Below are 71,587 nucleotides of genomic sequence, written 5' to 3' on the forward strand. Positions count from 1 at the left end.
GTTAAGCTCATTGAGCCTTAGAATTTGATTTGGTGAGAGTGTGTTGTAATAATTAACTTGAGGATTTGATTTATTGTAATATTGAGAGGTGTGAAGTGTGGTTGTTTGTGAGAAAAAATTCAGGACGTTAATTGTAATTGTTATTATTCATGTTTCGGATTTGAATTGATTATTCAAAATTCGGGGCGTGACAATGACTCATTAAGTCATCCAACTGTTTGTCCTTCGTAATAGTTGGATTACCATTGGATGACTTCCTGCACTCCAGTTCACTGACCAAATTACAATATCTGGTATAATTTATGTTGACATTTCACCATTGATGAAGCTGGTGTAATTTCAGGCCTGTGGATGACTATAATGAGATTGCAAGCCACTTTATCGAGTGTATGTACGTACATTTCTTCAACAGCAAGTTACCGGTATTTGTCTAACTACTTATAATGCGATTGTGTCTTGTTACTGCACACAAGAATACATCGATGTGGAACATTATGCTCTGTTTTTTGTTTTTTTTGTTTTTTAAATATTTTTTTGTCTGCCTCTGCACTTGTGATGACAGAAACCACAGGTTGGTGTAGGTGTCACAACTCAGCCATATATGACAATTCCACCAAATCAGGTCATATTCATTTAGAGACTTTAGTCTGTTGTGTTTCTGTTGTATTTCTTCTCGTCTCCTTTACTGATCCACTTCATTTTTTCCCTCAGGTATCTGGACAACATAGCCTCTATGGACAGAGGAGCATTGAAGAAAGGGTCTTACAAGTTTTGAACCAGCCTTTATACCTGTGAGTACCTATGTCCTTCAAACAATCATCTATATGTATAAGAATACTTCTGTGAATTAGCAAAACGGCCTCAATGTTCAGCTGACTGTTAATCTAGATTCTCAAGGTGTTGTCTTACTGGAACACAGTCTCATTCTCATGTGTCACATGGACTTGGTATTTATCTAATTGTTGAACATGAGACCATGTTCTTCTGTCCATCAATAATGATGAAACCAATATTTACATTGTATGGGTCTTTGTTGACAATCGAGGACAAAATTTTAAGCATGCTATAGATGGCCTGTTTTGATTTTATAACATGACTAATGGCTATTTTGCTAGTAACCCATTTAATTTGGCAGCACTGATTATCTTTTTCACAACTACAGCACCCGTTCTATTGGGACAAAATAAGTGATAACAGAAAAATTAAAATCATCAATGTATATAGCCTGAATAAATGAGAATGACAATTGGTTGAACAAGAATTAGACAGCCAATGAGAAGATAGTTAAAGACAGGGTGAAGAAAAGATCCCCTGGATCAGATTGTTTACTTCTCTATTAATCTGTTAAACTAAGAGAGATGTTTGCGTATATGCTTTTCCTCAAGAACCCATCTTATGTTGAGAAATGGTAAAGGCGTAGTAATGATAATAGGATCATATGTTAAATGCACTTTGTTCCATTGTTTTGGAAGTTGCTGAGTTTTGACAAGATTTTGGTAATATTTGTTCTCCGCCAAAAAAGAATGTTCATATGTCATTTATAGTGTTAAATAAATTAAATAATTAATGTGTTCTAACTCACACAACAGCCTTCTGTTTATACTTGATAGTTGATTCTAGGTCATTACCAGAGGCAATAATTAAATCCTCTGCTAAATTCTTAGAATAGGAGGAACTTTGTTTTAGGCTTTTAATAATTATTCTTTTTTGTTTTTGGTGCGATCCTTGTTATTTTGATACTCCATCCTCAATTTTCGAGTTTTTTTTTTTTGGTTGAGTTGCCTATATTACCTCGTCTTGTATAATGCATGGCCTAATTTCATAGGCTTTCTTGTAAGCAAGGAAGTCTTCAAATCTTCAGTTTGAATCTAGGCAACGGACGTTAAGGGGTTTTAAGGGAAAGTTTTCTCTTCTGTAACTCAGCGACTGGATTAAAAGATTGTTTGGCATAGGCCTTCTTGTATATCTTGCAAGAAAGTGTTTCAAGTCCTCAGTGTATGCAATGACTGGGATGAGCCTTCCCCTCTAGTGTAACTCAGTCTTTGGATTGAAAATGGTCTGGTGTAGGCTTTCTTGCAGTATCATGCAAGGTTTGACACCAGGCAGGGATGAGAGGGTTTTATGGGTTGTGTAAACTCAGCCAGTGGGATATAAGAGGAACAAAAAATTTGTCATAGTTACGACATTCTTTGGCATGCAGATTATTGATGTACTCATCTCTGAACATAGTTGTATGATATTGTATTATTGGTAAATTGCTTCTCTTGTAGTGAAATCTGTCAACTTTTTCATGTATACATTCCTGTTCCCCATTTATATTAACTAGCTCTTATTTCAGTTCAAGGGATGCGGGAGCAAAAGCTGAGGATATTGCCCAACAACTGAAAGTACCAGTGAAAGATGTCATACATGCTGCTAGTAATCTTGCTCATGTAGGCAGTATTTACGAGATCGATACGTTGCACTATAAATCTCTTGCCAATGGTTGAGCAAAGCTAACAGAAAATAGTCTTAGCCTCGATTTTGTGCTCTTTTACTTTGTTATGTAAAGCCCTGAAGGTAAACTACAAACTTGAGATACAGATGATTGTATATTTCAGTAAGTATTAGCACTTGGACACCTGAGTTATTATTAGTCGGGTCATTTCATCTCCAACTCAGTGTCAATCTGTATGTTGAAGTTGTTGATACTTTCTGTTTCTTCATCTATCCTCCATTAGATTCTGCACCAGTCAGCTGGTTTAAGATTGCGGATAGTACTCTTATCAAAATGGACGAATAAAATTAGTTACTGTTTTTTTTTTTATAATTATCATCAGAAGAAGACATCTATCAATTGATAGCAGAGGAAATTACATCAATCTCATTGGATCTACATCCAATGTTCATCCTCACTTGGCAGGTGAAATAGCTAAGGCTGTACCTCAATAGCTAATCTGGGCGTGCCGGATAGAGTTTATTGATTCCACAGCTACTAAAGCTCATGTACCGGATAAATTACAAAGTCGACTTACCTCTTCGGAGTGTTAGCCTCCACTGCATTGATAAGGCTATTCGCAGAGTTTATACTTGGACACAGCCCGTATGCTGTATGTTTCGGATACATTACTCCGAGAAGGAAAGAAAATCCTGATGTAATAGTAGTACCCCGAAGGGCACCTCGAGAAGATCGATGGGTTGGGCCTCTATTTGGCCTCAATTAAAAGCTTGTAGTATTTGAGTTCTCAAATTGCTTAGGTAAGGAAAGTAGAATCAATTTCTATTTCCTATATTGAAAAGACAAGTAACCCACATAGGGTTAGGTTATGGAAAGAACATCTTACCCCAACATGTGACACAATGCACCAACTCTGGTAATTCGTATCCATCTCTATCCCAATGGTTTGAATTTATACTGACTTGATCGTCGGAGAGTCTTTGTCTAGTACAACACCGGGTTTGAATTTCGTCTTGCAAGTTGTACGTGACTGTATATTTAGAGATGAGTTCTAATCTCCTACAAGTTGTCCATCTCCTCGAGCAAGAATTTCATATCTCTGCACACAGTAGTGACAAAAACCAAATGAAACAACACATTTAAGCCAATTCAAAAATTGAACATACTAGCTAGTACTCAGTGCTATGAGAGCTTGCACAAACCCGGCCTATACCTTTTCTTAGAGAGGCTTAAAGTAGTACTCATATTTTGCTTCCTATTTAGATATCTCTACAAAAAAGTTCTTTTCCAGCTCATCCTGTAAAATATGAATGAAGGTAAGAGATATCATACATCAAAGCATCACTCAAGTGGATTCAAAATTAAACTCTAACCTATAAGACACCAAGCAATGAGATAAGAGATATCCTACATACCCTATCGAAATGGGCTCTCTCTTTTTCTATACGCCATGTTCCTCTGTCATCCTGAAGAAGAGGGAAAACCCTAACCGTAGAAAAAGAACTATGAGCAATGAAGATAAGGAGCAAGGGATACGAGTGACTGGGCGATTTGGATTTTGTCTTAAAGAAATCGCGGAAAACTGACGATGACACATTGACTGGAAGTGTAACTCTACCGGAGACAAAAGAATGTGTCGCCCAAGGTCAATCAAAAGTAGGTTGACCGAAAACAATAAAGGAACAAAGCTAACCTCTAACAGAGCAGCACTCTTGCCGGATCATGGTGTGGAGTTTGTACTGAATCAAAGTGCGTCCTCCCTCACTTCTGCCTTGCTAAGTGCTGCTTCTGTACTAACTTGAGTGCTACTTCTTGATGCTCCCCTCCACCGGATGCTTAACTGGAACTTTGACCATACCATAAAGTAGCTTTCTAAGTCAATTGGGGCACACTCACTATAAAAAAGACAAATTTCCCATAATTGAATACCGTGAATTGAAGTGGTGGCTTTGAGCCTTTGAGTCCAATTCTTGACTACCATCTCCGATGAGCTCTACTTTCAATATTGCAAGTCTTCATTCTATATCATTGATCAGAAACGACTAACAGAGTCTTGCAATATTTTACCAGTTTACCACATGTCGACTTCTCATTGGTGGGACCACCACATCTCAATATCTCTCTTAATTCAAAAAACCAGGATTTGAATTAATGTCTTTTCATTTAGTCATCCTAAATTCAATTGATTTCTCCTAAAGATTTCATTTCAATTAGAATTCAATTATTCGCCATGTACAAAGATCCCACTGAGCATCCATAGCTGATTGGTTAAAGTACATAGCTCATAATTGGCAAAGTTTAGGGAAAAAGTTAAAGCACATAGTTCAATTCCTACATGATGCACATCAATGGGACCCTCCAATAGGTCTATTGAAATTGACTCTATATCAATGTAAATCTGATCATCCATACATAATGAATTAGCGGAGTGTATTCATATCGTAACATATGAACAGTAAGAACTAGACTTCTCATTGAGACTTGAACTCATAGGGAAAAAATAGATCTATGGATGTAATCAAATATGTAATTTTTTTTTTTCAAAACTAATGAGGATTATGCGATATTAGCTCCTCTGTAACGGTCTGAAAGGGGCACCAAGGTACCCACACAACCACGAAGGGGACTATTACAACCGGGAGCCCACCGCCCGTCCCTCATTAGTATATTTATTAAGAATGAATCAAAAGATACAGAGTGAGAGGTGGGGGACTAGACCTTAACCACTCCCATACATATAATAGACAAATAGAAAACCAACCAAAACTAAGCAAAAACCGGTAAGTAGTACATCCAGAAAAATCATGACCAAAAGAACTAAATAGGAATTGAGGGATTGCACGAGAACTATAAACCGAAAGATACGTCAATCGAGAAGAAACCTCATCGGAGAACACCAAAGGCCTCTGAAACACTTCTAGGATCAAACCGCCCAAACAATAGGACGATCTAACAGTCGGATCCTCATGGATCGAAAACCAAACATACCAAAACCGTAAATAATCCAACTCAACTAAAAAGTCGAGCAAACACAAAAGTAAACATACCCACATGTTCATATCGACGAATGGAGGATGACGGAGCAAAGAACTGCCCCTAGAATGGCCGAATGCTCATCCACCGGCGGCTGCACTTGAAGCCCATGTGCCGCCTGCCCGACTTCAAAATCACGAAGGTCAACTCCACCCAACTTGAAGATCACAACACGAGGAACAACTTTCATAACTAGCACAAACGCCGATTTAGCCTAGATCGAGTTAAATCAAGCCCGAAAAATCTCCACCGTTGAACTTCAAACTGTGATTTCTCACTCCACACTTCGAATCGATCGATAAGGCCTGCATGGATCGAACGAGGATGAAGAGAGCTTCAAACCATGACCTGTTTCAGCCGTCGCCGTGGCCTGAAGAGGGAGATCGCTCCAGGTCCGTCGCCGCCTCCATTTTCGTCGTTCGATCTCTCGTCTCCGATGCAACTCGGAGCAAGCCAGTGGCTGGGGGAAGGAGAGGAGGAAATTTTGAGCCAGTTGGAGGTGGTGGCACAGCTGGAGGACGCCGGAATCGGAAGATAATTCTAGGTTGGGTCGGGCTCTTCGCCGACGGGTTGAGGGTTTGGCTGAGAGACCAAAAGTTCCGGAATTTTTCGAAAACTTTCCAAAATTGGAAAGTGAATTTATTTTCTGTTTATACCAAAATTTCCTAAATTGGAAATGACTTCCGCTGACCATAACTTCTTCATATGATCTTCGATTTTCGTGTACCACATATTCACGGAAACGGACTCGTATCGACGCGCTCTACGATTTCCGTGAAGGAAGTTTTCGGAGAAACTCAATGAATAAAAAGTCAACCTTTTTACCGCTCGAAATAATACGTTTTCGAGTAATTAGTCGTCCAAAACATTTTCGCTCCACCCTTAAACCACGAAATCGTACTAATAAACACTTTATTAATTCCATAAAATTTCAAGAAATTAATAACAAATTTCCGGGGTATTACACTATCTCCCTTCTCCCTTCTTCACAGTGTTGTTTCTTCTCCCTCTTCGTCTTGATCTGACCTACCTAATTAAGCGTCAAAGTTGGAGGCCACTGGGTCATCTAGATTTAGGGTTTCTTCTATCGCCGTTCAGGTTTAGCGTTGGGTGTGGGTTTTAACTAGGCCGTGCAGTCGAGGTTGGAGTTGGGGTAGGGTCGCTTATAGGCTCCCGGAGGTGTGTGCGGTGATGCTTCCAGGCGTCGCTGGACGTTGTCCGGCCAAGAAGATGGTGGCTGCAGTGAGTCAACAGCTGTAGTCCAAGATCGACGACAGTGGGAGAGAGTCCCTTATTTGGAAACCCATTCCAATCGCGACCTCTTTGGAGATTCGGAGCTCTAGGTTTGATAGTTTCCCCCAAGTATATTCAATTAATTTATTTCCCTAATTATAATTATGTAATTAGGCAAATTTTACTTAAGATTCGTATTTGTGCAAGTCTCGCATACTGTTAATGAATACTGGTAACAAGTGGTGATAATCTGAAAGTTTGACATAGATGATGATGGTAGTTCTGGACAGGAAAGTTAATTATAATGTACTTGTTGTGGGGTCTGTTTATGGCGGTTATGTTGCTGCTTGTCGGCTAGCTATGGCATTTATGGCAGTCTCGCATTTATGATCGGGCAATTGCTTTGTCGTCGGCCAATGCGGCTTACCGGAGCAACCAGGCTGCGGCCTTGATAGGTCTACGACGGCTGGGGGAGGTGGTGAGGAAGTGTGAGGAGGCTGTACATGGAGAAGAAAGAGAGAAGATGGTCGTGGTTTTGGAAGAGAGAGAGAGAGAGGACCCATAGAGGAAGAAAAAAAAATCTGATTTTAGGGTATTTTAGGAAGTGACAAAAATTGTGAGATGAAATAATATTAAAAAATTGAAAGGGTGTGCCATTTGCAATTAGGGGTGTGCAAATTTCACCCCCTATTCTTATTCCCATTTACCCAATTTAAACATAAAATGACAATTTTCCCTCAGCCTAATTAAAGAACTGCATTATGCCACTCTGTCTCTCATGCCTTCGATCCGGTCTCTCTCTCTCCCCAAAATCTGATTCCTGTCCCGTGAAGCCGTGGAGGAGCTTCTAAAATTGTTGAGACCCAATTCCGGTCTCGTGAAGCTGATTCCGGTCTTGGCGTCGAGCCTTCTAGAATCGTTGGAACCGTGAAGGAGCTTGCCCGGTAAATTGGGTCGGAGGAGCATGTCCAGTGATCACTACGATTCTATGAACCACCGCCTCTACCACCAAAGACTGGCGAACACCTCCGCCTCTACCATTGCCTCCAACGGCTACACCTCCTTCAACGATGGGCTGCTTTCACTTCGATCAGATCTTTTTGGCACTTGTTGCTTCAGCTGCTGGAGCTTACCTACATCCTCTCCGGAACATCCCAAGCGACATCATTCTCCTTGCTTTTGAAGGAGTTGCTTTGGCTGTTTGTGGGCATTTAGCAGTACATTAATTGCCCTTCAAAGCATAGTTCTTTTGTTGGAGGTTATTTGCTGCATGCTGTACATGTAATTAATTTCCGCTGTTAATATATAAGCTGTGTAAATAGAGATAAGCAGGCACTTTCGTCAGTAATCTCAAGTTTGAAATTTGACTTGCTTAATGAATGAAAAGATGTTGATGCTTAATCTGTTCATTTAGACCTTCGCTTAAATCGGTAGAAAGTCTTAGGCTTTGTCCATGGAAGATGGTCATTTGTTACTAAATGAACAGATGCTGATGTGTGCATGTTCTTGTGTTTGCTTGCTTAAATTTGTTGTTAAAACGTACTCATCTTGTATTGTTTTGTATCCTTTATTAGAGCTACCAAATCAAAGCATGCATGGGAGATCTTAATTTGACACATGAGTTTCATTTTCATGTGAAAAGTGACTTGAAAAACCCAGAACGGTAACCACGTGGTTGTTCTATTTGGTATAATCTGTCATGCAAGAATTCAATCATTTCTTTTCCGGTTATATATGGGTTTGTGAAGAATTTTGCAAACAGTAAGGCTTTTTGTACATTTAAGATGGAATATGTCAAATTTGGTTGGTGATATTTTTAACTGATTATTGACTCTCAATAAAAAATTTATTGGGGTCAATAAAAAATTTATTGGGGTCAATAAATTTTTATTGGCCCCCAATTAACATTTATTGACTCCCAACATAACAATTTGAATTGCAGTAATCTCCTTATTTTCGACCTCAAACAAATTTTTATTTATCTAATTTTAGGAAAATTAGTCCCCATACTTCCTTATAAACCTTTATTACCCCCAATAAACGTTTATTGCTACCCAATAAAAGTTTTCTTTTATTGGGGGGCAATAAACGTTTATTAGAGGGTAATAAAAGTCTCCGGTGATCGGATTCTGACGAAGTCTCCTATGACTTCTCTCTCTTCCATTTTCTGTCTCTATATGACAAAAGATTGAGGGCAAAATAGTCTTAAAAAAAATTAAAATTAATTTGGTATTAAGGAACAAGAAGCCCTTCTAATGAGGACCACTAAAATGAGGACTAGTTGAGGACTTTGTGTTAAACCCACTTTTCGATCATATTTCGGCAAATCAACCGTTAGATGTTTAGATATTTATGTGGAAATCTTTTTTGAAAATTTTCAACCAAATTGAAAATAGTTAAGATATTCATAATCATGATTTATCAATTATGACAATGAACGGTTCATGTTTGATAGATTTAGTTCGTCCATTGATTTGATCTAGTTCAGTACCTTAACGATTAGTAATTTGGTGGAAAGTTTTCAGAAGTGATCTACACATATATACATAAACATCTAACGATTAATTCGCCGGAATGTAATCGAAAAGTGGGTCTCCTAACTAGTCCTCATTTTAGTGGTCCTCATTAGAAGGGCTCTCTTAGAGAACAACTTGTTAGAGTTATTATGGGTAAATGAGAAAGAAAAATAAGTAAGTAGTGTAAGGGAGAAAAAAATCCTTAGAATTAGGGTAAATGGTAAAAAACCCTAAAAAATGCTTCATAGAATGTAGGCTAAAAGCTCACTTAAACATGAGGCCAAGCCCACTATAGTAGCCACTAGGCCTTGAGAATCGAAGACTTTTTAAAATAGAAATACGTGTACAAAAAATATAGCGCTCCATCTTATGGGGCAGTTTATGACGGTCTTGCTTGCGTGAACAGCACTCAAGTGACTCAACCACCGTCTGAAAAATTGGTGCAAAATTTCCTCAAATATTTCCCCAAAACAGCTTTAACAGAAGGCTATCAGAAATATTCAAGGAAACGACGCAGGTGTTCGATCTTGGTCTCAAGAGTTGCCCGAGTGAAATAAAATAAATAAGAAAACAATGAACAATTGGGACACGAAATCTGCAGGCCATATATACGATACCAAGCAAGCTCTGCGCACCAGTAGGAGGCAATGAAAATTAATGAGATTCAGACCGTCAAACCTTGCGGCTTAAACGCAGTTTAGAATTTATCTGAGCAAAGTTATCCAAGTTCCTCCGAATCGCATAGCAATTCCTGCAAGAACTACTATAGATTTTCCCGAGTCTTTTATGAATATGTTTCTGGGTCTGTGAAGGGTAGTCGAGTAGATAGAACTTGCTGCACTCTCTTTGGTCGGTCGCTCTTCAACATTTCTTCTGTATGTCATTTGAGATCTCATTAGTTTAGTATGTCCCAATCAATTCCCTACCTTGTACTTGTGGATTTGATCAAGGATGGATTAGTGTGCAGTGCAGCTGTGGGCTAATCCGTATTTTCCGGTCATCTTTATCAACCAATTCAACTAGTTTTGAAAGGAAATTCAAATAACTGATCTTCCCAAGGAAGATTATGAGAAGTAAGAAGGAAAGCGGGCACCATTAAGAGAAGCAGTTTTTCAATAAATTATGTAATTCTGTATAATTTGCATTCAACTGTTGAAAACCAGATAACTACCCATATCTCTTGAAAACTGGTTGTTATGACTGTTTGGGTACGTTCATTAATAAAACTCGCTATCGTAAAAGCAAATTGAACTTTCTGTTCATTAGGGTTACTCATTATAGTAAAGTTTCCCCTCAAGTTCTTGAACTAATCCCCCATGCCGGCCAGTTACTAGCAACCCTCGATTAGCTATAAATATCGATCACATATTGGAGAGAGAGTTATTTATCTCCAAAACCAACATCCTTTTGAGTTAAGACACAGCTTAAATCACAAAACTAAGTTTACAGTTAAGCATGCCTTCCGCTCAGGACATGTTTGACAAGGGTTCGAAGGTACAAGGTAGCTCAGGAAACGGTAGTGTCTGTTCTCCACCATCTGGTCAACAGGTACGGGGCAAATGAAAATGAAAACGAAAACCAGGCATGGCAATTACGCCATGTTTTCAGGTCTCTGTAGCCTGTTCTTGTTACTTCTGTCGTGTGTGTGTAGATATATGTAAGTTGATCAAACATACTTTGATTCTTGGTAGCCAAAAAATAAATAAATTGTTACCATATGTGTGTGGGCTATATAAACATATTACATTTGCATTTATAAATCATTTATTCTTTGTACACATTTCAATTCGATTCAAAGGTGTAAACATTTAGTTTCAGTTGTTATACATTATTGTACTGTGAGAATCCCACTTGTAATAGAAAGAAGAAATACAATATATTTATTATTTCATTTTGTTATAAACTACGCTGTTGTTGATTCATTTCAAGTATGAATGTCAATCTATGCCTCTATATAATTTGTATCCTGGCCTCGTGAATGTCATCCACGAAGAGCAAGAGGAAGATCCATTCTAAACTTCTAATCCACAGGAGGTTGACAACGATGGAGGGATTTTATTTAATTTGGACCACTAATGACTTTTTTTTATATGATTCTAGTCGTCTTCTCTCCATTATTCCATGAAAAAAAAAAATCTTGCAGTTTGAAATTAGAAACCGTAAAACGACTAGAGAGATCCACGAACAATTGGGTTTCTAATTTCAAAGTGCAAGATTAACAAACTAAGGATTAGAAAATTAAATTAAATTTGGGGATAATTAATCACATCGAAATAAATTGCAATATATGCACCAGCCTCCTCCCGGACTTCCATGCCTGCAGTTTACTGGTATCTCTTTGTATCATCGGAATTGGACAAATTGTCTTTTTTTTTTTTTTTTTTGGTTCGTAGAAGTGGTGTCAATCAATTTTTGGCAGTGGCAGCTGTGTTTGAAGGACTTGCGGACAAGCTAGTGTAGGATTCATGGAGGTGGGACGCGTCTCGTGGCGACATAATATTTTATTTTCTAATTTTTTTAGGGTTTCAATCTTTTTTGTTATGGGTGCAGCTATTGGCACCCTCAGTCCCGTTCCCCTGGTCAGCTACTGACCAGGGATGATTTGGTCACTCACCGCACTACGCCAATAATAGCATCAGACAACATGCTTCAGACAACGTACTGCAAAATTTTTAACTGTCGTCTGATACTTTGGGACAACAGCAAGAATTATTCTGTTGTCCCAATTTTTGAATCAGACAACAGTTGTTACATTGCTGTTGTGCAATTGTAAATCAGACCATGATTATTTTTTTGAAGTTGTCTGAATCAATCAATTCAGACAACAGTTATTACATTGATGTTGTAAAAGATTGATTAACACAATGGTTGAGAAAAGATGTTGTATGATTGTTTATAATCACACAACAGTTATTAATTACTTCTCTATTGTGCAATTTTTATTTAGACAATAGTGACATTTTGATGTTGTCTGAGTAATTTAATTCAGACAATAGTTTTTTTATGTCTATTGTGCGATTATTATTCAGATAATATTAGTATTTGATGTTGTCTAACTATATATTCAAACAATAGTTTTTTTGCATCTGTTGTGCAATTATTATTCATATAATGTTAGTATTTGATGTTGTCTAACTATATATTCAGACAACAGTTTTTCTATGTCTGTTGTGCAACTCTCCTTCAGACAATGGCTGTGTGTTTCTGTTGTCTAAGTTTTATGACTTGATAAATGTTGCTGCCCTAATTGACTTTCAGCACTCAGCCAAAATTCAATTTTTCGACTCCCTCCATTTCGGCTTCTGCTGCCCTAGTTGAATTAATGAGTTGCCCTATTTAATGGGAAAAGCCTTAGCAGCCTTCCTAATTTTTTTCTCCCTCTCTCACTCTTCCTCAGCCCGAGCCTCACTCCACTTCCCGCTTCCATCGCTGCAACTCCAACGCTAGCCTCCGGTAGTTGGCGTTTGTCACCACCACCACCAAACCATACCGCGGGGGTTGAAGATGAAGAACAAACCCCAGCCCACCGTCACCGAACAACGGCTCTTCACCGCACGCACGCGGAGAAAGCCGCGACACCACGGCCCATGTTCCCCGATTTTGATCCCTTTCTTTAGCCTACCGCTGCCACCAACAAGCACAGACTATTCGCTCGTCCAAACCCGTAGCCCCGTCGCCGGCAATTGATGTCGAAGATTGATTGCATTATCCCTACCGCCTCGTCGCCAGTTCATTCTTTTAGTTTTGGTAAGGTTGATTTCATTATCCCTTTCGTTAATTGGCCCTTCAATTTTGGTGTAGTGTTTGATGTTTGGGATATTGGAGTAATTTTTAGGTTTTCCTTGGAGACCGCATAGTGTTGAAGGCTTGAAGCAGCTATCTTGATGGTTGATGGAGATGAACAAGGTAAGGGCCTGTGTTTAGAATTAATGGTGTAGTGGAGCTTAACTGTGAGGTTTTCAGCAATTTGGAGGTATAGAATTTAGAATTGGGAGATGACAAAGTGGTAAGGGCCTGGGTTTACTTGACAACATTATGTTAGATCTTTGGTTTTGCTTCATTATTCGTGGGTTGGGTGATAAGGGTTTGTTTGTTTGTCAATCAACTCATTGAGGGTTATTGGGTAGTTTTCCTCATTTGTGTTTGAGCTGTGGCTAATTGTAAAGTATCGCAATTTGTCCTATCTGTGATGAACTATCGATGTTTGATTTAGATTTATCTATAGTTTTGGTCGAATTTGTTGTTAAACTATATATGACTTCCTTGAAAGAAAATGGAACAGCAGGGAATTACCTAGATACCAAATGATAGTTTCTAGTTGTGTGATTATTGGAACCACATTAATCATGGCTTGGTTATCTGATTGTGAGGGATCTTTCTCTTTTCCCCATAAAAAGGCTTTCAAGAAAATCTCTTTGGGCATTGAGCTTTTGTTTTTGGGTTTCTGTCACCATATATATATATATATATATATAATCACCTTCTGGGCCTTTTGTTCTTGAGATGTCATTCTTTGTCAGCTTATCCAAATTCACTGACTTGGTGAATGAGCTTTTTAAAGCTTTTCCCTTTTACGGGTTCTGATATGTGTCTTATTTTGCTATGATATAGAAGTTGAATTCATTCCATTTTTTAGAAAGATGAAAGCTGAATTCATTCGATTTTGTAGATTGGATTTACTCTACAAATTGATCCAGATTGGATTTTACTTTGGGAGTAGGTTTTACTCTGGTGATGAGTTCAGATTGGATTCCAAATGGCTGATTGATCCTAAGCATCTCTTTGTTGGGCCAAGAATTGGAGAGGGAGCTCATGATGCCAAAGTGTATGAGGGCAAGTAAGTTCTGTAGGTATACTTAAAGTTTCTGGTTTTTGCATTTAAATTATTGGTGTGTTTCAGTGAAAAGTGAAAAGCTTGGTTTTCTTGATTTCTGGGTAATGCCATCCTTGTTTGTTTAGATTTGCAAATTTCTCGTTTTTCTATAGATTTGGGTAACTATTAAGTTCTTATTTTGGAAATTTTCCATTCCTCTAGTATCTTCTCCATTATTGTTTTGCATTCTAAGCTATAGGGTGTTCTACACATGTTAATGTTCTTCTATGATTAGGTTCAAATTTGATTGGTGATGATGGAAAAAGATCGGGTTACACTAAATTGTCGTTTAGTGGTTGCTGATGAATTTGGTTTGAGCATGGCAAAGAGACTTGAGTTTCTTAAGTAATTAGATTCCATGTAATTATAGTTCATTATTGAGTCCTGTTATGTCGGAATTATCTCACTCCTTTTGGTTTTGGCATTGGCATTCTGGACTCCATTCAGATACAAAAACCAAACTGTTGCAATTAAAGTTCTTCATAAAGGAGAAACTCCAGAAGAGATCACCAAGAGACAAGACAAGGGCGGTTTGCCAGAGAGGTTGAAACTAATATGCATGAATTTGCAAGTCTTACTAGCTTGGCTATCTGGGCTTCACATTGGAATGCAGTGGTACTGCATGATTGCTACTACTAGGAAGTACCGGCGGTGCTGCTCAAAACTAGTGGATGTTCTTCTACATAGAGCATGAGGAGACCAAGCTACAACAGGAGGGTTCTAAAGATGCTAATGCTGCTATGCTTAGATGGTCTTTTATGTTTTTGGCCTTTATGTTTATGTGTGTGTATATATAGGCATGGTTAATTAGTATGAGTTAATGTTGGGATGAACATACTATTGATGGAATAATTTTTTTTTGGAATCAATGGATGTGTTTTAATTTGGATGTGTTATGATTCTCTCTCAGACAATTCAATTCCAACTAAAACCTATTGTCTAACAATTGAACATTAAGAAGTGGAATGCAAAAACTGTTGTATGAACCACCTAATGACAATATCTTTCAAACATATTTAATTGCCTAATTAGAAAATACACAACAACAAAATAACATCTTCTGTTGTATTAAATATAAATAGACAATGGTTTTCTCAATTTTCTGTTGTCTGACTTATCTTCACAAGTTGCTTTCCGTTGGGCTACTGTCGACTTACTTTGCTTTGGACAACAGACTTGGCATCTAGGTCTGTTGTTCTTTCTGGTGTTCAGACAATAGATTTGTACATGCCTGCTCTCGTACAAAAGCAAATTAGACGACAGTTTCCTGCTGTTGTCTGATTCTCCTATCAGACGGCACAGGCTTTCACAACAGCAGACAAGGTCATGAGACGACAGTCCAAAACTGTTGTCTGAAGCTATTATTGGGGTAGTGCCGTCTGATTGAAATCGGACGATTGACAAATCTCATCCCAAATCTCATCACTTACATGTCAACCGTCCGATTTCAATCGGACGGTGAGTGACCAAATCATCCCTGGTCAGTAGCTGACCAGGGGAACGCGGATGTTGCCACCCTACCATTTTCTTAGTTCACTCTACAAATATTTGAATTATTGAAAGCCTATATTACCCAAGTGCAAAATGACTAATAAGTACACTAATTTTCTAAAATTCAAATATGTAAGAAAAAATAAATATATAAGTAATTAATTAAATACAAATACTACTTTAATTTCTCATTAGATAACATTCATCTTTATCTTCTCAACCCAAATTTGAATTTATTACAATTTTTTTGTCTTTTTGTTGCCTCCTTATTGTTAATTTGTTAATTCACAAAACTATTACCTTTGACTTCATCAAAATCTTTGCAATAATCTTTGTGAACACCGAAAGTAAAAATTTAAAACACCAAGAAAAAAAAATCAATCAATGAAGTGATCATAGTTGTAAATTTATTAATCTTTTTACATAGATTGAAATAGAGAACATTGAAATTCCTGATAAAAAAAAAAAAGAACATTGAAATTGAAAGAAAAAAAAAATAGGAGTAAATCAGATTATGATTTTCTTAGGAAACTTTAATAAATTTTAATTCTTTTATGAGTATACATTAAATGAGAGATTTTCGTTAAAAATATTTATTTTCTATGGATATGTCATATAAGGATATTTTTGGAAAGAGAAATAGGTTAAATAAGTAAATTTAATATTTGAAATTAAAATGTAGGGTATAATGAGTAAGTAGGGTGAACAAAGAAAATGGTAGGGTGACAATAGCCGCACCCTTTTGTTATTTGTTAACTCATAAAAGTTTCTACTTGTTAAGCGAAGATTGCAGAGTTAGTTGTGCTGATCGATAGTTTCTATTGGGGATTTTAGTCTGAGTCTTAATTGTGGTCTTTTATTGTATGTTCTGGGAACTGACTGTTTTATCATTGATGTGTTCTAGCTTGTTGTCAATGTGCTTGTGAGCCATCCTCGCACGTAATCATAAATTTTTGGAAAACAGTGTGAAAGAGGATGAAATTCGTGTCGATGTTGGCTACTAAAATATATCGTACTATTAACTACAGGGTATAGTTAGATATGAATTTCTTTTGAATTCCTTGATGCATGAAACCGTAATGCAAATCAATACCATAATTGTAATCTACCAACACAAATATCTTTGACAAATTTTTTTTTTTTTAAAATTGCTTTCCAGGTATAAAAATCAAAATGTGCACATCACTAGGCCAATAACCTTAACATACAAAACTTTTTACACAACGAAAAAAAAAAATTTGTTGTGTGATGAGGGAAAGTGAATCATACAACACGTTTACAAAACTTACGTTGTATAAGGCTGTTAAAATTATGAAGTTTTTAGCTAGAAGATCATTGCATAACACTTACAAGAATAATTCGTTGTGTGAATGAAAAAAAAAATAGTGGCAGATTTTCCTCCTAGCTTGACTCAAATTTAGCTTTAAATTGATACTACATAGTACAACAGAATAGTTATATCTGTTGTATGAGAGTAGCGTGCAAAATATCTCTCATACAACAGTTTTTGACTTTGTGTTGTACGATCAAGAGGGAAAGGTTTGGACGTGCCTATATTTGCCCCAAAATAGCACTCATTCCCCCTCAAGACCTATAAATTTTGATTGAAATATATCTGGTAATTGATGATCCCACAACCAAATGACTTATTGGTGTTGTATGAATGAGTAATGCCTAACCTAGCGCTAAAATTGTCAAAGTATTTGCATATAGGCGGGAACTTTCCCTCCTTACTCACTCAGCTCAAATTTAATACGTACCAAAACAAACAACACAACTTTATTTATGTGTTGTCTAATTCATGAATGAATACAAAATAAAAACAACTAAATGCTCGTATTGAAAAAAAAAAGACTGTTTTTACTTTAAACATGTAGAAGGCTGGGCCTTCATTCCATCACTTGTAAAAAAAAAACAACGAAAAGAAACATGGGGTCATTGAACGCTCACCTCCTCCTCTCTCTCTCTCTCTCTCTCTCTCTCTCTCTCTCTCTCTCTCTCTCTCTCTCTCTCTCCAGATCGCTCTTCTCTCCCTGTCTCACTCTCAGTCTCTTCTCTCGCTCTCTTCTTCATCCAACTCTATTCTTTACCTAGAAATCATAGACTTCCTCTCTCTTTCATTTCCCAAATAGAGAAACCACCACTATAATAACCACATATAAGGACACCATATAAGGACACTTTTTTTTTCAGAGAGTCCTAATAAACTTAGGGCATCTCCAACAGACTCCTTATTTCAAAATAATTTAAAATTTTAGCTAATTTTAGGATAATATTTCACTTCAGCAGAATAGCTAAACAAAAGTTAAATATAGCTTTTGCTAAATTCTCTAGCTATATTTAGCTAGAGAGGAGAGAGAATTTGGCTAAAAGTTATATTTTCCAACGTTCAATTTAATTTAGCTAATGATTTAGCTTATCTTGCTGGAGCAGATTTCAAAAACTAAACTACCTATACATCTCTTTTAGCCAAATATAGCTAACAAAATAACTTTATTGTTGGAGATGCTATTATGAGGACGGACTTGAAAAAATAGGAGCAAAATACTGCTGCCCCGCCTATTTTTTTTGGTCAAAAGTTAAACTTCCCAGTTCTTTTTTTCCAGACATATTCGCACTTCGCAGTTTGGCCTCCATTTTACAGTTGACGACTTTACCTCTCTCTTCCCCCCCCCCCCCCCCCCCCTCCCTTTTCCCTCTATGCATCTCTGATTCTTTAGCTTTGAGCAAAAAAAATCTCACTACAGATGGGTACATCTCTCTCCTTCTCTACTTTTTCTTCTTGCCAGATCTATATGCTCTATCTAGATCATAATGTGACGGTGGCGTTCTCCTATATCCATATCGAAATTAGATGGTGTGCCGGATGGTCGATTCACAATCCTTTATGTAGATGAGATGCTAGAGGTTTAATTTTGTTTTCATCTACTCTTCCGCAGATGCGAAGCCCAAACCTGAAGCCCAAACCCTCTCATCCTCTCAGCAATGCCGCCATCGTCGTTGCTCTCCAAACCCGCAATCTCACCGTTGTCCCTTGACACCTCCGACCCCCTCCGCGATGCCATTGAGGAGCTCCAGCGTCGCCAGCGCACCGATGTTGTGCGATTGGGAACCTCAAAGCTATCTGCTATCATATGGTGTCAGAGTTGGGGTTGAGATGTCTCGCATTTAAGCTGTCTCGCAGATCGACCTTCTCTTCGCTGCTCGATCTTAAGGTATATAGTGGCCTTTTTTTTATCTATCTTTGCATTTCGTAGATGATTTGTTTTGTTAATGGTGGTGGTGATAGGATTGGGTATGAGAATTAACTGTTCAGGATCAGAAACTATATTCAATTAAATTAATGAATTGAATTTTTTTTTCTTTTGTTCATTAGTGCAATATGCAAGAAGGGATGGAGGGAAATCCTGTTGCTAAAACCATGAAGACTGTTTCAAGAGGCATGGCTGTTCTTACAGTTCCGTTTACCATGGACTTTCCAAAGGTACTTTAGCTGATTTTTAGTTTCTTTCACGATGTATTCTGTATGAGCTCTTTCCTGTTCTTTTTAGAATATATGTGAATAAAGCCTTGCAATTTCAAGCTGATGGCTTTGAACTTAATGGCACCTCCTCTTCCTTGAAACCAGAGTGTAGGCTGAGTTCCTTATTTACTGGCTATCATTCTTATGGGTGCCAACAATAGCAAAGACATACATTTAATCAAGCTTTGGTAACCTGTTTCCCTTTTCCTTTCCTATGTGAAAGTCTTTAGTTTTTGTCCTACTCCCTCCCCCCTCTTGTATATATTCTTTCTTTCCTTTTTCTTAATAATTTTACATAGTTCATAAAAAGTCATTAGGTACCATCCGGATTTTCATTTCTTCTTCCTTGTAGTGAGGTATTACTTTATGGCACAAGAAGCTTATAACAGAAAGAGCATATTCAGGCATTCTGAGTCACCAAGTAATTATCAGGTATCGATGCACCCAGTTTGGCATGTTTCTGTGAAGTGGTTTTCGTTGTAACGTTTAGCTTCTTGTTTATGTATCTCTTCCAGCCACAATCGAGAATCATAGCTGGTTCTGAAGGTATCGAAGGCTTCAACCTGCTCATGGAAATGGGGTGAGTTCTGCTTGCATTTATTCTTTTCGTCCAACAGTTTTGCAGTTTTGCTATGTATCTTATGTATTGAGAACTATATATCACCTAAACATACATACATATATATATATATATATATATATATATATATATATATTATTGTATGCATATATATTCATCATTTTATGTATGCATATATATACATATATATATATAGATATATATATATATAATTGTATGCATATATATTCATCATTTTACGTACTCATCATCTCTATTTTCTTTTCATAAGATTTTGATGTCAAAGAACTTGATGAATGGTATGTGAATTACCATAATGACTACTTTGTGATAAATTGTTAAATTGTTTATAGTTGTTGCTAAGATGTTAGTCACTAGGGATAAGTTAAAGCTATGTGCATAATTTACAGATTGGTGCTAAAACATTTAGTTATCTTTAAAGTGAATCTTTTTGGGCCTATCAGTGCTTAAATGTACATGAAAGTGAACTTTTCTAGTTGGTTTCAGGTGTGTATATTAGCAATATGTACAACTTCATGAGAGGTTTCAAGGTCCGTCATACTCTTAACTTTCTCAGTTTCATCCATTTCATTGTAGCTGGTAGTTATTATGATTATAATGTTATATTAAATTCATTTCTGGCTCCGTGTGAGTGTGCTGCTACTGCAGGTGAGAGTATCACTAGGTCCTCAGTTATAGAGGAACCTGTATAAGCAGGGTTTAATTTTATGTCTCGAATATTTAGCTACAATTTACATCATATATGCAGTTTGTACTATGTTCTGTAAATTACTCTCCCCTGGCAATTTCAATTGAGTGTTGACCAATTCGCTATAGAAACATAGAGTAGCCTCTTTATAGTTACTAAATTCGATAACAAACATCCAACCATTTATCCTGCAGTGACTGATCAAGTATTTATAATTTATATTCTGGTTGTTTGTAATGAGGGAAAGGGAAAGGGAACTGGAATTTGGTCATCTCTCATTAGAAACAACCAGAAACCCAGGAAAGGGAAAGGGAACTAGATTCAAACACTTATGTCTACATTTCACTACTACGTGAGTGGTTCAATGGCATAAAATAAATTCATATTCTGGTTGTTTCTAATGAGGGATGACCAAAATCCAGTTCCCTTTTCCTTTCCTAGGATGGTGTATGGTATGGGAAGATTGAATATGACGATTTCTTTTCTTCCCTGACAACTACTGTTGTTTACTATAATTTCACTACAAAAAAGAATTCCAACGGCTTCGCTTGATTGCAACGGCGTGGTTTTGCTGTCGCTAAAAACTGGCAATTCCCTTCGGCAAAGTTATGCCGTCGTAAGATTTGCAACCGAGTTGATGCGCCGTTGCAATGGGGGTAGCCAAACACTATGATTCTACTTCAGCGAAGGATAGCCGTCGCAAAATAATGAAAGTTTGCCACTGACTCTACATGCCGTCGCACGAATAAGCAACTATGCTACCCCATTCTTCTACTAGATCTGTTTTCTAATTTAAAAGCCCTATTTCCCTCAACCCTTTTCCCCCACAACCCCTCTTTCTCTTTCTCTCTGATCTCGATGTCACCCACCAAATTGAGCTTCGATGAACTTGGTGGCCACTGGGTTGACTTGGATTCGGGAATTATTCTTTTTGGGTATCTCAATTCAGTTCCCTCTCTTGTCGAACCCGATTCAATGCCCGTTTGAGTGTGACCCGGCCGTTTTGTGGTTGGAGTTGTGGTATAGGTAGAGGAGCTTTCTGGGTTTGGTATGATTTTTGTTTTTCTGATTTGGTGGTTCTATGATTTCGATCTTGGTGGTTCTGTAGGGGAGAATAAATCAAGAACTGTGGAGGAACGATGATATGGGCGGCTGTTTCTGCTCTTACTCCTTATAGACCAAACCAAACCATCTTCCTTGCTCGTCAAAACGAGGGTCGGCCGTCGGCCGAAGATCAAGATCAGAAATTGGTTCGTCTTTCATTTCATATCTCACATTCAAATGGGTTCTCTTGCCATATGTATTCCATTCGTTTTTCTCTTTGATTTATGTACCATGGTCAATCCAAGTTTAGCTCATACTACTTGCTCAACCTAGTTTTCTATGTACTTGGATGGAACAAATCTTACGAACCTAGTTCTACTGCTCTTTATGGTTCTAAAATTTTCAGCCTGTTGAAGTAATAAAATTGCTAAAGCATACTGATTGTTATTGTTGGTGGGAAATCTGAAACAACTTTTTGCATTGTTGGAGACCTGATTATGCTGTCAAGTGTTTATAGTATCATGCTGTCATTTTTTATTTTGATGGGTGTGTGGTATAATTGTAGTCTTCAAGTGGGGTGATTTAGTTTGTGGATTTTATTGTGCTGTGTTTACGTAGCTTTGTTGTTATATTTTGTTTCTTGGTGGCTACAGGCCCAAGGACTGAAGAATCATTTTACATATGCTTCTTGTTGGAGCTTCATTCCCTTCTTGATCTTTTATATACTCAAGGTTTGCAGCTTTTCCAAAGTGACCAGTGTTTGCTATCCTCGACCATTACTTCTTGCTTTTCAATAAGTAATCTTGAATGATAAGTAATTCCTACAAACTAGTAGAAGCTATTGCTAATTGATTATTTACTTTGCTATCGAATCTTTTACATTGTTACAAAACTAGCTCTTGATTTTTGATTGCTGGAAATTTTAAGGTGCACATGAGAAACCATATTGGTAGTCTTGCTCTCCTTCCAAAGTTTTGGTTGCTGCAACGAAGCTACATATATATTATAGATGTTTATATCATGTGCAGCTTTGCTATCGAAATCTGATTTTCTTTCTTTACATGCATGCTATTAAGTTTTGAAACTACTTTTCAATTATGAGGTTACTTGGAAGCAAGGTTCCACTTTTTGATTACTCAGTCGTTTCATCTATGAGTTAATGAATTCAGACTTATACACCAATTTGATGGTGTATTTCTGGGAATATATTTAAACTGTTGTTATGATTTCAATTTAATCTTTATATATATGGCTGTTGAGTCCACTTCTTATCACTTGATTGTTGTTTAATGGTGTTCATAATTCCTTGACATTTCTTTCAAAAAGCTACAAGTTTTACTGTACTTCCAAGGTATTGGATTATGATTTTAATGAACTTTTCTGCTGCTGATTCATTGTTAGTCCAATTTTTCTCCATTGGTCATTGGTATGATAATTGAAAAATGGCTATGTCCTGCACGGATGGTAAAGGAGTAATGAATAATGGCAAGTATGTGAGGTACAAACCTGAGCAGGTTGTTGAAGCCCTTGAGAGGTTTTATCATGAATGCCCCAAACCCAGTTCGATTCGTCGCCAACAGCTCATTAAGGAGTACCCAATTCTCTCTAACATTGAGCCTAGCCAAATCAAAGTTTGGTTCCAGAACAGAAGGTATTCTTGTTTCATAGATAATTGCCTTTTCTTCATCTATAGGCTTTGTACTCTATTTCATTTGTGGCTCAGAGAATCTAAGCGAAAGAAAAATGAATTTTTTGGTTTGGATCTTGAGTCTATGATTCTATGAGCATGATGAAAGTGTACAGGTTTGGTGTGAAGATCAATAAATCTGGATTTCAATTTTCTTCTTTTATTAATTTTTATTAATTTTTGGAGAATGTTTGGTTGGGAAGAAAATAGAACTGGAAACAGATTGTTTTCAACCCACGATATATGTGAAGCATGGTATATATAGGTGGTGGAAATTGCCTTTGTATTGTGTTTTGTGAAAGATGTTGACAAGTATTCTTGTATTGCATCTTTCAAGCTCATTCTTTTGTAAAAGATGCATAGGCATATGAACCAAATCAGTGTCTTTTTCCTAGTATTTAGAAACAGACATCTTTCTCGTAGTATTTAGAAAATTGATTACTATAATACTGCTGCAGATGCAAAGAAACTAACATGGAGGGATCCACTTTGAAGTGTTTGGCAATTATTTTTGTTCATTACAAGTGTTTGGCTTGTTGATTACTTTGGTGTGATTATCAAATTTATTCCTGTATGTATATCAAAGCTAACCTGGAGATATCCACTTGAAGGTAAATATGTGTTTATCAAATTTATTCTTGTATGTGTATATATATATTTTTCCTCTTGCACTACTGTCTTTGTTCCTAAGATTGAAAAATGTTTATCAAATTTCTTCTTCCACTGCTGCCTTTGCACTAGTAATTAAGCTAGAATCTATATCAACAAGGTATCTATTGTTGTATGTATTTATATTGACTGCTGCCTGTGTGCATCTTTCTTAGCCAAATTCTAAATCCAAATTCTAAATCGTTTTCGTGATATAACCAGCAAGGCATCAGTTATATATATCATAGTGTCCCTTAGTTGCAGTTCACAACTCATGCTTAGTGGAAGTTTTCCTTTGGGTACTATAAAGTGCTAAATATCATCTCTGAATGTAAATGTCTACAGAATTTTAAGCTCTTCTCCTTATACTCTGACAGCATTGGTCTCTATTCGTCTTTTTTTTTTTTTTTTTTGTTCTCCGGCTGTAAAAACCATGCTCGGATGATGTGGTATTTAATCAATCTTTTAATCATTTGCCTCATTAAATGGCATGTCTCATTATCAGCCTTTGGGCTTCTTTTCAACAGCTTGGATTCAAATCCAAGCACAGCCAAGCAATGCCTCTTTTTAAGCTTAGCATCCATGTCCTTTGTTAATATACCACAATGTTGAATTTATTTTGAATATGTTATAAGAATATTGACTATATATCAATGATAGTTACTCATATAACAGTGGCTAATTTAGTTTGTGTGTATCCTGTAATATTGAAAAACCTGCTTACTTTCCCGGTTGTTACTGTCTTGCAGGTGCATGTGTACATCAAGTGGTGTGCGACTAAAAAAGACATCGACCAATTTGCTCAGGTTGTGCTATAAAACTGATTCTTTGCCTATAGTACTTGTGTCTATGTATCTTATTATGTCAAGATAATTTATTGATGACTTGTGCATCTATTGTTTTTAGTTGAGTTGAATTGGGAAGTAAGCTAGGACAATGTATTAGCATATTCAATGGATTTCCGCATGGATTTTTATAGGATTCAATAATTTTAGACTGGTAATTTTCATCCCAAGAAGACTTAATAAAAATGAGAAGGAGTATCCATCGAGTAATCATTTTAAAGTCAGAACTAGTTGCAATTTCCCCATAGGTAGTTAGTAATTGTCTGTTTATGGTATTTTTTTCTGACTTTTTCTATGATAGTTATGTGAACAAAATGAGACCATCATTATGGGTTTTCCCTTCATCTATAGTCTACCCTTATATTATCTGAACTCTTCATATGATTTCTGGATAGTAGTGAGGAACTGCTCAATCAATGGTTCAATCCCCAAAATGCATTGGTCAAATGACATCTCTAAAGTACTTGTAATTTCACTTTATTTCACCTGTTTGTTTTTCCTTTTCCCTTCCTTTGTTTGAGTTGCCATGTTAAGGATTGATACTAGGCACAGCAGGTCTATTCCCTTTAAAGAACATTAAATCATCTAGCTTGAACTACCGCAAGTGTCTTCCATTATCTCAAAGCACCTTCTAAACTGCCTTACTTAAAATGGTCTGTTTACTAGGATATTGTTTTAGACTGCTCTTCCTTTGTAGTGTTTAAACTGCTCTTCCTCATGAACTTGGGTGTCATTCATTCATTTTTCATGTTCCTTCAGGATTACTCACAGCTGCCCATTGTGCAGGAACTAATTGCAACGGTCTTCATGATAATGAACGGAAATTCAGACATATATTTCGAGGTAAGTATGGATTTAGCATTCTTCAAATCAACTACTCTATCTTTAATGTCGACGAAGTAAGACCAGCTAGTGAACTACTTCTTACTCTTCCTGGCACAAAATGTCAAAAAGTTAAAAAAGAGTTTGAGTGAAATATTGTATTTCCTGGTATGAAGTAATATATGTGTCATGCATGTACATCTCCCAATGATTTTCTAGCTTTTTGTTTCCTTAATGAGTGCTTGAAGATTTTTGACTTTCTGTTGTAGGAGACTTGTAGCAACACTAAAGTAATTGGTACGTGAAGTAGATCAAGGAAGATCCGTGCAAAGTTTATCTTGAAGTAGAGGAAGATAACTACCTTGTAAAAGTTAATTATCTTGTAAACTTTGGTAGAAGCATCATTCCTTTGTGACATCCATGACAAAAATTAAAATGTAACACTTTTTTTATATAAGCTTCATTCCTTTTTGTATAGCTTGTATTAAAAAAACAAAACAAAAAAAATTGGCATGCATATTTGCATGCCAGATTTTTTTTATTCATAAATAACACTTTTGCGACGGCATTTTTGCCGTAGCAAATGACTTTTGGCGACGGCAAAAAACTTCAGTAGCGGTTGGTGGCGTCGCCATTGGTATTTGCGACGGCATTTTTCAGTCGCAAAATTCTTGCGACGGCAAACGTTTGCCGTCGCTAATAGTCTTGCGACGGGGAATTGCCGTGGCAAATAACATTGGCGACGCCACCAACGGCGTCGGAAGCATTGCCGTCGCAGAGCCGTCGCCAATGCTCTTTTGCGACGGCAAAAGAGGCTTTTGCGACGGCATTGCGCCGTGGCCATTGCAATTTTTTTTTGTAGTGTTTTCTTCACTGTCATGCCAGTGCCATCTATTATCATCGCCCATGAGTTTTATGATGCTTTACCAGTTCATCAATTTCAGGTTTGTATGGTCTTTTCTAACATTTGTATTCAAATGGTCATTCTCTGCGTATCATCTTATTCTTAATCTCACTTACTAATCTTTTTTTCCAGAGGGCTTGTCGTGGCTGGTGTGAGAAAATGGTGGATGTTGCAGAAGATTCAAAGTAAGGATGTAATATTATGTCTGATCAAATTAGTGTTTTCAAGAGAAATGGGTTATATATTACTCATAAACATTGTTTAGGTTCCGTTTTCTTCTTTCTTCACAGCCTACACCAGCAACGCTTTATCTGGAAAAACGCTGCAAATGGGCTAGAATGGAAGAAATAGCGAAGCTTGATCATGTTGAGGTTTGCCCTGCATCAATGGAGTTGACTCAAAGTATTGCTGATAGAATTGCTTCTGATGGGGGTGGTGCTCTTGTAATTGATTATGGTCAGAATGGAGTAGTCTCTGACAGTCTGCAGGTCTGTTACCTTACCATTGCTAGTTCTGCTAGTCTTCTGAGATGTGAGCCATGAGATTTTTTGGCTGCTTCCTAACTTTTGCAATGTCTCAATTGTTTCACGCAATTCGGAAACATAAGTTTGTTGACATTCTAGACGATCCAGGATCAGCTGATCTCAGTGCCTACGTTGATTTTGCTTCCATCAGGCATTCTGCTGAGGAAGCTTCAGGTGCGACATCTCATGATTCTCATCGTGTTACTTTTAGTATCATATTTCTATTGATTGGTGAAACTGAAGGCTGAAGATTGAGTTTGTTGCTTAAATCTTATTGTCTACAGGAGATGTGTCTGTTCATGGCCCTATTACTCGGTCTCAATTCCTTGGCTCTCTTGGGATAAATTTCCGAGTGGAAGCATTATTACATAACTGCACAGAGGAACAATTTGAATCTCTCAGGTCAGGGTATTGGCAACCGGTTGGAGAAGGTGAGGCTCCCTTCTGGGAGGGTCCTGACGTAAAAGTTCCCATTGGAATGGGTACCCGTTATTTGGTAATGGCTATTGTGAACAAGAAGCAAGGTGTTCCAGTCCCATTTTAGTGACCTGGAGAAATGTAGCATTTAGGTGAGATTTGTTGCTTGTACATTAGCAATGAAATATTATTTGGCGCATAACAAAATGCATGTTATCTGTCAAAATATCAGGTTGTTTATATCTGCTGATTGCATGTTATGCGTGTTTGTTTGTTTGATCAATTGAAACTTTTAGCTATGATAGAGTAATTGGGTTGTTTACATCTGCTGATTTCATGTTATATATGCTGATTTGTTTATTTGATCAAATTGTATTATTTGTTTGTTATGCTTACACATATATTATAGCTCTGCTTCTCTTAGTGTACAAGGCTTGGTAATGTTACCTTGCAATGTTTTCTTCTATTTTAGCTTTAATTAGTTTGAATCATTCCTTCATAACATTGAATTTTGCTTATTCTGTTTGCAGGTTTGGGAATATCTAGTGAAATGTTGCCTAAAGAGTTACCAAGTGATCAAGCATGGAATACCAAGCAATGAAGCAAAATATATTTTCTTTCATCATGTAAATTCAGCTAGCTAGGAAACTTTATAGTAATGACATGTTACTTGGATTCAATATTTGGTGGATATATTGGAATTTTATTGATGTATCACATTGCTTTTGGCGTAAATATTAATCATTGTTCATAGGATAATTGACACGCTCTGAGCAAGCGCATAATTTAACCCTGAAAATATCGTTAGTAGTATAAGCAAATAGGGATCGTTCTATTTCGAGGATTGAGGGTACACCTGTCATTGTCAAACAATTAAACAATTAAAATTAAAACAAAGTATAATATTCACAAAGATATTCACAAGTATAAACATTATTTACGAAAAAGGGGGGATTTTGTTTTGGTTTTCGAAAATAAACTAAGTTAAGAAAACAATTAAAATGCAAAAACATAAAGATAATGATGGAATGAGAGAAACAAAGATCAAAACCGAAACTTATAATCAAATTCGATTCAATTCTAATATTGCTCATCTAAGTCATGAGAAATGAGTTGATCATGTGAAATATTCGAAAGCAAATAATTTCCCATTTTTTACTTTTCAATGCTAATTAACCTAAGCGAAAGCACCTAGATTAATCCTATCAAACATGTAATCAAACCCTAGAAAGCTAGTCAATCATGACATGTTCAACGCATTAGACATAGAGAAAGGCTATCAACTCAAGTGTACAACTTAGTATGGAAAAGTCCACCTAATTGCAATCCTCTTTAATTAAATTCGATCTTTGTCCAAAACCTTTACTACTTTGATTCAAGTTTACACAAAACAAAAAGTTGATTCATGTTCTTAAACCTAGCACCAATTACATGCAAATCCTATAAGTGTCGACCCAAATAAGATAAACATATAAAAGTTTTCTGTAAAGCAAATTTAATTAAACAAACTCACATAAGCAACTCTCGAATTACAATAATAGAATCGAAAAATTTAATTCAATCATATAAAATTCCAGAATTTAATATTCGTTCAAACACATATGTCAACTAGAACAAAACCAACGAAATTCAAAGCAAAGGTTACAAAGTAGAGATTGAATTACACCGTGGATGGAAGATGATAATGGTTGAATAAAGATGAATTCTTTAAAACTCAAAAGCAAGCTTCAAAGGTGGATGGTGGAGGAATAGGTCACGGCTTCTTCTTCTCTTCCTTGGCCTTGCTTGAACTCGTGGCTTGCTCTAGAGGATGGAGAAACTCACGGCTATGCTAAAGGGATTTTCTGATTTTTTCTAAGTTGTAAATTGTATTGGAAGGGGACCCCTAGACGTTGAGAATGAGAGAGTATATATAGTGTCACGCCCCGAATTTGAATAATCAATTCAAAGTCCGAAACATGAATAATAACAATTACAACTAAACGTCCTGAATTTTTTTCTTAAAACAACCACACCTCACACCACTCAATATTACATAAACCAATCCTTAAGTTTGTTTATTACAGCACACTCTCACCAAATTAAATTGTAAGGCACAATTGAGCATAACTCACCTCACAATTACAAATGCTGTAAACCTGATAGGAGCATAAATGCGACGAATATAGTGTGAAATCCCTTACACTTTTCTTAGTTATTTCCTTTAAAAAGTCAGTTTTAACTTTGTTTTCTTTTTAGGTAGTTCGTGGAGTGATTCAAGAGAAATAAGAGCTGAAAGGGAGCAACGAAGCCATGAAACATGAAGTACTGATGCAGAGGACCAAGTTTGATCAACCATTTGGCCGGAAATTACAAGGGAAGTCCACGGAAATCGTTGTGCAAAACAGTTGCTGCAAACCAGAAAACTGCAGTTTCAGAATCAGCTTTCTGGGAACGGTTTTGAGGAGTAATTATTGCATTCTTCCAGCTGTAACTTTGCAGAAAGGGCCAGCTAACCTTAAATACATGATGTTATACTTGAACTAGAGCTAAAGAACTGGTCAGAAACATCAACGAGGCAGCAGGAAACCAAGCACAAACTAGGCTTCCCGATAAGGCAGAAACTGTCAGCTTTTCACGAAGCTTTTTGGGAGATCTTTTCCGGCGATTTTCTTGGAGTTTTTCGAGAAGGTTATTGATCATTCTAGATTATATGATGTCATAGAACACGTGGGAGTCAAGAACCATCCAGAAACCTGTCAAGATGAAGTCGTTCCTTGTCCAAGAAGGAAGCTTCAGAGTCAGAAATTGAATCCTAGTCAAAACAGGACGGTTTTGCAGAATTCTTCTTTGGACGGATTTCCAGGGCATTTTTGGAAGGTCATTGCTGCTGAAAATATGAAGGAGAGTCCTAGAATGATTCATCAAGAATTTGGGAAGATTATTAAGCCTTGAAAATCATTTAATTGTGCACCAATCAGAGTAATCCTCAAGCAACTAGGGGAGGCTTTCAAAGCAGAATTGGAAAAGGAAACTTGGGTTGTGTATTCCACATATATAGAGGCTCTGAACACGTTGAAAATAACCATCCTACAGCGCCATCTTCTGCTCCCAAACCCTAGCACACAAGTCTCAAAAATTCCCAAGTCTTCAAGAAGAAAAACCGTGCAATTCATCTTCCACCTTCCATCAAGCTTCTGCCGTGACCTATCTTGAAGGAGTGCTTGCATCTAAGGCTGCCTAAAAGTGAATTCGTGGCTCTCATACTCTCCCTTTTACGGTTTTTATCATCTTGTAATCTAATACTCATGCTTTTATTTGTTGAATTTAAGACGATGTGTGGCTAGTTAATTTTTGTTAGGGGCAAGGTTTGAAGCCCCAATTATGTAGAACATATGTTTGTTTAAATTTAGTTTCTTGATCTTTGGTGTGGATTGGTTGTTTATCTCTGATTGATTGAAAACTTTTGCATGTGTATGTTTTATGGTCGCGAACATAGGATTTATGCATGTAATTGGAGCTAGGTTTAGAAAATAATTCACCTAATCGTCTTGTTTTCTAATCCACAAGTATGCAAGGCTTTGGACAAAAGCTGATGTCTTAAACAATTGGAAGAGCATGCTAGGTAGGCGTTCCACACTAGACTGCAACTCTATAATCAATCGTTTCCATGAGATCTTAATGCTTCAAATATGTTGACACTATATGTGTTGTTGATAGGATAGCGTTCTATACCTTGATTGCATGTTTGATAGGCTTAGCTATTGTGCGTTCACGTAGACTAAGTATTTAGGGAAACATTAATAAGGGACATGATCTGCTCCGACTTGTTTCTTGGTTGATTTCTGTTCACACCTTAGTAATTGAAACTAGGTTAACTTAACATTGTTCGAAAGTAATTGGTGGTGGATTTCCGAGTCTCTAACATATTCTCCATCTTATTTTCTAAAAACCTAAAATCAAAATTGTTTTTCTTTTATATTATCTTTTATTTTCGTTAAAAACCAAAAACCCCAAAATATTGTTCTTGTTTAGGATTGCAGAGCCCCTTTCTATCCCCTTCTGTTTCCTGCCATATTTTTCTCTCTTTTCTAGTATTTGACGTTTTTGTTTTGTTTAGTTTCAGATTTTATTTGTTTGATTTTTTTTTTAGTTAGTTTAAATTAGTTTGTTTTTATTTTGTGTGAATAATTTGTTACCCTCAATCCCCGGCTTGAACGATCCCTGCTTACTCTATATTGCTAACGACTACATCTTGCAGGGTTAAGTTGAGCGCTTGTTTTTAGCGTATCAATTTTTGGCGCCGTTGCCGGGGATTGAAAAATACTTATTTTTCACATTGTTTGGTTTTATTTTATTTTATTTTATTTTATTTTATTATTATTTTTTGTATATATTACTAACTTCAACTTTTGTTTTGTTTTTCAATGTGGCATCAATCTTACGAGGTGTGTTCCATATGCTCAAGGGTTGGTCATTCAATGGAGACATGTCCAAACATCCAATATGAAGGATACTATGATCAAAATACCATGCTTGGAGGATTTCATGACAACCAAGGGCATTGGAATAATTATTATTCACCTTCATACAATCCGGCATGGGATAATCCTCCTTACTCTTCGTGGAATGACGATCCAGACGTGCAACAAGGATCTTTCAATGAGTTCGAAGATTCTCCATATTCATACCATGACTATTGGCCACAAGCCCCACCTCCTCAAAACTCAGGTATGTCTAATAATGTTGATGAGATTATTAAGGAACTAAATGCTACTACTCAAGCTTTGATTCAGGGACAACAAGCTTCAGATGCTTCTTTTCAAGCTTGGATTCAGGAAAAGCAAGCTCTTGATGATGATTTGGCAGAAAAACTAAAGCGTTTGGAGAACTTAATATCTCAGGAGCACCCTTCTAAACCGATGGCAACTTTAGGGGAGCTCCCAACAACTACGGCTTTGTATCAACCTCATGATGCAGTCCATGATTCAACATTTGATGAGGATGAAGTAATGGATTTGGAGGAGTCATATAAAGAGCAACTCAATGTTGAGACTTGTGAGGACTATGAACAATGCTACATAACCGAGCTTGAAAAGTGGGAAATGGAAGATCCCTTTGATGATGAGGAATCCTGTCATGAAGAAAGTAAGGATGAGCTTCATGCAAACATGTCCCAAGTGCCTGAAATAATCATGGTATCACATGAAGATCCAAAAGGTTATGAGACCACGAGGGAGGATTGCTTAAAAGAGGAGTCCATCAAAGCTCCTACATTTGAGCCTTTATTTCTAGCACATGGAAGACCATCTGATCCTTCAACGCCTCATTCAAGCTCTACACATGTTCTCCCCATCCAAGCAAAGTTTGAGTTTGTTGATCATGTGGAGATGGTGATAAGTGAATATCTCAAATCAGATAAGGAGATCATTCTAGCTGTGATTGTTGAACTTAAGAAAAGAAGGAGACAATGGAAGAAGAGAAAGAAAAAGAGAAGCATCAAATCCTATCTTTCCATTGCTCCCAAGTTACCTAAGTTGCTAGCAAGGGCCCATGAAACATCTTTGAAGAAGCTTAAGCATCTGATCGAACCGCGGCCTAAACCTCCTGATTACTCATGATGAAGAGCTGCTATGTCAGGCTGAAAGACGTTAAATTCAAGCGCTTCTTGGGAGGCAACCCAAAGGATGTTTTCTTTGCTTTCTTTGTTTTCTATTTAGTTCCTTTTTATGTTTTTAGTTTGTGTGCAGGTCATAAGGTTGTAGAGAAGTGTGAAAAGTGTCACTTTTGTAAAAACAGAGTTCAGACGTGCAAATCAGTCTACTTTGAAGAAGCTTAAGCATCTGATCGAACCGCGGCCTAAACCTCCTGATTACTCATGATGAAGAGCTGCTATGTCAGGCTGAAAGACGTTAAATTCAAGCGCTTCTTGGGAGGCAACCCAAAGGATGTTTTCTTTGCTTTCTTTGTTTTCTATTTAGTTCCTTTTTATGTTTTTAGTTTGTGTGCAGGTCATAAGGTTGTAGAGAAGTGTGAAAAGTGTCACTTTTGTAAAAACAGAGTTCAGACGTGCAAATCAGTCTACTTTGGATGACCGCCGTTTTTAGCTCCGATGGAACCAGAGGCTGTACTATATATGAATCAAAAGGTCTTTGAGTCTAGTTTCTGTAGGTTTTTACAGAACTGGATTCGGAGTTCATATGCGTTCCCAGTTCCAGTTTGAATGCAGCAAGGTCAGCTCAGGAAAACAGAAAACTGTGCAGTTGTGTCACAGAAAAGGAAAAACTGGGAATATTTCCGTGGTCCAAATGAGGAGTTCTTTACATGTAATCCAAGCTCTATCTGTGTACTACGTTCAGGCTCAAAAATCGCTTCCATTGGACCAGGGATGCTCCCTGTATACAGGTTTGAATGGGTAAAGGTCACTCTGTCAGATTTTCTGTTCGTTTTCCTGCTCTTTCTCTAACTTCACAGGGCTATAACTTTCAACCCACTTGGAGTTAGAAGGTGTTCCACATATACACAGAAAGCTGGAAACGTCAACTTTCACTTCCAAGTGGTCTCTCAGTCATCTGACGCTGCATCGATATGGGATCTGGAACATGGGCTGCCGAGACAAAACTTGTGGGTTCTGGAGATGCAACAAGATGATTTCTTTCCTCTTTGGCCTCACTTACTTCTTCCTTGGAGTCAATTTAGCCTGGAGCTTACGTTAGGAAGTCAAGTCCTTCTGGTCTTGAGGTTGGGGTCTTGGTTGTCATCTCCAAAGGTCGTGAGCATGGGAGGTCTACAAGGGGGAGATTTTCTCTACACTTTTTCATTTTTCTTCCTTTGCATCTTGTGATTTCCTTTCTTGACACTTCGATTATGCATTGTTTGATTTAATTTTCCATACATTGAGGGCAATGTATGATTCAAGTGTGGGGGAATTAAGGGAATTTGTCAAATTTGAGTCTTATAAAAAAAAAAAAAATAGCGTTAGTTATTTTCTTTCTTTTGGAGTTTTTAGTTCTTGTTTTCAGTTTTTGTTTTGTTGTTCGAGTCTTAGGTTGCCTCTCAACTGTCTAGGATGAACTTAATCTCTGAAATTATGGATAAAAGAGGATCACAATATTGAGATGGTGTTAAAATAATTCTTTGGTTAATTACGATATATGTAAAGCATATGATTGTGTAGTAGATGTGGTTTTTATTGACCTTGGTACAGAATTATGAGCATGTTGATGATGAGTTTTGATTCATAATAACCCTTGTGAGAATTTGAGCTTATTTGCTATTCTTTGTGAGTGTTTATTGAAAAATTATACTCCTATTTTCTTGGCGATGCTTAGTGATCTCATTATCTTTCTCTTTGATTGACTGCTTGCCACAGATTAAGTTTAACGGACTCTAGAGATTACTAGAACTTGCTCTTGTACTGGTCGAAACTTTTATCAATACATGTCCCTGATTCTGGAAAGGATAAAGGCACCTAGGAACTTCCACCAAAGCCAAAAATAGCATGTGTCCCCATTTGTGTACACAAGATGTACACCCCTTAGTTCAACCCCCTTGAGCCTACATTTAAACCTTTTTCTTTCATCACCCCCAATATTCCTAACCCTTAAACCTTAGTATAGTTATATCCCTACCCTTTGTTCTAAGGATTTAGTGGAGCTAATTCATGAGACAGACAAGATTTTGAAGGCACTACAAAAGAGATGATGAGAAAGAATAAGTGTGGGGGAAAGACTTGTCCATAAAAAAAATAATTATGTATGCCGAAAAGAAAAGAAAAAAAAAAAAAGAGAAAGAAAAAAAGTGTGTACGGCAAGAAAAAAAAAGTGTAAGTATTTGTGGATTTTAGTCCCCTCATTGTGGATAAGGAGTTTGTTTTGAAGTGAAGGCCTAAGTACGATGAATTTGGTCTTTGTCCTATTTCACAAGTGTTCGAAGAAAGGTTAGAATGAAGCAAGAGCCCTACACAATGACATCCAGCCCTTAATAAAGACACACAAGAAGTTCAACGTTGCAAGATGCCTTGGTGACTAAAGGAAGACGTCTCAATGCTTCAATGAAAGCTCCGCTAGGTTTTTAGAATACTTTGTGATTTTCCCTTACCCTTTCGTTTCTTAAACCCCTAAACCTTGGCCTCATTACAACCTTGAAGTAAGACCTCTTTGATCCTTAAGATGGGCAGCCTTTGATCTGTGGAGATTGGCTACAAGAGTTGAGCATATGGTTCGGTCCGTTCGGCAAGTAGTTGGTATCTTTCATGAGATCGAAAAAGAAAAAAAATATATATATATAAATTTCGACATAGCCTTTCCTTCTTTATATATGTGAACTTTTAGTTTGTCGAAAATATTATCATCTCTCACATATATTTGAGTGAAAAAGCTTTTAAGCATTAACCTTGATATGAGAGAAGAAAGAGTGGTAAATCCCGTGAGGTTTGAATCATACTTATTGGAAACATGCTGAGCTCCACCCATCACCATTGTCACATCCGTGTCTTACATGTTTATATGTGGAATATATGTTTTAATTAACTCTCGAATTACTTATGGTTGAATCTTGGTTGCGTGCTAATCTTGATGCTATGAAAGTAAGAGATTTCTGAGACAACAATGTTGAAGGCATAATTTGTTTTGCGTCTTTTGAGTCCTCGTTTTATTTTCTTTGTTTTGATTTTGCTAAGGGACTAGCAAAAGCTAAGTGTGGGGGAATTTGATAGGAGCATAAATGCGACGAATATAGTGTGAAATCCCTTACACTTTTCTTAGTTATTTCCTTTAAAAAGTCAGTTTTAACTTTGTTTTCTTTTTAGGTAGTTCGTGGAGTGATTCAAGAGAAATAAGAGCTGAAAGGGAGCAACGAAGCCATGAAACATGAAGTACTGATGCAGAGGACCAAGTTTGATCAACCATTTGGCCGGAAATTACAAGGGAAGTCCACGGAAATCGTTGTGCAAAACAGTTGCTGCAAACCAGAAAACTGCAGTTTCAGAATCAGCTTTCTGGGAACGGTTTTGAGGAGTAATTATTGCATTCTTCCAGCTGTAACTTTGCAGAAAGGGCCAGCTAACCTTAAATACATGATGTTATACTTGAACTAGAGCTAAAGAACTGGTCAGAAACATCAACGAGGCAGCAGGAAACCAAGCACAAACTAGGCTTCCCGATAAGGCAGAAACTGTCAGCTTTTCACGAAGCTTTTTGGGAGATCTTTTCCGGCGATTTTCTTGGAGTTTTTCGAGAAGGTTATTGATCATTCTAGATTATATGATGTCATAGAACACGTGGGAGTCAAGAACCATCCAGAAACCTGTCAAGATGAAGTCGTTCCTTGTCCAAGAAGGAAGCTTCAGAGTCAGAAATTGAATCCTAGTCAAAACAGGACGGTTTTGCAGAATTCTTCTTTGGACGGATTTCCAGGGCATTTTTGGAAGGTCATTGCTGCTGAAAATATGAAGGAGAGTCCTAGAATGATTCATCAAGAATTTGGGAAGATTATTAAGCCTTGAAAATCATTTAATTGTGCACCAATCAGAGTAATCCTCAAGCAACTAGGGGAGGCTTTCAAAGCAGAATTGGAAAAGGAAACTTGGGTTGTGTATTCCACATATATAGAGGCTCTGAACACGTTGAAAATAACCATCCTACAGCGCCATCTTCTGCTCCCAAACCCTAGCACACAAGTCTCAAAAATTCCCAAGTCTTCAAGAAGAAAAACCGTGCAATTCATCTTCCACCTTCCATCAAGCTTCTGCCGTGACCTATCTTGAAGGAGTGCTTGCATCTAAGGCTGCCTAAAAGTGAATTCGTGGCTCTCATACTCTCCCTTTTACGGTTTTTATCATCTTGTAATCTAATACTCATGCTTTTATTTGTTGAATTTAAGACGATGTGTGGCTAGTTAATTTTTGTTAGGGGCAAGGTTTGAAGCCCCAATTATGTAGAACATATGTTTGTTTAAATTTAGTTTCTTGATCTTTGGTGTGGATTGGTTGTTTATCTCTGATTGATTGAAAACTTTTGCATGTGTATGTTTTATGGTCGCGAACATAGGATTTATGCATGTAATTGGAGCTAGGTTTAGAAAATAATTCACCTAATCGTCTTGTTTTCTAATCCACAAGTATGCAAGGCTTTGGACAAAAGCTGATGTCTTAAACAATTGGAAGAGCATGCTAGGTAGGCGTTCCACACTAGACTGCAACTCTATAATCAATCGTTTCCATGAGATCTTAATGCTTCAAATATGTTGACACTATATGTGTTGTTGATAGGATAGCGTTCTATACCTTGATTGCATGTTTGATAGGCTTAGCTATTGTGCGTTCACGTAGACTAAGTATTTAGGGAAACATTAATAAGGGACATGATCTGCTCCGACTTGTTTCTTGGTTGATTTCTGTTCACACCTTAGTAATTGAAACTAGGTTAACTTAACATTGTTCGAAAGTAATTGGTGGTGGATTTCCGAGTCTCTAACATATTCTCCATCTTATTTTCTAAAAACCTAAAATCAAAATTGTTTTTCTTTTATATTATCTTTTATTTTCGTTAAAAACCAAAAACCCCAAAATATTGTTCTTGTTTAGGATTGCAGAGCCCCTTTCTATCCCCTTCTGTTTCCTGCCATATTTTTCTCTCTTTTCTAGTATTTGACGTTTTTGTTTTGTTTAGTTTCAGATTTTATTTGTTTGATTTTTTTTTTAGTTAGTTTAAATTAGTTTGTTTTTATTTTGTGTGAATAATTTGTTACCCTCAATCCCCGGCTTGAACGATCCCTGCTTACTCTATATTGCTAACGACTACATCTTGCAGGGTTAAGTTGAGCGCTTGTTTTTAGCGTATCAAAACCAAAACAAATACTCTAACCCGCACGATCACCGCCCTGATTCTCCTGACCTGCAGGATTTCCCGCTACACAATTTGAATAGTGTACCGGGATTGCAACAACACCAAACCCGATAAGCTTTTGACAGCTCGTATGAGTAAACAAGAAATGAACGGTTGATTTATTAAATCATATTTCTTTTCACTCAAGCAAAACAACCAACAATCACAACATCCACGAAGTAATCTTCAATCCCCAAAATCAGTCACTAAAATCACCACTCTAAATCACCAAAGATTTATACGGAATCTAAACTCACATCTTTCTTCTCAAAACTCTGAAAGCGTATTTATACAAATACGATGACTGATAGACTAGAGCTCTAACTGAATCGTAGCCCATCACCTGGCCTAGGTTATGGCATCCGACATAATTGTCAATATCGTAGTTCATCATCATAGGTTAGAACATCCGATACACATACTCAACTTAGCCCATCACCCGATAAGGGTTATGGCATCTCTTACACTCAACCGATCGTAGCCCATCATCCACCTAGTATTAGAGCATCCGATTCCCTCATACTGGTCACTATGTTGACCCTAAACTCAACCAATCGTAGCCCATCATCCACCTAGTATTAGAGCATCCGATTCCCCCATACTGGTCACTATGTTGACCCTAAAACCAAAATCGAGTACAATAATATTCTTTCACACAATAGGATCAATAATACCATGATACGTACTATTATTGTGTATATATATGTACTCAAAATACAACTCCAAAAATCACCAATCCATACTCAATCATATCATCACTCAATACCACGTCATCCATAAATTTCCAATATAATTTCACCAATCACTATCATCATAAATGAATATGGTAAATCACGTTTTCGATTTCACATCACTTAAATCATTATAAAATCACACATCTCCATGTCACACCAATCCATATATAACCACGTAAATATATATATACGTAATTATCCGCTCAGGGATAATCACCAATACCAACTATAGTTCAAGCATAAAAATCGTGAAATTCATTTTGTATAATTAAATCATTTTACTTACCTATGGACCGTAGTTGATCAAGCCCATATGATTTAAAACAAATATTTATTTCATAAATATTTTCACACAATTACGACAAAATAAAGTAATTAAATTTATTCGGTTCGTAATATGAACCACGTGAGGTTTACTCACCTCGATATTCCCGCTGCGTCTTCAATTTAACACAATACACACCGAAATCGCTCACCCAAGGGAGACCGTCAATCACCTAATCACACATGACCTTAACTTAGCCAATAACTCAAAAACATATTCAAACGACAATCCAACGGTCGGATCGAAATTAAATGATGATCCAACGGTCGGATCCTCACGGATCGCCCTTAGGATCACCCTCCAAAAATCATCACGAAGATCCAACGGTTGGATCTTCCTGAATCGTCCTTACTAACATCTTCACAAATTTATACGAAAATCCGACGGACGGATTCTCACGAATCGCCTCCCTAATCACTGTTTTGCATTTATACGAAGATCCAACGGTCGGATCTTCGCCCATGACCACCCAAAGCCACTGGAACTGTCATAAGATCATCATATCAAAACTACAAGTCCATCTGACGGTCCTAATTTCACAGATCACAAATCTAACGATTGAAACTTAAAAATTCATAACTAAATCATACGATATCCGAAAATTGCGTATAATATATCGAAATGATCGTATTGAAATATAGAATCTAAAAATGCACAGAAACTATATTTTTGACCCCCGGAGGTGGCCGGAAAGGGACGCCGGAGTTAGTGGCAGAGCCGCCGCCGACCACCGCCAATGGTGTCGGGGCCGGGCTGCTCCTCTTCCTCTCATCATGCTTAACAACTTTCATAACTATCATGTAAGCTGAAAATGACCGGAAGTGGTTGAAATTACCTAAAACAGTCGAGGTGGCCGGAAAATTTCCAGAATCCGGCGAAATTTGCAGAATCCGGCAAGGCTTGATTTCGACGTCAAAATTTCAATTTCAGGCTTCGATCCCTTCTAGAGAGTTGTTAAGAAACTCAAGGCGAACTCATTGGTTCAAGAATCACAGAAAAATATGGTCTGTAGCTCGAGATACAAGGATCGAAGGGTTGTTTTTCGATCTAAACCAGTCGAGCTCCGATGAACGTGAAATCGTTCTACCCAGGTCTGGTCCTTCTTGGTGCCTGTTCAGAAAGTTGAGGCGAGCTTGTGGATGAAGTTTGGTAAGGATTGATGGCCGGAAACACGAGGAGGATGAGTTAGAGCAGCCTCAGGCGAAGCCAGACCTTGAGGTCTTGTCGGAGGAAAAGACGACGTCCAGTAGGTAGAGCAGCCTCAGGCGAAGCCAAAGGGAGTGGTCCGATGTCTGGAGGTGGTTGATGGAGGAAGAACAAGGCTGGAGAACTATTGCTCTGTTTTTCGGAGTGAAACAGTGTGAGTGAGAGAGATGATAGTCTGCTTGCTAGCTCTCGTCAATCATGCATAATCATGAAAGAGACAAGGCTCCGGTCTTTACTGCCTAAAACCAGAAAGTTGTCTGCCACCATTTTTCTTTTATTAAAAGTATAGGTCGGTTATTACATATAGGGGACGGCATACTTGGTCTCCACACTTTGTCTTTCCTTAAAACTCTCCCCTAGCATCTCTCTTGGCGTCATCCTCTAGGGTTTCACGTTAATCCTCCTCTTTTCTCTCTTAATTCTTCACGGCAACAACACAAAATAATTCTCCAAGAATGTTTTATTCCAAGAAAATCTCCCTAGAAAATCTCCCTCGAAATCTTCTTTTATATTTCTGATTTTCCACGGCAAACTCCTTGTTTCTCTCTTAGCTTTGGACGGCAAACTCTCCTAGGGTTTGTTCCATGCGTCACAAACCCTAATTGCATGGGCTTTTTGTGGGCCTTGATCCATTTTGCCGAAAATCCACTTCATTCTTGAGAGTTCTTGGGCCTTGTTGCTTCAACTTCAAGCCTTGTCTCTTTCCAACGCCATAACACTTCATTTTTCCATTTCTTTTTCATAGTAACGTTGGAAACTTCATTGGTAAGCTTTCCTCCTTTTCGCAGGGTTTCCTGGTTGAAGCAGGAAAACTTCTTTTCTTCATTTCTGCTCATTTCTGTGGTCCATTGTTTCTCATTTTTGCTCCCCTTGACTTTCGCAAGCTCCTCTTTCCATTTGTGAGTTCATTTCCACTTTTTAGCTCGGATGTCCTGAAAATAGAAACTAATAAGAAAAATAGAAACTTTCCTAAAATGAAAAATGGCAACTTTCCTAAACTGAAAATGGGAAACTTTCTAAAAATGAAAAATAGAAACTATTGAAAAATGGAAACTTACTAAAAATGATAAATAGAAACTACAAAAATAAAAACTTTCTACAAATAGGAACTTTCCCAATAAAAGAATGGAAACTTTCCTAAACAGAGTTTTAATAAGGAAATAACGAAAGAAATGTAGGGAAAAGCAAGTAAAACGTCGCATTAAAATGCTCCTATCAGATTCCCCCACACTTAGCTTTTGCTAGTCCCTTAGCAAAATCACACTAAGACACAAACTAAGACTCAACAAAATTTAAAGACTCTAAACGAACAAAGACTCTATTGCCCTTCAACTTTTTGTCTCAGCAATCTCTTACTTTCATAACACCAAGATTAGCATTCAACCAAGATTCAATGTTTAAGCATTCGAGAGTTAATTAAAACATATAATCCGCACATACATAAGTAGGACTTGGTTGTAACAATGGTGATGGAGTTTAAGCTTAGCATGCTTCAGACAAGTATGATTCATATCTCACAAGTATAACCACTCTTTCTTCTCTCAGATCATGGCAATGCTTAAAAGCTTATAAACACTCAAGTATATGTGAAAGATAAACAAGTATCACATATGTATAGAAACGAAAGCACATAGTTTTTCTTTTAAAGATCTCATGAAGGATATCAACTACTTGCACGAATGGACTGCCATAGGTTCAACTCTTGTAACTCATCTCCACATCAAAGGCTGTCCCATCTTAAGGATCAAGAAGGTCTTCTCAAGGGTTGTAATGGGGCCAAGGCTCAAGGTTTAAATAAACGAAAGGTAAGGATTTATCAAAGTGTCCTAAAAACCTAGCAGAGCTCATACAAATGTAGAGACCTCGAAATATTCCACCAAGGTATTGCAAAAACGTCACTTTCCCTAGAGGTAACATAAAAGGGCCAAATGTTTTCATGTTGGGCCCAATCTTCATTGTAAACTTCCCTTGAACTCTAGTGAAATGGAAAAATGCCAAATTTTTCTGTAGTGGGCCTTCAATTCAAAGTAAACTCCGAAATCACCAAGTATGGGGGACTACAATCCATAAATATTTCTTTCTTTTCTTTTCTAGCCTTACACAATTTTTTTCTTTCTTTTCTTTTCATTTTTTTCACGGCTTTCACATATTTTTTTCTTTATGGACAAGTCTACCCCCACACTTGAACTTTCACCTCTTCTCATTCTTCATCCTTAACGCCAAACCCATGTAGTATGTCTCAAAAGATAGCTCCACTAAGTTCTTAGAACAAAGGGTAAGGTTGTAACTATACTAAGCTTCATGGTTAAGGATTTTAAGGGTGATGAACGAAAATGCCTAATGTAGGCTCAAAGGGGCTTATCTAGGGGGGTCCCACGACGGGCACAAATAGGGACACAAGTTAATATGGCAATGGTGGTAGTTCCTAGGGTGCCTCTATCCCTTCCAGAATCAGGGCCATGTATTGATATAACGTCTCAACAAGCACAAGAGCGAATTCTAGCATTCTCTAGTCCATTAAACTTAATCTATGGCAAGCAATCAATCAAGATGAAAGAATAATGAGATCATCAAAACATCGCCAAGAAATTAAGAATATATATTTTTATTTTCACTCCAAGAAAAAGGAACATGGCTCAAATATCTCACATGGACTTTATGAATCAAAACTTATCTTAACATGCTCATATTCTGTACCAAGGTCACGAGATCCATATCCACTACTCATGCACACATTTTTCATATATCTCAATTAACCAAAGAATACCATGTTAAAAATCATCTCAATATTGTGATCCTCTTTTAGCCATAATTTCAGAGATATAGAATCATCCTATACAGTTGAAGGGACATCCTATGACTCAAAACAACAAACAACAGCAACGAAATTTTTTTATTTTTTTGACATTTTTCGATTTTTTGTATTTTTCAATATATGACTCAAAATAAAAGACTCAAATATAAATCCCTTCCCCCACACTTAAATATTGCATTGTCCTCAATGTAATCAAGTATAAGCATGCAATGAAACACTTAAGCATATAGAGATGGAATTTACGAAAATAAAATGCAAATAAAAACAAAAGGCATAAAATAAAGAAGTAGGGAGGACAAAGAGCAAATCTGCGTTGAAGGCTCCTCCACAGCTACTTCTGAATTGGGTTGCCTCCCAAGCAGCGCTTAATGTTTATAGTCTTTCAGCCTAGACTTGGTTTCATCTCGTCCTCAGTTGGTTGGGCCTTCAAAGCCTCCTTTTGGGTTTGGAATTGTGTTGCTCGGAAGCCTACCAGTTTCATGAAACTTGGTCATGAAGTCCACCACTTGTCCCATCTGCTTCTTAAGGTCAGCAATGTCCTTGGTGTGGTTCTGTTGTCCTTGTAGCAAAGTCTGTGTGGCACTAGTCAATGCTTGAGTGGAATTAGTCAATGCCTCAATCGTCTTATCATAGTGGGAATTGGAATTCCCAGAGTGCTGTTGAGGAGGCATGTAAGGCCTTTGAAAAGAAGGTCCTTGAAATGAAGTTCCTTGAGGACGTTGGAAACTCCCACCAAGAGGGTTCTGAACATTCTCATTGTTGGTCCACTTGAAGTTGGGGTGGTCCCTCCATCCAGGGTTATAGGCATTCGAATATGGATCATACGTTGGACGTGGGGGACCTCCTTGATTTCCTTGGTATCCTCCTATGGCATTCACAGATTCCCAACCACCATTCTCACTTAGTTGAGGACATTGATCCGTAGGATGTCCTTGGGTAAAGCATACCCCACAAGCAGAAGATCCTCCATGGCCTTGAGTAGTCGCCACCTTGTTCACAAGAAGGGTGAGTTTGCTAAGTTGATCCGCAATGGCAGGACTAGTGCTCACCTCATTTAACCTACGAGTGGTTTGTCTCACACCCTCATACTGTTGAGTGTTTAGGGCACGATTCTCAATAAGTTCCCTCCCAGCTGCAGGTGACTTGTCCACAAAAGCTCCTCCAGCTGCAGCGTCAAGCATTTGCCTTTCCAAGGGTAAGAGTCCTTCATAAACGCAAGTAAGTAGGGTTTCATCCTTCATCTGATGTTGAGGGCATTGTGCAAGTAAGGAATTGAACCTCTCATAGTAGGCACCATAGGATTCATCATGGGCTTGCTCAATTCCACTGAGCTTCTTCCTGAGTGTGATGACCTTTGAAGCTGGGAAGTATTTTTCCAAGAAGGCCTTCCTCATTGTTTCCCATGAAGTAATACGTCCAGCAGGAATCTCATATAGCCAATCTTTGGCTCTGTCAGCTAAGGAGAATGGAAATGCCTTCATCTTCAGAATGTTTTCATCTGCTCCTTGTGGTTGCATGTTTGCACACACAGACTGAAATTCTCTGATATGCTTGTTGGCGTCCTCCATATTAAGGCCATGAAACATAGGGAGCTTGTGCAACAATCCACTCTTAAGCTCAAACTCTGCTTGTCTTCCTGCTGCAGGGGCAGGGTACACAATACTTGTAGGGGGTCCTCCTTGGACAGATGCTGTGGAGAGTTCTCTTATAGATGCCATTCGTTCTCCTACTTCAGGTGGTGGTGAAGGTGGTGGTGTAGAGTTGGACGAAACCACAGGTGAAGGTGAACGTGAAGGAGGAGATGGAGTAGGAGTAGGTGATGTAGACTCCTCAAAAGAGTAGATCCTCTTCCCTTGCTCGTTAAACGTGTATTCTTTGAATTGCAAGGAAGAAGGTCTTTTGTACTCAAGTGTAGGAGGATTTTTCAAACGAGCGAGCCTTTCTTCAATCTCTTTCTTGCTAGGGAGTTTAGAAGGCTCGGACATTCATGGAGATTCTGAACAACATTAAGATTTACAAAAGTTAGTAACTTACAAACTACAAGAAACACAAGTTAATATTTTTAAACAAAAACGTCACTATTCACAATGCAACAAAAGAGACTTACAAAGTTTGTACAAGAGAAGTATACAACAAACCAATTTACACGTGAAGGGTATGTACAAATACTTTATTTTTACATGGAAATGTTATAAACATAGTTAATAACTCAATTGATTCCAAGTTGTAAGTCGATCCCAATAGAAACCACTACTATTGGTGAGCTACGATATAGGGATAGTCGCTTAGACATAAGTCACTTTCCTTTGTTTCAGAAGGCCAGATAGCCAGATTAAGAGGTAAGTGAGAGGGAGGACTCATTTTGGTGATACTATGGAGGCTACTCCCTCATTGAGGTTTACGCCCGTATTGGCTACTTCCACATTGTGGTTTACGCACAGTCTATAGTATCTCTGAGATCCAATTTGAACCCATCACCCAGGGTCTCAACCTAAGACACCATCTGTAATGCCCCTTACTCAGCTTGGAAATTACTCATGTGTTAAACTGTTCTCCAAGTGCTAATAAAGACCGCCCTCAACCTCATACGACCTTAGAAAGGTACGAATGAAGGGTTAAGGCCAATATTAACAAAAGGCCCTTGTCTACTCATATGATTTTACACACTCACAACAACTAAGTATTTAACAAAATTCATAACGCCATTTTATTTTCTTTAATTCTACTTCTTTACAAGTATAATTAGACAAAACAAGTACCAAAACTTTCACACATGTACAAAACGTCACTATTCACATCTAATTATCTTTTTTGTATATATATATATATTTTTTTTTTTTTTGTTTTTATTATTATTTTTTTTTATTTTACAAATATTTTCAACACTTAGGTACGGGAACAGCGAATCTCGGAGTGCAATGGGCTTTAACAGCTACCTTTCCAAGATTATGTTTAATCCAATATACCTTAATGTATCACAACACTTTCTTACATTTTCTTTTGTCATAAATATTATTGATATCAAATCTAATTCCAAGCGGTAAATCAAGTGGACGTGCGGCCCAAGTATAATCGTCTAGACACAAAGTCCCTCCTACATCCTTTGGGCAACCTTACTGAAATGGCCAAATAGGGGAGGACGAACACAAGAGGTAGGATCCATTTTGGCATAGGCTACTCCCACATAGTGGTTTACGCCCATTTGTAAGCACTTCTGAATCCAGAACCCGTTATGAACGTTGTCCCCTTCCTAGACACCATCTCACATAGGCTATACTTACTTGGATGTAAAAGGTCCTAAGTGTGAAGACAGTTCAATGAATGTTAATAAAGGCCGCCCTCAACCTTAAGGGACCTGAACTAGGTACCAATAAGGGGTTTAGGCCAATATTAATAAACACGACTTCACCTATTCCTTCTTTAATTTACAACTAACAATTAAACTCGTGTTCAATAATATAAATAACAACCTAAGTAATTAAACTAAGTAAATTTCGACAATTACAAAATAATTAACAAGTAATATTTTTTTTTTGTTTTTTTTTTCGGTCACAATATAAACAAAACATTTTATTCACAAAGTGACAAATGATTTTTCAATCCCCGGCAACGGCGCCAAAAATTGACACGCTCTGAGCAAGCGCATAATTTAACCCTGAAAATATCGTTAGTAGTATAAGCAAATAGGGATCGTTCTATTCCGGGGATTGAGGGTACACCTGTCATTGTCAAACAATTAAACAATTAAAATTAAAACAAAGTATAATATTCACAAAGATATTCACAAGTATAAACATTATTTACGAAAAAGGGGGGATTTTGTTTTGGTTTTCGAAAATAAACTAAGTTAAGAAAACAATTAAAATGCAAAAACATAAAGATAATGATGGAATGAGAGAAACAAAGATCAAAACCGAAACTTATAATCAAATTCGATTCAATTCTGATATTGCTCATCTAAGTCATGAGAAAGGAGTTGATCATGTGAAATATTCGAAAGCAAATAATTTCCCATTTTTTACTTTTCAATGCTAATTAACCTAAGCGAAAGCACCTAGATTAATCCTATCAAACATGTAATCAAACCCTAGAAAGCTAGTCAATCATGACATGTTCAACGCATTAGACATAGAGAAAGGCTATCAACTCAAGTGTACAACTTAGTATGGAAAAGTCCACCTAATTGCAATCCTCTTTAATTAAATTCGATCTTTGTCCAAAACCTTTACTACTTTGATTCAAGTTTACACAAAACAAAAAGTTGATTCATGTTCTTAAACCTAGCACCAATTACATGCAAATCCTATAAGTGTCGACCCAAATAAGATAAACATATAAAAGTTTTCTGTAAAGCAAATTTAATTAAACAAACTCACATAAGCAACTCTCGAATTACAATAATAGAATCGAAAAATTTAATTCAATCATATAAAATTCCAGAATTTAATATTCGTTCAAACACATATGTCAACTAGAACAAAACCAACGAAATTCAAAGCAAAGGTTACAAAGTAGAGATTGAATTACACCGTGGATGGAAGATGATAATGGTTGAATAAAGATGAATTCTTTAAAACTCGAAAGCAAGCTTCAAAGGTGGATGGTGGAGGAATAGGTCACGGCTTCTTCTTCTCTTCCTTGGCCTTGCTTGAACTCGTGGCTTGCTCTAGAGGATGGAGAAACTCACGGCTATGCTAAAGGGATTTTCTGATTTTTTCTAAGTTGTAAATTGTATTGGAAGGGGACCCCTAGATGTTGAGAATGAGAGAGTATATATAGGGGACGACATACTTGGTCTCCACACTTTGTCTTTCCTTAAAACTCTCCCCTAGAATCTCTCTTGGCGTCATCCTCTAGGGTTTCACGTTAATCCTCCTCTTTTCTCTCTTAATTCTTCACGGCAACAACACAAAATAATTCTCCAAGAATATTTTATTCCAAGAAAATCTCCCTACAAAATCTCCCTCGAAATCTTCTTTTATATTTCTGATTTTCCACGGCAAACTCCTTGTTTCTCTCTTAGCTTTGGACGGCAAACTCTCCTAGGGTTTGTTCCATGCGTCACAAACCCTAATTGCATGGGCTTTTAGTGGGCCTTGATCCATTTTGCCGAAAATCCACTTCATTCTTGAGAGTTCTTGGGCCTTGTTGCTTCAACTTCAAGCCTTGTCTCTTTCCAACGCCATAACACTTCATTTTTCCATTTCTTTTTCATAGTAACGTTGGAAACTTCATTGGTAAGCTTTCCTCCTTTTCGCAGGGTTTCCTGGTTGAAGCAGGAAAACTTCTTTTCTTCATTTCTGCTCATTTCTGTGGTCCATTGTTTCTCATTTTTGCTCCCCTTGACTTTCGCAAGCTCCTCTTTCCATTTGTGAGTTCATTTCCACTTTTTAGCTCGGATGTCCTGAAAATAGAAACTAATAAGAAAAATAGAAACTTTCCTAAAATGAAAAATGGCAACTTTCCTAAACTGAAAATGGGAAACTTTCTAAAAATGAAAAATAGAAACTATTGAAAAATGGAAACTTACTAAAAATGATAAATAGAAACTACAAAAATAGAAACTTTCTACAAATAGGAACTTTCCCAATAAAAGAATGGAAACTTTCCTAAACAGAGTTTTAATAAGGAAATAACGAAAGAAATGTAGGGAAAAGCAAGTAAAACGTCGCATTAAAATGCTCCTATCAATAATGATTTCAAGCACTAATATAGTAAACTTCACACAATTAGTCACTGTTCATTAGGTAAAATGGAGCATTATTATCAATGCACAAAATCCAGAAAAGACGATTATCACACAACAGAATTTCTAATGTTGATAATGTTGTCTGAAGTAACAATTTGGATGTTCACACAATGAATCCTTATATAACATGCAACGGTTCTAACAAACATACGTTGTCTGATTTACAATCACACAACTGTAATAACTAGAATACGTTATCTAAAACTAACACACAACAATAAAATTTCCAAAAGTGAAGTGTGAGGATAACTCATACAACAGAGAAAATAAAATGTTGTTGTCTGATTCGCCTTTCATACAACGGCTCGGAAACAACTTTCGTTGTGTGAATGATGCCAATGACATGTGCAGCATGACTGCGCGGCAACTGTGGCTGCCATCTGCCTAGAGAAGGCACAACAGTTTTAACCAAATAAGTGTTGACTGTTTGTGATTCACACAACGGGTTTCCACCGTTGTGCCATTTTTCATCACACAACGCTCCGATACACAACGGAGATCGTCCAAATCACACAACGAATTTGGTCCGTTGTCTGTTCACTTTTTTGGCCTAGTGCATGCATGATTAAATACAGTAATTGAGCTTGACTAGTACTCTCATATTTGCACACTATTCCTCATGTTATTCTTACTAGCCCCTTAACATGTGCTCCGCACATGTCAATTGGTTTTTATTTATTTATTTATTTTTAATTAAAAAAGTTACTGCAATTTCTCTCCTAATTTTGGGGAAGCTTCTTCTTTTTTCATGGGTGGTATTGTAATTTTTTCAAATATAATATAGTTTATTGACTATCTTATCCTCATATAGAAATAATTTGTTTATTAATATTTATAGTATGTGAAGGCATATATGGTACTTCAAAATTTTAACCATTCCCTCAAGAATTGGCTTAATTATATAAGATATAGGCGTAAATTTCAAACTATGATAGCGTCGTGAGGTTTTGACAGTTCTGTCCAAAATACAAGAGCTAACATTTTTCCTCACCAAAAAGGAAAAAAAAAAACATGTTTAAAAAATAATCATTAGAAAGTCTCACTAATTACAAATAGTTTACAAGTCTGAGACTAATTTAAGTCCAGAGAAAAGTAATATGTGGCATCGGGGTGGCTTTCATTTTTGATCAGGTTAGGTGATAGGTATATTTTCCTTCACCCGGTGGTCGTTTTAGATGTGCTTCATTGTCCTTTAGAAATGTTGGATTGCTTACGCAATGATTTTTTTGATAGTTCCTCACGAGTGAGTTTTACGTATAATTTTAAAACAAAAAATTAAAAAAAAGTCAAGGAAGGTTTTTAATTTCCCATTATATTCCCAAAGGTTGGGAACAAAATACGCGCGAACATAGCGAGACTTTTTCAAATAAAAGCGTACGTGTAATACGATATGGCGGGATTGGCAATAGTGCTCATCCTGGGTTGCGTGAACAACACCCAATCAACTACCGACAGTCCTAGGCTCCCAGCCATAGTAGAATTTCTCATATACTTCGCCGAAACAGGAGACTCCATCATCAGACGGCAGGCATTATTATCTTAAGTTTTTGTTATTTATGAAATTGGAAAGACAAAAATATAAAATGACGGAATACATTACGGCTTGCATGCATGTCTTTTACGGCGAAACACCATATGGTCAACTACTAGATTTTTTTTCAATTGTTCATGGCAATGAACCAGCTTCACGGCAAATTGAAAATCTTGCATATTAGATTATTAGCGAATTGGTCACAAGATATTAATTAATTAAAATTTTGAAACTAGTATATTGTTCATTACTTTTCTTATTAATAAAGGGAAATGATGCAAAATGTCATATTGGAGTGTGAAATGATAAAAAAATTACTTAGTTTCCCACTTGATAAAAATGTTCCTCTCTCTGTTGAGAAACCCTAGAGCCGGCGGCAGACCTATCCTACTGGGAGATCGATCTCGTTCGGTGGCGCCTAGACGTCAGGACAGGCCTATGGCAACGCCGACGTTTGCAGTTTGCTGCCGGACGGGTATTAGATGTTATTGCTCGGTGAGTTTTTCGGGGAGTTCTTTGGGTTGGAGTGTTGGCAAAACGGTGATTGGGGGCAGGTTCTAGTGGGTTGTCTTTGAGGCGTAGTGGTCGTGGTGTATGGCGGCGGTTCGTGGTAGGGCTGATTCATCGCGGTGGCGTTTTTGTGGTGATGCAGATTGGTGCCGGCATGGTTCGTGGTGGTGAGAGGTGCTGGACCGTGGAATCACGGAACTAAGGCTGTGGGGATCGTGGCGGCACCGCGACAGTGTCGGCTTCGACGACACAAGTCATGAGCGATGGGATTGGGGCACAGGTTGTGTAGGAATGGGACGGTGCGACTTCGGCTTGAGCGTGCGATCAGTGGGTGACGTGACAGACATTAGGCCTGGGCCCGATTTGTTTAGTTGGACTTGGAGCTGGACATCTTCTCTTAGAGCTCATTGGGCTTCTAATTAGTTAGTTTTTTTTTTCCTTCTAAATAATTCCCTACTTTGTTAGGGAGATATGCTTTTAGGTTCTTAGCGAGCGTCATCGAGTAGTTTACTCTGCCTATTTACTATGTAGTAGTTAATAGTCTATAGGCTCACTGTTTGAGCATGGAACAGTCAAATGATTGGACCTAATCTATGTATCACTGTGCTACTACCACAATTTCTTTATCTACCCCTTGATAGTAGAGGAAGGATATGTAATGGCCCATTCTGACTTGAGTTACTAATATATCGATATGATATTCATTCAAAAAAAATAATGAATTGTTAGTAATATTAATTTAGTCCTTATGAATAATGAGGTGATGTTAAAAAAGGTTAGTTTTTAATTTTTTTTTTTAAATTCTGAGTATGCCCTTAAAGGCAATACACATTTATAACTGTTCATTCAAAGATCTGGTTATAAACTAGAGAATAAGAGAGAGATAGAAGAGAGAAACAGAATATAGGAGGAGGTAGAAGTCTGTATTTCATTCTCATTAGACCCTTTATATAGGAGTGGTGTTTACATCATAAGGACATAACTAATGAGTATTTACAGTGGACAGCCACATATATATATATAATATTTACAACACTCCCCCTTGGATGTTCACCAATTTGTGATTATATGGTGTTTGACGCGCTTAATGTTGCCTGGTCAAAAACCTTGCCAGATAACAAAAGCCCAGTGGGACAAAAATAACCCTGGTCGAAGGAGAAAAAGAATACAACGCGCATATATCCTAGGTAGCATACTTTGAATGCTCCCCCTTATGAGAATCGATCTCCCCCTAATTGTTGCAAGCTTCAATCATGTATGTAACAAAATACATGCACCATGTATATTGGATATGGTGTGTCGATTACATAGGTGAGACTATGTGTGCTTTGCATAAAAGGGACCCATCATGAATTGCAATTCCTGCAAAGGTTTGGGCAATACCAATGAAACTATGATATTCTCAATGAATCTTACCTGACATGATAAGAGTAGAACCAATTTCATGTGCTCAAATTATAGATAAAGATATTGGTTAATGAATACCAATATAAAGGAACAACAATTGACATATTTACTTTTATCCAAGCATTGAAATTTAAGTATAGCATACTTAGCCATAAATATCAATTTGTGTAATTGATAATTTCATATAGGCTCAATATGAGCTCTAGATAAATTCATAACAATATATGATGCAACATTGTGAGCATGATTCGAATTCGATTTCTTAGTCTTGTCATAGTACTCATTGAGCCAATAAGTCTAAAGGGCATATATACTCACTTTTTGATTCCATGAGCGAGCTTTAAGCTCTTTCATTCATTCATGGACTTGCCATTTGCAATATGAATCCATCAAGGATTTGATTAAGCACTATGCTTATAATGACACGTAGAATTTGGGGATTTTTGCTTTTAGCAATTTGCCTTTAAGATCTTCATATTAGCCAAGACAACATACCATAAGTCTCTCGTCAATATAACACTATACTTATAGAAAACTTGTTGTTTGGAGAAGAATGATAAGACCATGTCTTTATAAAGAGACTTGTGTCACAATGATTTCAATTCACTTTAGTACACCCTTTTGTAATTTTTAGGGTTGATAAAGTCCAAGTATATCATCACGTTTACAATATTCAAATTCATTGGAATTGTCTCTTTCCAATTTGGTCAATATAATATTTTGTTGACACAGTGAAACATGGTATAGTATATAGCCCTTGATGATTTTCAGTAGCGCTACTATAGATGAGATATCATCAAATTTTGATCTCACACATTCATATATGCATGCATTAGCTATAATAAGCTTTGTTGATATCAAGTACTCATTCATCTTTAAGGGAATTATTGTCTCTGTAGGACAAATTAGTTAGAGAATGGGGATCTTTAATTTGTATAATCTCATGAAGAGCATTATAGGGCTTGTATAATATTCTCTTATAGGAAGCTTGAAACATTGGACTTGGTTGATATATTCCACATAAATTCATGCCATTACAATAGTATATTTCCTCCCCCTAACGGCGGGAAGACTATATAGTTTGGAGAATAGAAAAATATGTGTGCAGAAATATTGGATTTATGATATCCATTTGGGGGGGGGGGGGGGGGGGGGGGTGACGGCGAGCCCAAACTAAATTTTAGGTAAAAAAGATAATGAATTTAGATTTTTTCTCAAAATCTAAATTTGACTTTTTTTTCCGGTCAAAATTTGAGAAAATTTCCTTCTTGAAAGTCATAGAAGACGTTAAATCGAGTCTGTGCATATATAGTACGTAAAAATCGAAGTTGGTATGCAAAAGTTATGGCCAAAATACTAAAGTTACTGTTCATAATAAGTTTCCATAAAAGGCCGAGTTACTGTGCTCGGAAATTACCGAGCCCCTCTCTCTCTCCCCGACCCCTTCACCTTCTTCCGGCCATATCTCCTCCATCCGTCGACGGATTTTGACGTAATAAGTGTTGTTGGGAAGCTCTCTTCCTCCTCTTCGATTCTATGGTGGTTTGGTGATTTATTTTGGACTGTGGAAAGTGCAGCAAGGAGAAGAAGATGACGGCAGTACTATTTCTTCGGGTTTTCTTGGTTTTTTTGGCATTTCTTCACCCTCCGACATCTAATCGGCGCGCCACCGGTGTCTTGGGGTTCGTCACCTCCTCCTCCACACTCCAATAGCAGTGGGTCACGGCAATTTGGCCGGAGAAGTACGAATTGAACCTTAAAAGGTACTGTAGCAGTTGACTTTTTCAGCAATTTCTTCCGTTTCCGGCCACCTCCGGCGACAATACCTGGTCTAATCGATGTGCCTTGAGCTGTAGATCTTTTCCCCTCAAGCCTCCAGCTCCAATTCACGATTCTAGGGTTTGAAATTCCTGGGTTTTCTTCACCGGCCAATTTCGAGTGGTTCAAGGTAAAATTGGAGCTTGTTGTAGTTGAGAAAAGTGTTAGGCTTGTTGAGAAGATGTTGCGGCTGAAATTTGGTGGCCGGAGGCGAAGTTGGCCGTGGAGGCGTGTAAGGCAGGATTTTAGCTTCTGTTTTTGGCTAGATAAATCAATTGTGAGTTGTAGAACATGTTGATGTGAATTTGGTTGAAATTGGAGAAATTTTGTGTCGATTATAAATTTTCTGAATTTAGAATTTCGATTATCGATTTACGAGAATCCGACCATCGGATTTCTCTCGGTTCTGCCCTATAACCTTTAAATTAATGATTTGGTGTTAATGGTACGGTGAAGTTTGGGTTGAATCCGAGAAGAATTGGAGACGTTGGTTTACGAGGGGGTTTCCGATTTCATTTTAGAATCGTATTTAATTTAATTTGCGATAAGTTATTTACGAAATATAATTGTGTACAGGGCAACGTACCGAGCTACTGCTCGACGAAGAAATCCGTATGCGTGGTCGCCTAAATAGTACTGTGAGTGGACTTTTGTTTTAAGCAATGATACATGCATTTATTTCGTGAATTAATTCTTTATTTAATTATCATATTATTCTTTGAGCATATTAATTAGTTTCGGATATTATTTGGTATTGAATATTTATTGGAATTTTGATTCGATTTTCCATTATGATTTTCGAACGTGAGTTTTCTATGCTCGGATTTGGACTTATGATTTATAATGACATTCGACGAATGATTTTTCCAACGTGATTTCCGGAATTATATACTATATTTTTAATCGTCAATTTTGAGATTTCTGAAAGATTTTCAAAAATGAGATTTTCGATGGAATTATATTTCTTGATTATTTATTGGCTTTCGGTTTTGGCATTGGGAATGCTTTAGCGATGAATTCGGTTTTGGGTTATTGTTTTATTTAATCAACTTTAATCCCGACAATTTGGTTATCGATTTGGGAATACTTTTGACGTGTGGGATACGTCGTTGATTTTTTTTTCTTTTCTCTTGAGATTTACAGAGTACGGTTGGGAATTGTGCTAGTGTTTTCTATTGCGAGATTTGGGGAAGTTTTATGGATTTACTGGTTTTCGAATGTTTCCTTCACCATACTTGGGTTGCTTTATTTTTTAGTTCTCCTCCTCACGTGAGTTGCAGTCGAGGCTCCTCCTCACTTACTTTGTGTTTGTGAGTCGAAGTTGAGGATAGAGCCTGGGAGGCTCCTTTGTTGTATGGTGATTTCTTCTTCCCCATATGCTATTGTTATTTGACTAGCGGGGCTAGTTCGATTTTCTCTTAACCAGCGGGGCTGGTATATTTTCACGAGATTTTGAATTTAAAGAAGGGTGGTGCTATTCACACACCATTTTTCTCTATTCACACACCCCTTTTAATTTTCTATTACTTTAATTCAATTTTTTTTTATAAATTACCCTAACTACTCTCCATTGTAAATCTGTTTCTTTTTCTTTTTTCATTTTTCTATTTGGCAATTCAATCATGAATCAAACATCATTATACAATAATTCAATTTTTTTTAACCTATAAATGAAGGAAAAATAATACGTTTATTAAGTAGAATGACCTGTATTATTAGACAAAGAATATGCTTCCCAGGTAATCACTTTCACCTAACTGAATCCAAATTGTAAAGTTTGTTCTCATACTTTGCAAAGTACCAAACTCAATGCTTGTTTGTTTATGACTCTTAATCTAGGTGCATCAACCTCAAATCGAAAAAAAAAAAAAGGGAATCAGCGTTTTATCCACTTCAGCCACAAGGTTCCACATTGCAGCTGATAATGTACACAAAATTTGGAGATGCTCTACATAATATTGAATGCAATGAGTTGCAATCTTCGTGTCGGGAAAAAATTATGTTCTACTAGCATAATATAGTAGAACAAATTATGTTTATAATCATAAGGCCATCATTATTAGGTTGTTGTAAAGTTCTATAGTTGCTCAATGGACTCGAATATACCAAATAATTTCAGTTAGAATCTTACCAGGAATAATGGATTCAAAGGGGCTCGAATGATCAATGAACTCATATTTTTTTTTTCCATGACTCCATTGCAAGTCAAATGTAAAATTTTCTCAAAAGATGGGTCTAAAGTTTCTTGTTCTATCATGATTAAACTTCAAAGCATCATAATAGAGAGATAGAATGACCATGCTAGAGAAGTTTTTGATGAAAAAGAAAAGAGGGAATCGAAAAGTACTCTCTGTGTTTGCGAGAAAATATGGGTTTAGGATTTGAGAATGATTGACTTGTCAAATAGAAAAAAGAAAAAGAAACATAATTATAAGGAGGGAAAATGCCCATTTACCCAATTTCAGCTTAAAAATTGCCCACTTGCTCCATTAACAGTTTTTTAACCCCGTTTACCCAAAACACTCTAATGGATTATTTCCCTAATACCCAATTAATTCTTTTTTATTTATTTTTGGGACTTTTTTGCCCTCTCCTTCTTTCTCACTTAGAGGGAGAAGTCATCCTCCACCTTGCCCGACTCCGGTGTCCGGTGGCCGGCAGCCGACCGGTGACTGGAATCCGGCTACCGGACTGGTGTCGAGATTCCGGTGTCTGAATTTATTGGCCCCCAATAATACTCAGTAACCATATTATTGCCCCCCAGTAATCATATTATTGCCCCCTAAAAAAATTTCTGTTTATTAAATAGTAGTAGTGTGTGAATAGGGGTAAAATGGAGGGCTGTTGGTTGGTATACTGGGGGGCAATAGACAGATTATTGCCCCCCAATAATCTATTGACTCTATGTTATTATTTGTGGGAATTATGTTTTTCATAGCTGATACGTTTATTTGTGTTTATAGAGTGGAAATGTAGTGTACTATGTTGGTCTATTGGGGGGCAATAGACATATTATTGCCCTCCAGTAATGTGATTTTTAGGAGTCAGTAATGGCAGCTTCATGACATCAGCCCAACACCAAGCCATCCGGGTAACCCAGATTACTCTGGGCACCCAAAAAAAAAAAAACAGCCTGTGGTCGCCGCCCACCATGCTGAAGCTAATGAGGTGGCTCTCCTCGTCCAGCAAGTCTAACCTCTCCATGTTGAAGCTGTAGGTCGGAACCTTACGAAGAATACAGACGTTGCCAATCCCCGATGATGACATGGCAGCTCTTAACGAAAGGCTTGTATGCTTAGCCGTGGGTTGTCAATCACCGAACCGGACCAGCAACCACGCGGTGGAGACGAGAGCAACCGTCTCCTGCGTCACGGGGAGCGGATCGGGGCGCGCGGCTTCTTGATCATCATCCCTAACCAAGATCTCCAATCGCCGTCCTCGCTCGGCAAAGATGGTGGAGGGACGCCGTCTTCATCCCCAATTGCCTCGCCAATCGTCGTCAATTCCTCATCCCCAATCCAGATCTCCAATCGCCGTCCTCGCTTGGCAGAGATGGTGGAGGGACGCCGAGATCTTCATCCCCAACTGCCTTGCCAACCTAGTCCGGTAGAGATGGTGGTTGGTGTCCACTGGTTACGACTCCCTGAGTCAACTCGGTCGAGGAAGCAAGAGAGAGAGAGAGAGAGAGAGAGAGAGAGAGAGGAGTCGTGATAGAGAGGGAGTGGGGAGTAGTTTGTTAATTAAAATGAGGGTAACATTGTCATCTATGTTTAAATTGGGTAAATGGGATTAAAAAACTCTTAGTGGAGCAAGTGAGCAATTTTTAGCCTAAAATCGGATAAGTGGTCAGAGCCCCTTATAATGAAATTGAATTAAAGTAATAGAAAAATAGAGAGTGTGTGTGAATAGCACCACCCTTTAAAGAAATATGTTTTCTAAACGTTCCATATGCATCAACATTTTATAAATTTAACTGTCTCGGGCAAACTCCATCACCGACTTCCCTCTCAGCTTGTCTGATTGATTAAAGGTACGATTTTCATTTATGTCGTCAATTACCGGATGTTTAAGCATGGAATTGATCATCTTGCTTCTGGTTGCTGTGCCCATTAATTGCCTTGTGTTTCTCTCGCCGATGCTTTTTTTTTTTTTTTTTTGAATTTTAATTTTAACGACACTCTTTAGAATTGGGAAATCCTCCAAATTCAAAGATTTTGGCTCAATTTCGGCAAATTCTTTAGCACCTAGATTTTAAAAATCAAGACTTGTTTGACGGAGTTGGCTTAGGAATGACACTGAGGTTTAAATGGGGTTACAAAAGTTGGGGGAATTGATTTAATTGGGTTGAAGTGAAGATAAGTAGACCATTCTGATCAGACTGATTTGCGGTTTGAATGGGGTTACAAAATTTGGGGGAATCGATTTAATTTGGGTTTTAGTGACTTTAAGTAGACCATTCTGGTCAGATTGAATTGCAACACTGGATCATTATCAAATATGTTGTTTGATGAGAGAGTTGCAGGAAATGGACAATTCTCAATTAGGCTTCAGACTTACTCCTAACGACAATTCTCTCAATTCTGATTTTCACCGCCCCATTATTGGTATAAACAGGTAGGAGCTAAAAGGGATCTGAGGAAAAAGAAGATCCTGGGGCTTGGCTTTGTTATCAGCTGGTGATTCTTCAGAATTGAGGTTGGTTTTTTCTTCTGGGTTCTACTTGTTATGCTTGAGTCATTATTTTTCATTGGATTTGTATGCAGCGAACTGTTTTTTTTGTAAAACTGACCTAAACTGGCCTTTTGATTCTTTAACTATTTTTTGAATTTTTTGATGAAGAGTTGTTTCTGTTTCTGACTCTTAGGGTTTTCTTGAAAATTGACGAAGGATGTCAAGCAAGGCAGAAACCGAGAATGAAGAGGTTTTGAGGCTCAAAAAGGAGGTCTGTGATTTATCTGGTTTTTTGTAAAACTATCATCATTTAGTATACTTAATAACTAGTGTGTGCTTGCGGCCAGATTATGGAATGCCAAAAGGAAATGCAGATGCTATGGTATGAGATATCATCGTGGTCTCAGGAATGTAAAAGCATAGAGGAGTTAAAGGAAGTATATGTAACTATCCTGAGAGAAAAAATAGAATGGAATGTGAGGGATCATTGTGAATCTGAAAAGGCAATCAAGAGTCTGAAGGCATCTTTGGACAATGAGTTGGAAAATAAATCCAAAGTACGACTTATCCTTTTTGCAGATTTATCTTGTGTGTTTGAAGGGAAAACCACCCATGTTTTTTGAACCTGAATTCTGAAGCTTGTGGCTTGCTTGTTTTTGTTTACAGCTTGAGAAGACTTTGAAAGAGAAGCAAAAGTATCTTAAACACAAAAGAGAATCACAGCTTCGGTTGGATGAGCTATATAAAAGTTTGTCTGATGATGAGTCCGACGATGATGTGTCAGACGATAGTGAGGTCGAAGAGATGGAGAAGAAACTGCTGAACTTGAATACTTTTTGTTCTGCTATGTACTCTACTCTCCAATTGGGGGAGTCCATTGGTGAACTTCACACAACATGCTCTACTGTCAAAGATGCTAAGGTAATATATTCTAAGGATTGAAATTAATATCTTTTACACAATTCCAATATGTCACATATCAGTGTGTGAATAATTTTTTTTAAGGACCAAGTGATGGTCATAGCCTCCAAAAGCTGCATTCACTCCCTCCCTCATTGTACATGTTTTATTTTATTATTATTATTATTTTTTTTCATGAACTGAAATTTGCTTCTTGAATGAGGCATAGACGACTATTCTTATGTATTTTTGTTTTATTGGTGAAGCGTGATCATGTTGGCGGACAAAATTTGCGAAAAAGGAAAGGACGTGCAAAAAATCTTCAATAGGAAAGAAGTTTTGAAACCCTCGTGACATGAAAATGATGAGGACTGTTTGGAGCATGTTGGACGTGGGTGGTTTGCAACTGCCATTTTCACATTGTTTAAACTAAAAATTTCTGGTATGTTCAAAAAAAAAAATAAAAATAAAATGAAAAATAAAATTTCTGGTTTAATGTGTTTAATTGTTACGGATAATCTCTCCCTTTGTTTCTTGTATTTAGGTTAATTTAAATACAGCTGAAGAACAGATCCTCACCCCAAATTAGCACTGAATCTAGAAATCCAATTACCATAGTGATCCCTCAAAACTCCATCAGCTCCAATTTGAGCAGCTGTACTTTAAACTACATACTCTGTCACTGGTTTCTTGTGGTTAAACTTGCACTTTCTTTCTTATGTTTTGGTTCATTTTTCACATATTTAATTGGTCCTGAATAAGCTGCCTCTCTGTTGGGTCTCTGAATTTTGTGCTTGCATGAGAACCAAGTTTGATTCTCATTGGAACTGATTGTGCAAAAATTCTACTGTGGACCACAGTTATATTGGGTGCGTAACAGCACGCGCGGTTTTCCCGCGAGTGAAACAGTGATACTGTTGGGTTAAAAATTGCACAAAGTGTAAAATGTCACCCAACGTAATTTCACTCGTATCTATTAACAGAATAGAGTTTTAATTATTTCGGGTTCGATCCATTCAAGACAAAATGTGTCTCTTAATTACAATCCCTTGTTACAAGGGAGACACCATTTGATTCCATTTATAAAGAAACCAATGTGTGGTTGTTTGTTTTTGCGGCTGCACCCGAATTTTGGAATGGGTTGCCTACGTACCCGGGAGGGGATCAAGCCACTCGTAGTTCAAGAGTTCCAATGAGTGAATGACCCATTGGAAGGCTTGGATTTTTGGAATAGGAATAGTGTTTAGGATGCGGTTGCATCTAGATTATTTGATTCCAGATTGCCTACATACTCTTGCGGGATCAAACCACATGTAGTTCCAGCATTTGGGATTTAAATGGGTAGATGACCCATTTATTTTTAGATTTGAGTTTGGGTTATTTGTCAGGGTTTAGAACCCTTGAATTTGCTTTTGGGTAATTTGGGAATGATTTGATTTTTCTGGTGTTTAGGTGAATTTGACTAATGAAGTCAGGGATTCGGATTGGTTGAATTTGACTGGTGGAGTCGGGGATTTGATTTGAATTTGTGGTTGCATCTAGTAGGTCGCTAGATTGCCTACATACCCTGTGAAGGGATCAAACCATTGTAGTTCATGTTTGTTTATATGAGCTTTCTTGGTTTTGTACCAAAAGCAATTTTCATTTTTGGTTTCGGAGCAATTCTCATACGAAACCAGAGTTTGTGTATTTTGATGTGGACACCCGAAGCACCGAGCTTCGTCGAATTTGTCAAATGGGCCCAAAATTTGAGTGGGCTTTGCTTGCGAGTTATGTTGTTTGGTCTACACCAATTAAGGCTTTTGGGCCCCAAATTTGCTATGGGCACCCGTAATGACCCAGCTGCTTACAACTGCCCCTTGTTTTCTTTTTCATGTTTAATCACTTTCTTTCTTCCCTTCACCAAACCCAGACGATCTCGAAGCATTTGGCGGAATGCTCCAAGAATAAGGATACCCCTGTTAATCAATGAAGGGCTTCGGAGACGAATTGCATTTCTCCCAATCTAATCTGGGTAGAATCGCGTTCGTGTTCTTAGCAAGGAGGACTTCATCATCTGGAGCTTGTGATTGATCCTCTCGCTTTTCTGCACAGAAGATTGGGTGAGGGTTTTTAACTCCTTTGTTTGATTTATGAATTAGGAGAACCCAAATTTCTGAACTTTTCCTCATGGTCCCCCTCGTTGGTGATTCTAGGGCACTGGGTTAATGAATCTTGAAGGAACTCTAGCCTTTGTTTGCCGAAGCTTGTTCGTGGGTGTGCAGAGATCAGCAAACTTTGTGCAGTAACCAACTCTTTGCTTGAATGCGTCATTGCACAAGCATATTGAGTGGTAAACTTCTTCGTTAATTTCTTTTGTTTTGTTCCTGCACTCTAGACCTCCAGATTTGAGCTTTTGTCTTGTGCATGAATTGATGGTCTGCAATGCCACTTTGTCAGCTTCTGCAATTGTGTTGGACACTTTGTTAATTAAGCCCTTTTGTTTTATGCATAGCTTAATTAATCTATCTCATGGCCTGCACATCACCGGAGCACTCGTTCTGTGATGCCCCGGAAATTCGTATTTATTTTTCGAGGATTTTCCGGAATTAAATTAGTAATTATTGGATGGTTTCGTGGCTCGTGGATGGAGCGGAAGTGTTTCGGGCGAATAATTATTCGGGAAGCGCTATTTTAGGGGGGGGGGGGGGGGCGCAAGGGTTGACTTTTTATTCATTGGGATTCTCCGAAAACTTCCTTCACAAAAGTTGTAGAGCGCGTCGATACGAGTTCGTGGACATGTGGAACGCGTCAATCGGAGTTCGTACGAGAAAGTTATGGTCATTGGAAGGAATTTCCATTTTGGTATAAATAGAAGTTTCCCAAGTTGGAAACTTACTATTTTCATTTCCTTCCTTTTCCGGAAACCTCTCTTTTCTCTCTCTTTTCTCTCTCGGTCGATACCTTCAGTGTCTGAGATTTCCGTCTGACCCGACCCTAACCCGGAAACCCGACCCGACTTTTCCGGCTGTTTCCGGCGGTCTCCGGCCGAGAAATTTTCCAGATAGGATCGCCTCCTCTGTCTGATTGTCCCTGTGGTGTCCTCTAGCTCCGATTCTCCTCCACGGCGGCGCTGCAAGGCGGTGCAGTTGGGTGTTTTTGGACCCGATTGGTTTTCCGGCTTCCAACGTCGGCGGCGCTTCAACCTTGGCCTGGGGAGTTCGCAGCAGCCTCCTTGTGCGATCTGTGGTGGTTGTTTGGAAGGATTCACGTGAAAACTCGATCAACTCAGTTTGGATTACTGTTCACGGCTTGTGAGGTAGTTTTCGATCCCTTATGGTTGTTTTCTGACTTCGAGCTAGTTATGAGATTTCACAAGCATGCTTAGATGAAGCTTTTTTATGTTGGGAGTTTTGTGAAATATTGAGTTTTGGCCTGCGGCAGTGCGCCACCGCCTGCGGCGGCGTTCTGGCTGTGTTCCGGCCATGTATGGGACTGTTTCTGGTATTATATGTTTTCTACTCGTCGATACGAGCGTTTTGATATATAATACGCATATTTTGGAGTTCGTATGGATTTGTTATGATTTTAACCGTTTCATATCGGTGAATTTATTCGATCCGTGAGGATCCGAGCGTTCGATCGACTTGTGGTTTGGACATATCGATCGTAGAAGTATTCCGGAGACATTGGGTGGTCTCGGATGTGGTTTTGCCTCATTTGGCGTCACTTTGGGAATTTTGGTTCGATTTAGGGTTTCGAACGTTATTCTTTGTGTTTCATTGACTGAATCAAGGCTGTACTTTCCTTAGGTGCTTGACAGAGTGCATTCTGTAAGTAGTCTAGTGGTGTGAAGACGTAGCGGGACTTTCGAGGTGAGTAATCTCACAATGTTCATTTACGAACGGGCTTACCTTATCGTTTTGTTAGTTATTTAGTTAACTGCAAACTATAGTTGGTATTAGTAGGCATTCCTGAGCGGATGACTATGTATATATATATTTACGTGAAATATATATGTGTAGGTGGATTTGTGTGATAAAACAATAATTGTGGGTGCGTTCATTTTATTGTTTTGGGTGTGACTTTTCGTGAAACAATATTTTGTGAAAGGGTTGATTTCTATTGTTTTGAAAAGTGTTGTGTTTGTGGAACATTTTAGTTCGCGGGTGGTTTATTTAAGTGTGGGTCTTGTATCGGGAGTAATTGATAGGGATCAATTACGGGGAATCTTTCATTTTAGATTCGTGTAACATTTTGGGTTCAGTGTGACTCCTTTAATGTTTTGGTATTTATACCGTGGATCCATAGACTTACGAGTTGAGGGTCATGGATCACGAAATGTGATCGTGGGTGGGAAATCGGGACTTCACGCCTTTGGCAGGGTTTGTAGATACGATCAGTTAGAGCTCTAGTCTGTCCGCCGTGCTTTGTTTATTGATTTAAACGTGATTTGTGTGAGTTTATCTCGTGATTTGTGTGAGTTCATCTCGTGATTCGTGTGGGTTTATCCCGTGATTTGTTTATTGATTTAAACGTGATTTGTGTGAGTTTATCTCGTGATTTGTGTGAGTTCATCTCGTGATTCGTGTGGGTTTATCCCGTGATTTGTTTATTGATTTAAACGTGATTTGTGTGAGTTTATCTCGTGATTTGTGTGAGTTGTTTCCTCGATCGAAACGTGCGGGCTTTTATCCCGTAGTTTGTGCGAGTTGTTTTGAGTTACTCATACGGGCTTGCAAAAGCTTACCGGGTTTTTTTGTGTGACAACCCGGTGCACCATTCCAACAGTGTAGGGGTTAATCCTGCAGGGTAGGATAATCGGGGCTGAAGCTGAGGTAGCTTGTTGGCAGCAGAACTGGTAGGAAGCTTTTTGGGACACAAATATTTCAAAGCTGCTGCACATAATTGAACTTTGAAGTTTGTTTAGTCACTTTTGCTGCAAATTCTCATCTTTCTTTCTTCCCTTGACACGCTGCACCCGCGAACACATACTTGTCACCTCTTGAAATCAAGTCTAGACTGTTTCATTTGATTGTCTTGACCTTTTACAAGTATAAGAACCTGTGCATCATATTTGTCATGGAATTGGCTGTGACAAAGTGTGTGTTTAATTTTGACAACTTGAGACTCGCCTTGCAATTCCACTACACAACTTTCTTTCTTGCCTGTCATCTTTTGGTGTTAAAGGCCTCAGACCGCCTCAGACTATTTTGGCCTTCTTCTGCAAACATAAAGGCTTGTGCACCAAATTTGTTCTTAATTGGATGCTTCAAACACTACTAGCATTATGCTCATAGACATCACGTCATTTAAATCAGTTCAGATTTCACCTGATGTAAAAAAAAATTCTAACATCGGTTTCTAAAAATCCGATTTCTATTTATATGATTAACATCGTATGTTACTGTTGACCGATGTCTATATTTTGATTCCAAAATTTTCAAAAACGCGGAAAGACTAAGTTACAAGTTTTCGTACACGCGGGGAACAAAATTTTCATTCCCCTCACACTTAGTCAGTTCTTCCACTTTTACCTTCTCTCACTTTATCTTCCAATTTCACACTCTCCCTCTTCCGCGAAGCCCTAGCCCCATCCTCCTTCCTCTCCGCTGTCTTTCCACGGCCACCACCGCCTCCCTGTACTGTCTCTCTCTCATTAACGACCTCCTCCCTCTCGCCGGCATCATCGCCTCGATCTGCCGGCAAGCTCTCTCTCTCTCTCTCTCACTTACTCTCTCTAAAACCCTCTGTCTCTCTCTGGAATTGACGAAGATGAAGTCCATGCAGCCGCGCCGCAATTTCTTACGGGAGACGATGAAGCCAAGCCTCCCCAGTCGCCAAACCCTAGCTCCGGCAAGCCTCTAAGGAGAATGCGCCTCCGCCTACAGATCTAACTCGTCATCCTTTTTGATTCTCACAGACAGAGATTCCCAAATCCTCCCTCTTTCTATCAAGAATCAATTCACGACGACCCCTTTTTATCCCGATTCAATTTCCCCAGGTAGTGTGTTTGATTTTTGGTATATGGAGATGAATTCTGTTCCATTTTGTGTGGTTTCAGTTTTAGATTTTCAATTTTGAATCTTTTTTGTTTGGGGTTTCATTTCAGGGGGATGGCTGTGATGGTGCAGCAGATGGCTACGATAGTGGCCTTTTTTGGTGTATTGTCTTTCATATTCGGAATTATTGCGGAAAACAAGAAGGTATTGTGTGTTATGGGTCAAATTGGTGATTGTTATATCGGAAAGACTGACACATTTGTGCATGTGTTCTATTTGTTCCTCGTGTTACTTTGTGCATCCTGAAATTTGATCCATGATATTCTTCAGTTGTTATTTGTGGATGGTGGTTTGTTCGTTTATTATGGATTACTAATTAGTTATTTTGAGTGTGTTCTATCTCTGTGAGGTTGGATTTTGTGTAATTATACACCTTTGCCTGAAGCAGGGCTTGTTTCCCATGACTTTATTACATCTGAGCAGTAATAATCTCAGAAAGGTAATCAATATGTTAGTCTTTGCCTTCTATTTCCTTGTAATTGAGTATTTACCTAAAAGCATAAGCATCCATGTTAGGTATTTTCTTACTGTTAAGTGCTGCACTCCATTTGTAATTCCAGAATCCTGAGATTGATTTGCTGACTTTTTTTTTTATGTCATATATTCTACAGACTTTACTGACTTCTTTTTATGTCATATATCAAACCATTTAGGGGTTCAAAATGGTTTTGTGGGATGGTTCAAAGGATTTGTGGGCTGGAAACTTTTTGAAAATGGAATTGATCACCTCATATCTCATTCTTTTTCTTCTGAAGATGGTATTGAGCATGCTGGAACCCAAACTGTTGGGAAGAGTAAGGTGTTGTTCATTGCTTAAATTCTTAAGTGGTTTTTTCTTTTTCGTCCTAATCATAAGCTGCCATATTATGCTTGTTAATCAAGTTTAATTGTCCTTTTCATCTTTTATGGGAATGATATCCACGTGCACTTCTTTTCTTACCTTTGAGCTACATTTTGGCAGTCTTTGACTCATCTTTATTTAATAATTAGTTGATATTGTAAAAGGCTTGTTGCTTTCCAAGATCTTTCATTACAATCAGTTTGACTTTTACAATGAAAATGCTCCCTTTTTATGTCTCATATCTTTTCCTCTATCTGTGAATCTTCAGGTAATAAAAGATGCTACTTAAGAGTGAACTTGGGAAGACGATGTCACTCTATGTTTTGGATGCAATCATCTGTGTAGATCATGAGATATTTCCTGGGCCAACTTCAAAGCATGGGTTTCCTAAGTTCTTGTCTTATGAACATCAGCAGCTTATCTTATCAGGTGCTTCTTTAATCAACTAAGTGAATTTCTGATAATTTGTTGGCTAGACATCAATTAAAAATAAAATAAATAAATAGATAAGAGTTAAAGCAGACCATGCTTAGGGTTGGGAGCCTCTTGTGGTCAATTTCCTTTTCTATAAGTCAGCTTGAATAATCTGGCTCCCAAATTGGCTTTTTCAATCATAAAATGGTCAGAAAAGAGGTATAATATCCATTTTCTGAACATCAAATAACTATTATGTATACAATGCAGATTTGCGACATAAATGAAGTATCAAGAGAGGAGGTGGATGAACTTACATCCGCCTATCAATATGTATGCTTAGCAAGTAGTGTTTCATCATCTGACAATATACAGAAAAGGTACTCCCTAAGTTTCTTGGGAAAAGTAGGCCAATTTAATGTGAAGGTTCTTCTGGATTCATTTCTCAGAGAATTTGGTTTAGCTGTGGTGCAGTTTACTTTCAATGTGAAATTATATATATGTGTAATGCAAGTTTGAGTGTTGAAGGTATTTTAAGCAATAGCGAACAGGAGATACAAGTAATACTTGGTGAAAAAAAGAGAGAGAAAAAAGTGACAATTAAAGCCTAGTTTAGTGCTAAGTTTGTATTCTGGTAAAAGTAACAAGCTAATGTCAGTTAGATAGCCATATGTTCTGTCTATCACCATTTAAATCACATACTCTCTGGAGTAGTTAAATTACATTTTTTTTTGTTTTTGATCATGAAGCATCTGTTTTCTAATTGATTCGTTGATTCTATAGGAGTTATAATGCGATGGTGGAAATATGCTACGTTGTCGGGAATTGATATCAGTTAATAACTATATTACTTCCACTAGTAAATATGGGCACCATTCACTAAATATTCTGTTTATCGGGACCATCTACTTATGTGAAATCCTCTCTGTTTTTTATATAACATGAAATTCTGGGTGTCTTTGTCTCATCATATGTATATTTTTTTTTGGTTCAGAAAACTTTGGTATAAATACTATTTTTAAGGAGAGAACTGGAGCTTCTGTAAAGGTTTACCCAGTCGGAGTTCTTCACGGTGAGGCAGTCCAGATTTTTCAGCACCGTTAATATGAAATTCCGGATTGAGAGTTTGAGACGAAAGACCCAGTTCAATTTACTTCAGAAACTGATACAGGGTAAGGGTTTAGCTGTTGATGCTTACATTTATCAATTTTGTAATTTTCATTCTCTATATTAATTTAGCAATTGAAATTGGTCGGTGCTTTTATGCTTTATGTGTTTCAATGTGTCCGGAATCCAGCATATTATACATAACCTATAGTTGCATTCTCCCTGTTTTGGAATTAATTGTCTGGAAAAGAAGATTCATTTTTGCTTTTCAGTTTTCCTCTTCAGAGTACAGTGGAACATGGAGAAGTGCAATTTTATACAAATGACCTCAGCTTTGTTTTCCACATGATTCGGTAATCTCTATCTCTTGTGTTAATATTTTGTACATTGATGAATTTGCTTCTTTGAAATTCTCAACATGCTTGAAATGGACAGTTCCCTAGGCAGAAACCAACCTTTAACTATGTATGATATCTCTCAGCATAAGAAAGGGGCTGGTCTGATATATCTTGGTTTTACTTAATGGTAGGTTGAATTGTTTTTATCAGCTGGAGGAATTCAGTGCCTTGAACCATCCTGAATACTTTATGCTGAATATGAATGAAGTATGTAGGTAATGCATAGGGTGAAGAAGAGGATTAATGATTCTGTAGCCTTCCTCTCTCTCTGTCTCACACACACACACACACCATATTGTTTATAACTTGGGAAATACACACATGCACCAGCTTCTTACTGTGACTAGTATATATATATATGAACCATGCTTTTGTAACTTTGTTGTCATCCTACCCTTGACTGATGCCAAATTAATTTAAGGAACGTACCTTGAAGCTTTATTCATGTGCATTTAATATATTATACTTCTCTGACCCTAACCTAGCCTTCCACTCTTATCTTTGTGAAGACCAAACTAAAACCTTAATTTGTTTTGTACTATGCAGTCAGCCTAAAGACGATTGCTTGTCTATAATCACGAACCCTTTTTACCTGATGATTATGACTTATGTTATTCTATATGTTTTTAGCGGGCAGCAAAGACTTGGAAATGATACACCCAAGAACAACTTGACAAGGTGCACATTGAAGTGGCTGACTATTTGCAGACTTTGCTATAGATGGAGACTAGCAAAGTGATTTTGAGTAAGGCTAGCTAGATTTTTTTGAACCATTTTGGAGTAGTTGTATTGTTGTAGCAGCTGCGAACAAATCAAATAAACTACATGTAGTTATTGCAATTGTATGTTGGATACAAATTAATGCAATGCCCCATATTGAAATTATTTGGGATTTCATGTTGTCAAATGTGGATTAGATAGATGCATTCTAGCAGCAATTACAAAGTTAGTGGACATCATGCTCATGTAAAGGACATGATGTATATACGTTTATTTCAAATCAGTATTAAACTACAAAAACGATGTCATTAAAGAGATGATACATTAGATTGGAAACAAAAATCGATGTCTCTTTATTCAATGCACATCTAGTTATTAAGTAAGAAACGATGTAAAACAACGCAATGGACATCGACTTATTCAGTAAGAAACGATGTAAAACAACGCAGTGGACATCGATTTATTAAATGAAAAACGATGTCTAGTATAAGTATGAACATCGGTGTCAACCTCAAAAACTGATGTTTAATATAAGTTTGCACATCACTTCATAAAAGAAAACGATGTTTAACATAATAATGAACATCGGTTGAGTAATACAAAAGAATGTAGATTCAATCTTAAATAGTTTGATATATGGCAAGTACCTGTAAAGCTTATAAACAGCAGGCAAATTTCAAAAATACCGATGTGTAAGAATATATTACACATCGTTTCTAGAATGAGTAACGATGTTAAAATGAATACTAGTGCTATTGGACCTATATTTCGTTAAGCATTAAATGCATAAATATGAAGGTTTAACAATATCTAAAAACACCAATTTGTGCTCATAATAGCAGTTTAACATCGATTCCAGAATCTAATCCGATGTTTATCGTAGTATGGGACATCGGTTTTTAACCGATGTCTATTTTTTGCCGATCTTTTACATCACCCACTAACACATGTGTACAAATTTTTTTTTACATCGGTTTCTGGCCGATGTATATGAGAAAAATTCTAGTAGTGAAAGCTTGTCTTCAATTTTAACAAATTTGCTTGCTGTGCAGGTTCAAGAAGGATCAAGAAGGACTGGGTGATTATAGCCACAACAATGTCAAAGTCTTAAAGCTTTATTTTAAGGGTGAGCATCTTCTTCCAAGTGCCAGTTCTGGTTTCATCTCGTTTGCTGCAGAACTGTATTTTATTTTTGGCTATAGTAGTGTTTTGAAATAATGCAGGGGGATCACGTGTAGTGTTTAAGTGAAATTGACAGAGTTCCCTTATTTTTATCATCATTTTTAATTTGAACCAAGACCTCTTATGAAAGCATGGCCTGGATGATGATTCGTGTGAGGTCCTCTGCCAGTCTCGGTGTATTAAACTGCTGAAACTTGAGGATAATAACGGCACCCTAAGGCACGCCGTGTCAAAGTTCTGAAACAGTATTGGCACAGTAAGGTACCGCCGCCAGAGCTTTGAAAGCAGTTTCGGCACCCTAAGGCACGCCGAGTCGAAGTTCTGAAACAGTATTGGCACCGTGAGGCACCGCCACCGGAGCTTCGAAAGTAGTTTCGGCACCCTAAGGCACGCCGAATGAAGCTCTGAAACAGTATTGGCACCGAAAGGCACCGCCACCGGAGCTTTGAAAGTGGTAAAACCATAAAGAGATGCAGACGGATTCTCCACCTTTGATTCCTGTGGAACAGCTGCGGCTTCTTCTCTGTCTCCTTTGCTTTCCTTCTCCTGCTGCTTCTGTTTTTTTTTTTTTTTTTTTTTTTTTCCGGCACAGCCCTCTTGGCTTTTTATATAATGCACTGATGGTATGATTGAGTTTTAGAGAGACTCTTGTATTTCATATGCATTGAAACACCAAAAGATAGCTGTAATCTTTATCATGGAAGCTCCCCCGTACGGGTTGCACTCAAACTCTAGTATTTGATAAGCTTGTGAGCAAATATGACGTGGGCCTTTGGCTTTCATAGACTTTCTATCTTTTTTTTCTTTTTTGGTTGCTTCTTTTATTTTATTTTTTGTTGCTTTTTTTTTTTTGTTTCAACAGATATGAAGGAATCTGACGTCGTGGGTCCCATTGGCTTCCATTAGGCGACTGTACGCGCCTCAATTGGGCGACTGATGTGCTCGCCAAGCTCCGTTTCATCTATTCCTTCCATCCTCGACGGTTCGCTCCGCTCCAACATCTTCCATCACTGAACACAAACAAATGATCGAATGGTCTGTTGTTGTTCTAATATACCAGAAACGAC

General features: G+C 37.6%; 4 protein-coding genes and 3 long non-coding RNA genes across 18 annotated transcripts; 6 read left to right on the forward strand and 1 right to left on the reverse strand.

Moving 5' to 3' along the window:
- The first annotated feature begins 269 nt into the window (after positions 1-269).
- LOC133711039 (replication protein A 32 kDa subunit B-like) lies at positions 270-2,707 on the forward strand. Its single transcript, XM_062137206.1, has 4 exons — positions 270-422; positions 563-622; positions 712-791; positions 2,339-2,707. The coding sequence occupies exons 1-4, from the start codon at positions 390-392 to the stop codon at positions 2,487-2,489; spliced, it is 324 nt and encodes a 107-aa protein (XP_061993190.1). The 5' UTR covers positions 270-389; the 3' UTR covers positions 2,490-2,707.
- A 9,893-nt stretch (positions 2,708-12,600) lies between these two features.
- LOC133712710 (uncharacterized) lies at positions 12,601-14,954 on the forward strand. Of its 4 annotated transcripts, none has more exons than XR_009847551.1 (4): positions 12,601-12,966; positions 13,068-13,125; positions 13,889-14,056; positions 14,540-14,954. XR_009847551.1 is itself a non-coding variant. In XM_062138813.1 (4 exons), exons 2-4 carry the CDS (start codon positions 13,111-13,113, stop codon positions 14,784-14,786), a joined length of 402 nt encoding a protein of 133 aa, XP_061994797.1. In that variant the 5' UTR covers positions 12,601-12,968; positions 13,056-13,110; the 3' UTR covers positions 14,787-14,954. The 4 variants fall into 4 exon arrangements, 1 of the variants encoding a protein (XP_061994797.1); XR_009847552.1 differs by having other exon boundaries at positions 13,077-13,125; XM_062138813.1 differs by having other exon boundaries at positions 12,601-12,968; positions 13,056-13,125; positions 13,917-14,056.
- A 3,308-nt stretch (positions 14,955-18,262) lies between these two features.
- LOC133712808 (uncharacterized) lies at positions 18,263-26,928 on the forward strand. Of its 4 annotated transcripts, none has more exons than XR_009847618.1 (8): positions 18,263-18,334; positions 18,523-18,798; positions 18,960-19,067; positions 19,212-19,294; positions 19,459-19,686; positions 20,194-20,237; positions 26,327-26,385; positions 26,478-26,928. It is a non-coding gene; the product is annotated as an uncharacterized LOC133712808 (long non-coding RNA). The 4 variants fall into 4 exon arrangements; XR_009847617.1 differs by having other exon boundaries at positions 18,269-18,798; positions 26,478-26,530; positions 26,636-26,928; XR_009847619.1 differs by having other exon boundaries at positions 18,269-18,798; positions 19,459-19,538; positions 19,622-19,686.
- Positions 21,020-25,982, forward strand: LOC133712886 (uncharacterized). Of its 6 annotated transcripts, XR_009847651.1 has the most exons (7): positions 21,020-21,645; positions 22,093-22,170; positions 22,841-23,090; positions 23,585-23,737; positions 24,524-24,580; positions 25,406-25,462; positions 25,711-25,982. It is a non-coding gene; the product is annotated as an uncharacterized LOC133712886 (long non-coding RNA). The 6 variants fall into 6 exon arrangements; XR_009847650.1 differs by having other exon boundaries at positions 21,020-22,170; XR_009847649.1 differs by having other exon boundaries at positions 22,093-23,090.
- A 6-nt stretch (positions 26,929-26,934) lies between the features above and the next one.
- On the forward strand, positions 26,935-27,468 carry LOC133711660 (uncharacterized; the record flags this gene model as incomplete). Its single annotated transcript, XM_062137764.1, has 2 exons — positions 26,935-27,043; positions 27,154-27,468. Coding segments are annotated over 2 exons (369 nt in total), but the record flags the coding sequence as incomplete, so codon positions are not given.
- Positions 27,469-29,172: 1,704 nt separating this feature from the next.
- Positions 29,173-39,383, reverse strand: LOC133708327 (uncharacterized). The gene is made up of 3 exons (XR_009845756.1): positions 39,307-39,383; positions 38,113-38,175; positions 29,173-29,424 (listed from the first exon to the last, which is right to left on the reverse strand). It is a non-coding gene; the product is annotated as an uncharacterized LOC133708327 (long non-coding RNA).
- Positions 39,384-58,147: 18,764 nt separating this feature from the next.
- Positions 58,148-60,517, forward strand: LOC133713117 (uncharacterized). The gene is made up of 6 exons (XM_062139234.1): positions 58,148-58,276; positions 58,861-58,941; positions 59,111-59,188; positions 59,265-59,474; positions 59,584-59,838; positions 60,084-60,517. The coding sequence occupies exons 3-6, from the start codon at positions 59,135-59,137 to the stop codon at positions 60,144-60,146; spliced, it is 582 nt and encodes a 193-aa protein (XP_061995218.1). The 5' UTR covers positions 58,148-58,276; positions 58,861-58,941; positions 59,111-59,134; the 3' UTR covers positions 60,147-60,517.
- The last annotated feature ends 11,070 nt before the right edge of the window (positions 60,518-71,587 follow it).

The sequence above is a fragment of the Rosa rugosa genome, chromosome 5 (genome assembly GCF_958449725.1).
Source record: "Rosa rugosa chromosome 5, drRosRugo1.1, whole genome shotgun sequence".
NCBI classification, from domain to species: domain Eukaryota; kingdom Viridiplantae; phylum Streptophyta; class Magnoliopsida; order Rosales; family Rosaceae; genus Rosa; species Rosa rugosa.

Coding starts and splice junctions, on each gene's coding strand:
- LOC133713117 (XM_062139234.1), top strand. CDS start 59,135: ATGTCAAGCAAGGCAGAAACCGAGAATGAAGAGGTTTTGAGGCTCAAA. Junction 59,189..59,264: donor TTTTGAGGCTCAAAAAGGAG/GTCTGTGATTTA, acceptor GCTTGCGGCCAG/ATTATGGAATGCCAAAAGGA. Junction 59,839..60,083: donor CTACTGTCAAAGATGCTAAG/GTAATATATTCT, acceptor TTATTGGTGAAG/CGTGATCATGTTGGCGGACA.
- LOC133712710 (XM_062138813.1), top strand. Junction 14,057..14,539: donor GCCAAAGTGTATGAGGGCAA/GTAAGTTCTGTA, acceptor GACTCCATTCAG/ATACAAAAACCAAACTGTTG.
- LOC133711039 (XM_062137206.1), top strand. CDS start 390: ATGTACGTACATTTCTTCAACAGCAAGTTACCG. Junction 623..711: donor TGACAATTCCACCAAATCAG/GTCATATTCATT, acceptor TTTTTCCCTCAG/GTATCTGGACAACATAGCCT. Junction 792..2,338: donor TTGAACCAGCCTTTATACCT/GTGAGTACCTAT, acceptor CTCTTATTTCAG/TTCAAGGGATGCGGGAGCAA.